General features: G+C 44.1%; 1 protein-coding gene across 1 annotated transcript; it reads left to right on the forward strand.

The window, feature by feature from the left end:
• Positions 1–980: 980 nt before the first annotated feature.
• LOC129697008 (uncharacterized) lies at positions 981–53,185 on the forward strand. Its single transcript, XM_055635192.1, has 8 exons — positions 981–1,203; positions 9,165–9,235; positions 13,095–13,262; positions 15,379–15,497; positions 19,483–19,678; positions 32,508–32,703; positions 37,418–37,494; positions 51,755–53,185. The coding sequence occupies exons 1-8, from the start codon at positions 1,084–1,086 to the stop codon at positions 51,936–51,938; spliced, it is 1,131 nt and encodes a 376-aa protein (XP_055491167.1). The 5' UTR covers positions 981–1,083; the 3' UTR covers positions 51,939–53,185.
• Positions 53,186–57,638: the final 4,453 nt, after the last annotated feature.

The following is a 57,638-nucleotide window of genomic DNA, read 5'->3' on the forward strand; positions in this document are numbered from 1 at the left end:
CTGAGCCCGAAGGTGCGCAGCAGCAGCACCTTGAGATCCTCATATTTATTGACGGCGGGCGGATTCTGTAGGAAGGGAGCAAATGGCTGATGGTGTCCTGGCTGAGTGCACCAATCACGTAGAAATACCGGGTAGAATCCGTGACAATCTGGCGGATCTCGAACTGGGCCTCGATGTACTGAAATCACACATGAGGCTGAACCGCCCAGAAAACGGGCAGTTTAAGTGAAACTGTGCTCTGCTGGGCGGGGTTGGCGTCAAGGTTTTTGGCGGCGTTCATGATGAGACCCGAAAAACGTTCAGATCGTTGGGGTCACCACTGAAGCGAGACCAGGCAGGTTGAGTGAAAAAGCCCGCAAACTAACCCCCGTGGTCACGTGATCGTTCCGACCGTGCCAATGACGAGGGTTCTGACCTCCCAGCCCCACCACTAGGTGCCACTACAAGATCATTCTAGATCATTCAAGGCAGTTTATCTCACAGTAGATGAAAATTAAAGCAAGTGAGATACTGGAATTCTAAACAAAAACAGAAATTACTGGAAACACCCGCAAAGCACCTGCAGAAAGAGTTCAAGTCGAAAACCCTTCATCAGAACTGGGAAGGAGAAAAAATGTTAATCTGAATTTGAAGAGAGGGTGGTGGAGGGATGGATAGGACAAAGGGAATGCCTCCAATGACGTACACATCACAACATTAGGGAGGCCACAAATTATTTTAACTCTAGGAAAATGAATCACGTCTATCATTTTCTCAGAATATACCGTTAGGTTGAGTGAACATTTGGATTTAAGAGCATAAGGTGCCACACAAGTACATTTTATAACTTCTTAATAGTTTTTTTAATTAATTTGAGTTCTGGTTAAAGAAATTTCCTCTACTCTTTCTTTCATCTCAAAATATGAATTAAAGGAATACCATTTAAAATGTTTAATAGGAAGTAGAACTCTGATAAGGTTATATTTTATTGTAACATTTTATGTTTTGAAAATTTGTAATTAAACCTGATGAGGTGTTCTTTTCATTTCACAGGAAATATGGAAAATCTTGTTTGCTCTATTTTGCATTATTGAACTAATATACATGTTGGTTTATGATATTTATCAATGGATTGAGAGAAGATACTTATTTCGTCAGTGGCAACAACACCAGCAGGACTATCTGGAAAATGACTTTAAATATTGCAGCCAGACTTTGCCACAGGTAGAGAAAATTCAAGTGATAATTTTCCATAACAATCTTTCAAAAATGGAAATCGCCAGGTTAAGGGGGGACTTGATAGAGGTCTTTAAAATGATGAGAGGGATAGACAGAGTTGACGTGGATAAGCTTTTCCCACTGAGAGTGGGGAAGATTCAAACAAGGGGACATGACTTGAGAATTAAGGGACACAAGTTTAGGGGTAACATGAGGGGGAACTTCTTTACTCAGAGAGTGGTGGCTGTGTGGAATGAGCTTCCAGTGAAAGTGGTGGAGGCAGGTTCGTTTTTATCATTTAAAAATAAATTGGATAGTTATACGGACGGGAAAGGAATGGAGGGTTATGGTCTGAGCGCAGGTATATGGAACTAGGGGAGAATACGTGTTTGGCACGGACTAGAAGGGTCGAGATGGCCTGTTTCCGTGCTGTAATTGTTATATGGTTATGTGGTTATCAGTCCCTTTAAAGTTTTCATTTGTGCAGACACAATGTTCCTCATTCCTTCCATCAATGTTAGCTATTAATTTATCCAAGACTAATTGGATGCCCAGTTGAGATCCCTCTCCAATCCCTCTCCAGTGTCTCATTTTGATTGCACAGTTTCTTCAGGACTGTGTTGATTATAACATCAGTTATTATACTGCTCAGGGTGATTTCTTGGCTAACTTGCTTCCTCAAGAATATATTGTTCTTTGAGGACACCATAAAACATAAGAAATAAAGGCAAGAATAGTACACACAGCTCCTAAAGTTCGTTCTGCATTTAGTAAGGTCATGTCGATATATTGTAACCTCAAATCTATGTTCCTTCCTAATCTCAATTTCTCTGCTAGCCATTGCTTAAACATGGCTTAAAAATGAGTAGGAATGGCAATTCAATAGTCCTGGTTTGGATTGCCTTTGGATGAGGTGGGCAAGGTTAAACTAAAAAGTAATATTGCAATATTGCTTAAAGAGTTATAGCAGTGCAGAGTGCGCAGTGGGAGATCCACGAATAAAATAGGTTGAAATCAGAAGTTGTCACATGGCTGGGAGGATAAGATATTTCCCAAACATTCCGGGAGTAAAATTTCTTGATATAAGAGCAAAAATACAAGCACCTTTCTGAGATATGCAAAAATAACAATGCAGAAATAGGATGTTACTTCACTGGATTTGCAATAGATCAAAGGATTTTGAAGGAGCAAAATTCTTGACATTCATAGTCATTGAATACCGAAACTGGAAATTCAGCCCAATTGTCCATACCGCCTAACATGCCCATCTACGCTAGTCCCATTTGTACGCATTTGATTCATCTATCTATCTCTATACTTATAAAAGTCTGATCTTGTATGTGGATTTGTGTGTGTGTGTATAATCATATCTTCTCAAAAAAACGACACGCTAACGGTAACATTTTTACAAATTCCTGTAGAGATTTGCCCTGTGGAGTCCTAAATCGCCTCATCTGAAAATGTTGTGCTTTATTTCTCGAGGTTACTGCTAATGTTCAAAAACTGACAAAACTTTGAAATAAATACGACTGTCTTTCGCTGATGAGGTCACAATGGATCTGCATGCCTGCCGTCTTGCTCCTCCCCGCCCCACCTCTCCCTCCTACCCCGTTATTTAAAAAAGGAGCATGTCGAGCTCCGGAATGACGTTGCCGAACTCGCAGTCCTTTGGTTGAGCGCCCGATTTCGGCCCACTTTTAAATCTCCGACCGTCGCTTTACCGCCTCCCCTCCTCCTCTCACCCTGTCGGGCTCCTCTTGAGTGTCTCATTGACATAAAGGCTGATCGCTCCTCCTCCTCCCCCTAATGCTGACTCCAGGTAATGATCATTTGGTGGCAACCTCTCCTCTCCCCCCTCTTGCCTAGGCTCTTTGTCTGCTATCTCAACCTACCCTCCACGAACCTGGTGATTAAAGTGACCCTGTAGCTTAGATTTGCTGTCGGTAAGGCGCTGGTTGTTAAATATCGGTTTCTTGATCTCCTTGGCATACTCGCAAAAAATCTGGTTTTTTCAGGATCACTTTTGAGACGGGAAAAAAGAATGGCAAAAATCCTTATTTTGTCAAGGAACACGTTTGAGGACGGTTCAATGCCTCATTTTTAACCCGCCTGTATTACTGCAATTGCACTGTATCCTAGTCCTTTCCCTCCATCGCCCCGTCTCCCAGATGGTACAGAATGCAGTCGAACTGTTCGCCTCTCTCACCCGAAAGCTCATGGTTTCTCACCTTTTGGCCTCTCTCCACTGGCTCCCTATTCAGTATAAACCCCCCCCCCCTTTTTAAATCCCCCCCCCCTCCTGCTCTCCCACTACCTATCTCTTCTTCACCCTCTACCACCCTCCCCCCGTCAGGTTCCGATGATCCCTGCTCCTGATTTCCAAAGACTAAGCGTAAGCTCAGATGGGACCGTGCCTTTGCTCGGCTCCCGGATTGGGAATCTTGGCCTCGGCACGTTAAACAGGCCCCCTTCTCTAGCTTTTTAAAAATCACTCCCATACCCCTCTCCATGGCCTGGGTAGACCAGTGAGGTCTCGAATTGTTTATTAACCCTTGCTTGGTTTCCCCTGCGTCTTGTCTGTACTTTGTAGTTTATTTATGTTTTTTAATTTTTATTGTTTGATTTTTGTATGTAATTCTGCCCCGTGTTTAGTTGTATGTTTCTGTTGTTCTGCCTGTTTTATGATGTCTTGCTTGTTTCTCTTTTTTCCCAGCCCTTTCTCAGCTTTGGTTGTTTTTCAAGTTGCTTAAAAATAACCCCATCTATTATTATTATTATTATTCCCTTTCTTCATCTCTGAATAAAGGAATACCATTTAAATCCCCTCTCCTCCTTATATTTATTGTCATTTCAGGTCTTGAAAATTTGTAATTACCCCCCCTGTTCTTTTTCATTTCTCAGGAATATTCCCCCCCTGCTTTCTCTCTTTTTTCCATTCCCTCCTACTTTTCCCCCTCTTATCTCTCTATTGAGAGAAGATACTTATTTCCTCTCACCAACACCTCCCCCCTATCTCTTTCCCCCCCTCCTCTTGCCCCACTCTGGCCACATGGAGAAAATTCCCTCCTCCTAACATCTTTCAAAATGGAAATCGCCAGGTTAAGGGGGACTTGATAGAGGTCTTTAAAATGATCTCTCGATCAGAGTTGAACGTGGATAAGTCTCCCTCTCCGTATTAATAAGACTGGGAGAATTAGGACATGACAACGCTTTGAGGAATTAGGGACTCAATTTTGTAACATGCCCTCCTCCCTTTACCAGAGAGTGGTGGCTGTGTGGACTCCCTTCCAGTGCGGTGGTGGGGCAATCGTTTTTTATCATTTAAAAATCATTGGCTAGTTATACGGATGGAGGAATGGGAAGGGGGGGGGGTTTATGGTCTGAGCCAGGTATATGGAACTAGGGGATCCTCTCTTTTTCCGGACTAGAGAGGTCGCAGATGGCCTCTCCCTGTAAATTGTTATATTTTTTATGGTCCTTTATTCTTCCCTTTAAAGTTTTCCCTTCTGCAGACCCCCTGTTTCCTCTCCTTCCCAATTTGAGAGACTGATTTATCCAAGACTATTGGATGCCCAGTTGAGATCCCTCTCTCAACTCCCTCTCCAGTCTCCTTTCTCACCTTTCTTCAGGACTGTTGATTTCCTAACATCAGTCCCACTCTACTGCTCCAATCGCTGAGTCTCTGGCCCCTTGCTTCCTCTTGTTCTTTGAGGACACCAAAAACATAGAAATAAAGGCAAGAATAGTACACACATAGCTCCTTTCTGCATTAGTAAGGTCATGTCCTTCATAAGGTCCTTAGAGAGAAAACCCTATGTCCTTCCTATCTCAATTTCTTCTGCTAGCCCTTTAATCTCTTAAATTCGATCCCCCCTCCCATTTCTAAAAAGGAATATTTCCATCGCTCCTGGTTTGGACCTGCGTGGGCAAGTTCCAACTAAAAAGTATAATTGCCTCTGCTAAAGAGTGCTCAGCATCCCCCAGTGGGTAGATCCACTATTCCCTCAGTTCCCTCACATGGCTGGGATGGATCTATATTTCCCAACTCCGGGAGTAAAATTTCTTGATCTCAAAAATCCCCCCCTTTCTGAGATCTCCTCCAGAATCGGATGTTCCTTCACGAGATCTCTCAAAGGATTTTTTCCTCCTCTTCTCCATTCCTCTCATTGAATACCGGCTCTGAATTCCTCCCAATTGTCCCATACCTCTCTCACTCGCCCATCTACCTCTCAAACTCTTTGATTCCCCTATCTCTCTTCCTCTCCTCTCCTCTTATGTGGATTTCCCTCTGTTATTCTTCTTCCAAAAACAAACCCCCCTCTTTAACTTTTTACTCCTGCTCTCCTCTCTCCCTCAAATCCCTTCTCTTCTGTGTCCTTTATCTCTCTCGCCCCACCTCCCTCTGAACCAACCCTGAAATAAATACGACTGTTTCTCCTCCCTCCATTGCCTGCCGTCTTGCTCCTCCCCTTCCCTCTCCCCCTCCTACCCCCGGTTATTGTAACCTCCAAGCATGTCGAGCCCCCTCCTTTTTTCCTCCTCCCCCCTTTGACCCCGCTCCCCCTTCCCTCTCCCCGCTCCCCCCCTCCTCCCCCCCCCTCCTCCTCTCCCTCGCTCCCTCTCTCCTCCCCCTCCTCTACCCCCTCTTCCTCTCCCCCCTCTTCTCTCCCACCCTCTTCCTCTTCCCCCTCCCCTCTACACCTCCTCCTCTCCGTTTCCCTCCCCCTCCTCTCCCCCCATCCTTCTTTCTCCCTCACCCCTCCAACCCCCCCTCCTTCTCTTCCCCCCCTCTCTTCACCTCCCCTCTTCCCCCCCCTCTCTCCCCCTTCTTCCTCCCCCTCTATCCCCCCATCCTCCCCTTCCTCCCCCACCCCTTCTCTCCCCCCCTCTCTCTCCCCCCCTCTCGACCCCCCCTCGCTCCCCCCCTCTCTTCCCCCCCTTCTCTTCCCTCCTTCTCTTCCCCCCCCCTCTTCCCCCCCTCTACCCCCTCTCCTCCCCCCTCTCTCCCCCCTCTCTTCCCCCTCCCCCCACTCTCTTCCCCCCCCCTTTTCACCCCCCCCTCTCTCTAACCCCCTTCTCTCTTCCCCCCCTATATCTTCCCCCCTTCTCATCTCCCCCCCTTCTATTTCCCCTCTCCCCCTTCTCCCTACCCCCTCCTCCTCTCCTTCCCTCCCCCCTGTCCCTTTCTCCCCCCTCCCTCCCTTCGGTACCCTCATCCTTCCCCCTTCTCCTCCTCTCTCCTTCTCTCCCCTCCCCCGTCCCCACCCCTCCCTCCCCCCCTCCTTCTCCCCCCTCCTCCTCCTCTCCCTCCCCCCCCTCCTCCTCCCCCTCTCCCCCCTCCTCTCCCCCCCCTCCCCCTCCTTCCCCCCCTCTTCTCTCCTCTCTCCCTCTCCTCCCTCCCCCCTTCTCTTTCTCCCCCCCCTCCCCTATCCCCCCCCCCAGCTTCTCCCCCTCCCTCCTTCTCTTCCCCCCTTCTTCTCCCCCCTCTTTCCCCCCCACCTCTTCTCCCCCCTCTCCCCCCCCTCCTCTTCCCCCCCCCTAATCCTCCTCCCCCCACCCCCCTCCCTCCCCCCACCCTCTCTACCCCCCCCCCCCCCCTCTCTACCCCCTCCTCTTCCCCACACTGCAATGGAGTCCTGTCCTGGGTCACTCCTCCCTTCCAGGAGTCCCCCGGAATTGGAGGAACAGCACCTCCTTCCGCCCCCAGCTTGCGTCCTGATCCATGCACCACATCACACCGCAATTCTCCATAAAGTGACATTTAAAAGTTGGATTTCTTCTAAACTGCACTGGCAATTAGGCAGTTATGACATCACAATGCCCTACAGGCTACAATGTTTCTATCCCAGTCCTTCACAGCAAATGTCCTTCAGTGAAAGAATCTGCCAGCCTAACCCAGCACAGCAAAATTTAATGATTAGATTTAGATAACAAAAGGGAAGAATCTGCCAGCCTAACACAGAACAGCAAAGTTTAATGATTAGATTTGGATAACAAACGATGGGCTTGTCGGTGGCACCTACATCACCTTAAATCTTAATGAAATTGCATTTTGTTTAAAGTTTAAAATGATCTGCATAGCTGGGGGCTATAGATGAGTAATGGAATATTGCATTGGGGGAACGTGTTGCGTTGGGAGAATGGGTGAATAGTGGAATCTTACATTGGGGAACGGGTTGTGTTGGGGACCAGGCCTCCTTTATGACAGGGACCCAAAGGGTGAATGGTGGAATCTTACATTGGGGAATGGGTTGCGTTGGAGGACCAAGCCTCCCGTGGGGGCTATGGGTTAGTGGTGGATTATTGAGTTGGGGGAACGGGTTACGTTGGGGGAACGGGTGAGTGGTGGAAGTGTGTTGCGTTGGGGGAACGGGTGAGTGATGGATTATCGCATTGGGCGACGGGGCCCAACGGGTCCCAATCGGTCTAGTATAATTACTAAAACTCTCATCTTGTTTGTTTGTTTGTTCGTATGTGAGTGAGTCCTGGAAATTTCACCAAAACGGCACACAATAGCGCTACAATTTTTGGCCCACCTTACTCATCATCGTCCTGGGGTGTGCAATAGCTAAGTTTCGTTCAGATTTTGTTAAATCATACAAAAACACTTTTCCACTTGCCCTGCCCTTCATCCCGTTCGACGTCATAATGATGTCACAATGGGATCCCGAATCTCATTAAAAAGAAAATCGCGATTTTTTTTTTTTTTTGTTAACTCAGTTTTAATCAAATTCTTCCATTTACATTAACAGCTAACATTGTGTTTAGGTTATTTTCATGAAAAAATGCAATTTTCATTGTGGGATGTGGGGAGGTGAGGAGTGAGGAACAGGGGGATACAGGGAGAAGAGGAGGGGAGAGGGGTTATGGAGGGAGGGAGGGAGGGAGTGACTGAGGGTTTCGGTGGAGGGAGGGAGAGGTGAGGGAGGGAGTGGGGTGGGGGAGGGGAGGAGGAGAGGGGAAAGAAGAGGGAAAGTGAAGAGGCCTGCCGTAGGCCGATCCCCAGGGCTGTAACCGGGCCCGGGCTTTGGGCACTGGGGAGCGGACACAGCCACTGACTGGGCCCTGAACGTGGCTCCAGGCCCTGGGCTGGGGTTCGACCCCGTTGCGGGGTCCGGGGGCTGCTGCTCCGGGCCCGCGGGGAGGGAGAGGAGCGGGACCCGGGGCAAGGACTAGGCCGCAGCCTCGGCCTCTCCCTCCCCCTCCCATGGCTCCAGGCTGCTCGGCCCATCCCCCCTGACAGCCCCCACCTCAACCAGAACTTCATCACCAACGTGGAGGAGAAAACGGGGCCGGCGGTGGCTTACATTAAAATCCTGGGGAGGTGAGGAGGGAGACTGGGGGGATTGAGGGAGAGAGGGGGGTAGGGAGGGTGAGGGAGGGGAAAGTGGGGGTGGTGAGGAGGGAGAGTGGAGGAGGAGGGGGTAGATCGGGGGGTGAGGGGGGGGGTAGTGGGGGAGTTAGGGAGTAGGAGATAGAGGGAGGGCGGTGGGAGAGGTGAGGAGGGAGTGTGGGGAGTGGGATGGGGGAGGTGAGGAGTGGGGGAGCAGGGGGATAGAGAGAGAGGAGGGGGATAGGTAGGGGAGAGGGGTTACGGTGGGAGGGAATGACTGAGAGTAGGGGAAAGGAGAGGGAGGGAGTGGGGAGGGGAGGAGGAGAGGGTAAAGAAGAGGGAAGGTGAAGCGGAGGGGAGGGAATGCTGGGGATGAGGGTGATTGGAGGATAGGGGTAGGAAGAGGGATGGCGAGAAGAGGAACGGGGAGGCATAAAATAAAGCATATTTATAGAAAATAACAAAATTCAACCAGGAGTAACAGTTTGAAACTTTTTCAATGATTTCGGTGATTCTTCTTTGCATGGCTCCAATTGTGATAATTTTCTTAACTTATAAATCAAAAGGTTTTTGTTAAGAATTTAGTTATAAAAAGATTCATGATTGAATCCTTTGTTATAATTTTTTCTCTTAGGAACAAGCTTTTCTAAAGAAAAGGCTGGAGAAAGTGACTAAAATGAAACCCCTTGATCACCCAACTTTTTGGTCAGTTGATACACTTGGAGCAGTTAGTATCCGATTTATTATGAATGTTGCAAATCAGGGTTAATAGTGGTGTTATATGGTGGTACAGCACATGCATGACATGTTTTGAACATGTGCTTTCAACACAAAGATCTTTTCAAAGGTTGTCACGGATCGTAGAGATTAGCCATTCTTCATAAAATGGATATTATTTTATGAACTTTTTGCCAGTACCACCTAGTTGACCTCATATCTTCCCATTATCAAGACTATATGCTCCTAGCACAGTATTATTTTTCATATTTATTTCTATTTTAACCAGTCTGAATTCCTGGCTAGCCTCTCATCCGTCACACTAAAATTCTGCTGCTTTTCTCTGCTCTATGTCCCTTTCACAAATATATTTGGTGAATTGCTTCGGTTCCTTTTTCTCAATATTTCAAAGATCGAATCTTCATACTTGAGATCAAGTTCCATAAATCCTCCATCATCCCAACACCATCTACGCTAGCTATCCATCATCAAGAGGCCCCTGATTCAAATACTTTCTTTATTCACTATTTAATAGCCTTGCCTGTGAGTCACAATCTATAATTGCCTCTCCAACCTCTCCATTTCTGTCTGTAAGATATCTATATAACTAAAACTCTTTGTGCTGGCAATGTGTCACGCTGCTCTGCTTTTCCCTATCTTCTTCCAAACGTCTTCCCATTTTCACATATTCTATTCATATTTCTCCTGTCGAAATGATAAACATCTTCCCGTCGCATTCCGACAAAAATTTCCAAAATTATTCATGATTTAAAGTTTCAAAAGAAGCCAAAACCACCTTCTCAGAGAGCGTCCAGTGATGATGCCACAATGCCTCTCACTGTGCACCAATCACAATGGGCTCGCAAGCTGTGCAGGCCCTGGCGCTGCTCTACGACCTGGATTGGTCCTGGGGCAGGGAACGGAAGTGAGGGGAGAAGGATGAGGGAAATGAGGAGGAGGGAGATGGCGTAGGGTCGCTACCCCTCCCTCTCAGTCCCTCTCCTGCTCTATCCCCTCCCCCTCTCTCTACCCTCCCTCTCTACTCCCCTCCCTCTCCCTCTTTACCCCCTCCACCTCACTCTCTAGCCCTCCCCCCCTCCCTCTCTAACCCCCTCCCTCCCCCTCCCGACCTCACCCTCTCTAACCCCCTCCCCCCCCTCTCTACCCCCTCCCCATCTCCCCCTCCCCCCTCCCCCCCCCTCCCTCTGTCCCCCCCTCTCTCCATCGCCTCCCTCTCTGCCCCCCCCCTCTCTGCCCCCTCTCTGTCCCCCTCCTTCTCTGCCCCACCCTCTCTGCCTCCCTATCTATCTATCACCTCCCTCGCTTCCCCCTCTTTGCATCCCCTCCCTCTCTACCCCCTCCCTCTCTACCCCCCTCCCCCTCTACCCCCCTCCTCCCTCCCCCCTCTCCTACCCCTCCCTCTCTACCAAACCCCCCCCTCCACTCCTCTCTACCCCCCACTCCTCTCCTCTCCACACCCCTCCTCTCTACCCCCCTCCTCTCTACCCCCCCTCCTCTCTACCCCCCCCTTCCCTACCCCAACGGGTCCCACTTGGTCTAGACTTACTTAAAATTCATTGGTTGACAAACTTTACCTTGCCCTTCTTAATATCATTGTTTGCCTTTTCTGGTACTGTAATTTTGATTCATAGAATCAGGTGAAATTCCTGTCCAGCATTGTTCAACATGGCTATGTTTTAAATGGAGGGATGAGTCTTATGAAGGTAAAGTCTCATCAGAATGCCTTGGTATTAACCATATAACCGTATAACCATATAACAATTACAGCACGGAAACAGGCCATCTCGACCCTTCTAGTCTGTGCCAAACACATAATCTCCCCTAGTCCCATATACCTGCGCTCAGACCATAACCCTCCATTCCCTTCCCATCCATATAACTATCCAATTTATTTTTAAATGATAAAAACGAACCTGCCTCCACCACCTTCACTGGAAGCTCATTCCACACAGCTATCACTCTCTGAGTAAAGAAGTTCCCCCTCATGTTACCCCTAAACTTCAGTCCCTTAATTCTCATGTCATGTCCCCTTGTTTGAATCTTCCCTACTCTCAGTGGGAACAGCTTTTCCACGTCATCTCTGTCTATCCCTCTCATCATTTTTAAAAACCTCTATCAAGTCCCCCCTTAACCTTCTGCGCTCCAAAGAATAAAGCCCTAACTTGTTCAACCTTTCTCTGTAACTTAGGTGCTGAAACCCAGGCAACATTCTAGTAAATCTCCTCTGTACTCTCTCTATTTTGTTGACATCCTTCCTATAATTAGGCGACCAAAATTGTACACCGTACTCCAGAATTGGCCTCACCAATGCCTTGTACAATTTTAACATTACATCCCAACTTCTATACTCAATGCTCTGATTTATAAAGGCCAGCACACCAAAAGCTTTCTTTACCACCCTATCTACATGAGATTCCACTTTCAGGGAACTGTGCACAGTTATTCCCAGATCCCTCTGTTCACCTACATTCTTCAATTCCCTACCATTTACCATGTACGTCCTATTTTGATTTGTCCTGCCAAGATGTAGCACCTCACACTTATCAGCATTAAACTCCTTTCAGCCCACTCTTCCAACTGGCATAAATCTCTATGTAGACTTTGAAACTCTACTTCATTACCCGCAACCCCACCTATCTTAGTATCATCTGCATACTTACTAATCCAATTTACCACACCATCATCCAGATCATTGATGTACATGACAAACAACAGTGGACCCAACACAGATCCCTGTGGCACCCCACTCGTCACTGGCCTCCAACCTGACAAACAACCATCCACCATTACTCTCTGGCATCTCCCATTCAGCCACTGTTGAATCCATCTTGCTACTCCACCATTATTACCCAACCATTGAACCTTCTTAACCAACCTTCCATGAGGAACCTTGTCAAAGGTATTGTAAATGCAGTTTAGATCATTATGAAAGGAAGTACATTTAAGTGCCTGTCCCACTTGCCGATTTTTTTTGGCTATTGCCGGCATCATATCAGGGTCGGAAAAAGATGTTGAACATTTCAAAATCCAGCGGCAACAAAAATATGTTGCAACACTTGAAGAAAAACCGTGCGTCAATACGTCATCACGCCGCGTCACCGCCTCGTCACGCCGCATCATGCCGTGACTTTTTCGGTGACCTGACACGTCAGTCAATGATGCCGGCAGTCGCCAAAAAAAGTGGGACAGGCCCTTTGGGATATTTCACTCTTTCATTTGTAATTTTAACATCAATAAGTGCGGAAGGCGAGGAATTAGACACAGTGGCCACCTAGCTGGCTCAGCTTTCACAACTATTATCAAGCCAAATGAGGCCATGTGCCAAGTGCACGATTTACAACATATAGATAGATAGCCTTTTATTGTCATTCAGACTGAAGTCTGAACGAAATTGCAGCAGTCATACATGTAATACCATACAATAAAACAACAATAAACACACATTAACATTCACCACAGTGAGTCCACCCAGCATCTCCTCACTGTGATGGAGGCAAAAGTCTTAGATCACAGTCTCTTCCCTCCTCTTCTCCTTCTGCGCTGGGGCGATATTATAGACTACAATACAATAGGCTACTACTGGCAATGTTAGTGGATGCAAATTTAATGTGTTTATATGACGTTCCTTTGGCTTGTATTGTATGCAGTCACTATCACTTGAAATAAATGGCTTACCATGTGTGTTCTATTTTAGTAATATTTGTTTAGTGTTTTTAATGCATGTAGACATAAGTAATTTATCGGCAAATATTAATTGGTTTTACAATGGTTTTGCACTGGGTCTTATTAATGCCTTACTGTAAAATGCAATCTTTCACTTTTTCAGGAGATTAGTCAACTGGTCATGTTATATTGTGTTGCTGCTTATTTTCTTCATCCTGGTTGGCCATGTGGTATTTACAAAAGAGATAATAGGAAACAATTTTCAAAAACTTGCCACTATTGTCATGATTTTCCTCTGGCTACGCGGCACGAAGCACTTCTATGTAATTAGGTAATTGGATATTCCTTGAATTGTATATGCCTTGAATTTCTGATGGTGCTTTTGGGGAATTCTACACATCCTTAGGTTCAACTTCCTTTATAACTCCTCTGCCATTATGGCCATCATCTCCTCCATGTTTCATGTGAACCTGGGAAACAGAACCAGCTAACTTTAAAGGAGATAATAAAAAAACAAAGTGCTGGAGGAACTCATCAGGCCAGAAAGATTCTGTGAAGGGAAATAGACAGATGACATTTTAGGTCAGGTACTTTCTTCAGGGAGTGTGGGAAGTGGGGTCATCATACAAATGTTTATTTTTTAATTTTTAGAAAATTGTATTCAAAGCCTGGGGCATCAGTAAGTTTAAAGGGAGTGTGGAATCACGGTCCCATCACCAAATTTGTGATAGAGAGTGTGCAGAATTGTATTAAAGAGATAAGGGAATTAGCACCCCTAATGAATCAGATGCCAATTTATCAGAATTTCTGGACCATTGAATAGCAGGTTATCTGTGTTATAATGTAATTATTTTAATTGGTTATCAGCTGGATTTTTTTGATGAGCTAACAGGATCCAATTGACCTAATTTATTAAATTTTCAGAAGGCCTTTAATAAGTTTCTGCATATCTTATGTAAGACATCACAGCTCCTATGTCTCAACATCTATGATACCATGATCTTCCATGCAGTATGAGGATTATTCATTCCATATCTCTCCATCTCTTGTTGCTCTTTTCTCAAAAATGCTATGCTGATCTTTCAGTGGATCCATTCTGTCCTTAGCCACATTTTTGCTCATAGTGTCTGTAAAATCTCTTAGGATTTTCATTGACCTTACCTTTCATCTCCACTTGTCCTTGCATGTCATGTCCTTTTTTTTCCCTCCTGATGGGTGCCTACGTGGCATCCTACACATATACTCGAAGAGGGATTTGCTTGATCCTGGCTGACTAAATCTGATAAATGTCTCCTGATTTTTACATCTTCTATCTATATTTAAAACTGTGTGGCTGCCGCCTGCCGTCCGCCATCCATCCGGCTGCCTTTCTGCCTTTTGATTCGCTCCATCGTGTGATGTCACAATGCCCAATGCTCGCAAATGTCCAATCGGAATGGATCCATTTACATATGCCTTTGCACCAGCCCCAGCCCCAGCCCCTGGTGAACGTTCCACCGTGTGATGTCAATGCCCAATGCCCAAAGACATTCTTGCCATAGAGGGAGTACAGAGAAGGTTAACCAGACTGATTCCTGGGATGCCAGGACTTTCATATGAAGAAAGACTGGATAGACTCGGTTTGCACTCGCTAGAATTTAGAAGATTGAGGGGGGATCTTATAGAATCTTATGTTTCTATGTTTCCCTCTCCTCATCCCTCTCCCTCTCTCACCCATCCATCTCTCCCCCACCCCCCTTCACTCTCTACCCCACCCCCCCCATTCCCCCCCCCCCTTCCCACTACCCCTCTGTCCCTCTTCCACCACTCCCCCTACCCGTCCCTCCCCACTCTTCACCTCTCCCCCCTTTCCCTCCCCTCTCCCTCCCCACTCTCCCCCTCCCTCCCTCCTCCCCTCCCCCCCTCCCCATTCCCCCCTCCCCCGCTCCCCCACATCTCTCTCCCCATCCCCCTCTCTCTACCCCGCTCTCCTTTCCCTCCCAAATCTGCCCCATTTCCTCCTCCTCCTCTCCCTCTCTCTCCCCTCTTCTCACCCCCCCCCCCCCCATCTGTGTGTTTGGGGGGTGGTTAATGTGAGTGTGATGCCGCAGCCTCCCCCCCGCAAACGCCGTTGGGGAAACAGACCCAACGGGTCTGCACTTGACCTAGTACATATTAAAAGCAAGCTTTTTCTGCACTGGAGTTGATATATGGTAAAGATGTTTGAACATATAATCTGGTAGGAAACGATAAAAACAGAAAAAGTGTCAGTACTTGATCCTAAACTAAACCCACTAGACCAGACTTTGTATGGAGATAATTTCTGAGTAAAATTGCCATGGAATTAGTTACTTAGCATAGCTGTGTATGGAAATAGAGGTGTTCAATAAACATCTCATGTTTCTGATTGCTGTTTTGATAATTAGATCTGAATACATAATATATATATTTATATTTTGTTGTTACAGTTTTGTTGGACCAATTATCCTTATGCTTCATGAAATCTCCTATCTTCTGTTGAAGTATCTGATTATGTTTTGCGAAATGTTTATCCCATTTACGGCTGCCTTTTTATTTATTTTCACAGGTAAGTTGGTAAAAAATGAATGGATTAATATTTGTTATTTGTTCAAAAGCAGGAAACAGTAAATGTGCAGAATTATTTTAAGGCTTATTGAGTGTATCAGATTGGGATACATCTACATCTTACTGTGCGGTTTTGGTTTCCTAATTTGAGGAAGGATATTCTTGCTATTGAGGGAGTGCAGCATAGGTTTAGAAGGTTAATTCCCGGAATGGCGGGAACGTCATATGCTGAGAGAATGGAGCAGCTGGGCTTGTACACTCTGGAGTTTAGAAGGATGAGAGGGATTCTTATTGAAACATATTAGATTGTTAAGGGATTGGACACGCTAGGAGCAGGAAACATATTCCCGATGTAGGGGGAATCCAGAACAAGGGGCCACAGTTTAAGAATAAGGGGTAAGCCATTTAGAACAGAGACAAGGAAACACTTTTTCTCACAGAGAGTTGTGAGTGTGGAATTCTCTGCATCAGAGGTTGGTGGAGGCCGGTTCTTTGGATACTTTCACGAGAGATCTAGAGAGGGCTCTTAAAGATAGCGAAGTCAGGGGATATGGGGAGAAGGCAGGAACGAGGTACTGACTAGGGATGATCAGCCATGATCACATTAAATGGCGGTGTTGGCTCGAAGGGCCAAATAGCCTACTCCTGCACCTATTGTCTATTGAAATCTGAGTAAAATACAGTTAATCAGGTGGGGACACATAACAATTCTGGAAATAATGCACAGCGATTCGGTTCTAGAAACGTAGACAAAGAAACATAGAAAATAGGTATAGGAGGAGGCCATTCGGCCCTTCGAGCTAGCACGCCATTCATTGTGATCATGGCTGATCGTCCCCTATCAATAACCCGTGCCTGCCTTCTCCCCATATCCCTTGACTCCACTAGCCCCTAGAGCTCTATCTAACTCTCTCTTAAATCCATCCAGTGATTTGGCCTCCACTGCCCTCTGTGGCAGGGAATTCCATAACTTCACAACTCTCTGGGTGAAAAAGTTTTTTCTCACCTCAGTCTTAAATGACCTCCCCTTTATTCTAAGACTGTGGCCCCTGGTTCTGGACTCACCCAAAATTGGGAACATTTTTCCTGCATCTAGCTTGTCCAGTCCTTTTATTTATATTATTAAATCTCTGTTATTGACCGCTTTTGGCCTTCTGTGCTGCGATTTCCGAGAGAACGCCGTCACCTACGTCCGTCATTTTTGGCCACCTTGATCAGAGCCCCCCTCCGCCGCATGTGTGCCGAGGATTTTTCCCGTCGGTGAAAAATGACGGAGATATTATTGTTTTTACAAAATTCCCCATTCTCTCTGCTGCCCCTGCTGGAGGGAGGGGGAGGGACTATAAAACCAGGAAGTGGTGTGCCTCAATCAGTCTCTCATCAAGATGGAGCTCTGTCAATTAGTCTCTGTCACTCTGAGCTCTGAATGACACTGAACAAATTTCTTCACACCTGTGAGTAAGTACCCTTAATGTGGTTTGAAAATGAAAATATGGTTACGGTTACTTTGAAATAAAAAAGCACTGCCTGCAAATGGTTGTTTGGGAGGTTTGGGTTGAAGTAAAAAGGCACTCTCTTTCTCTCTCCCCTCCTCACCCCCCCTCTCCTCTCCTCTCCCCCCTCTCTCCCCCTCTTCTCTCCTCTCCTCCCCCTCTCCTCCCCCCCCCTCTTCCCCCTCTTCCCCTCTCTCTTCCCCTCTTCCCCCTCTTCCCCCCTCCCCTCTTCCCCCTCTTCCCCTCTTCCCCCTCTTCCCCCACCTCTCCCCCTCCTCTTTCCCCCACCTCTCCCCCACCTCTCCCTTCCCTCTCCTCGCCCCCCCCTCCTCGCCCCCCTCCTCTCCTCCTCCCCTCCTCTCCTCCTCCCCTCCTCTCCTCCCCCCTCCTCTCTTCCCCCCCCTCGCTCCCCCCCCCTCCCCCCTCTCTCTCTCCCCCTCTCTCCTCTCCTCCCCCTCTCTCCCCCTCTCTCTCCTCTCCTCCCCCTCTCTCCTCCCCTCCCCCTCTCCTCTCCCTCCCCCTCTCCTCTCCCTCTCCTCTCTCCCTCCCCTCTCTCCTCCCCCTCCCCCTCTCTCCTCCCCTCTCCCTCCTCCCCCCCTCTCTCCTCCCCCTCCCCCTCCCCCTCTCTCCTCCCCTCTACTCCCTTCCCCTCCCCCTCTCCCTCCCCCTCTCCCTCCCCCTCCCCCTCTCTCCCTCCTCCTCCCTCTCTCCTCTTCCCTCTCTCTCTCTCCTCTCTCCCCTCTCACCTCTCTCTCTCTCTCTCTCTCTCTCTCCCTCTCTCTCTCTCTCTCTCTCTCTCTCTCTCTCTCTCTCTCTCTCCTCTTCTCCCCCCTCTCTCTCCCTCTCCCCCCTCTCTCTCCCCCCTCTCTCTCTCTCCCCTCTCTCTCCTCTCCCTCTCTCTCCTCCCTCTCTGTCTCCTCTCCCTCCCCCTCTCCCTCTCCCCCCTCTCTCTCCCCCCTCTCTCCCCCCCCCCCTCTCTCTCTCCCCCCCTCTCTCCCCCCCCCCTCTCTCCCCCCTCTCTCCCCCTCTCCCTCCTCCTCTCTCTCTCCCCTCCTCCCTCTCTCTCTCCCCTCCTCCCCTCCATCCTAGTATATTTTCCATTTCATAAATCCATGTTGACTTGGACTAATACTTTTACTGCTATCCAAATGCCCCATTATTACCTATTTTCCCACCACCAAAGTCAGGCTAACTGGTCTGTAATTCCCCGTTTTCTCTCTCTCGCTCCTTTCTTGAAAAGTGTGATAACAATAGTTATCCTCCAATTCACAGGAACTGATCTTGAATCTATTGAACATTGGAAAATGATCACCAATGCATCCACTATTTCTAGAGCCACCTCCCTGAGGACCCTGGGATGCAGACCATCAGGCCCAGGGGATTTATCATCCTTCAGTCCCATTAGCCTACCCCATATTATTTCCCGCCTAATGAAATTTCTTTTCAGTTCCTCTATCCCCTTAGATCCTCTGTCCACCAGTACATCTGGGAGATTATTTGTGCCTTCCTTGGTGAAGACAGATCTGCAGTACCTATTCAACTCTTCTGCCATTTCCTTGTTGCCCATAATAATTTCACCCGTGTCTGCCTTCAAGGGACCCACATTTGACTTTGCTACTCTTTTTCCCTTAACATATCTAAAGAAGCTTTTACTGTCCTTCTTTATATTCCTGGCCAGCTTCCCTTCATACTTCATCTTTTCAGCCCGTATTGCCCGTTTTGTTTCCTTCTGTTGTCCTATGAAAGTTTCCCAATCCTCTGGCTTCCGGCTACTCTTTGCTGTGTTATACATCTTTTCTTTTAGTTTTATTCTATCCCTAACTTCTCTTGTCAGCCACGGTTGCCTCCTACTCCCCTTAGAATCTTTCTTCCTTTTTGGAATGAAATGATCCTGCGTCTTCCGGATTATGCCCAGAAATTCCTGCCATTGCTGTTCCACCGTCATTCCTGCTAGGATCCCTTTCCAGTCTACTTTGGCCAGCTCCCCTCTCATGCCTTCATAGTCCCCTTTGTTCAACTGCATCACTGCCACTTCCGATTTAACGTTCTCCTTCTCAAATTGCAGATTAAAACTAATCATATTATGATCACTACCTCCAAGCGGTTCCTTTACCTCGAGTTATCTTATCATATCTGGCTCATTGGACAACACTAAATCCAGAATTGCCTTTTCTCTGGTCGGCTCCATTACAAGCTCCTCTAAGAAACCATCTCGGAGGCATTCTACAAACTCTCTTTCTTGGGGTCCTGAACCAACCTGATTTTCCCAGTCTACCTGCATATTGAAATCCCCCATCACCATTACATGCCAGTTTTAACTCCTGCTGCAACGTACACCCCACATCCGGGCTTCTATTTGGGGATCTGTAGATAACACCAATTAGTGTCTTTCTAGTTCTAGTTCTAAGTGAATGATAAGACCTCAAGGATATAAAATTACAACATACATTTTAATTAAGAAAAAGATTTAAATTATTGTTACTTCTCTTGCAGGAATTTCACAATATACTAATTCATCTCCCTCGCTAATCTTCACGGTTTTGCAAATTACAATTGTTCATCATTATGGATATTCAGAATTTCAAGAAATCGATCCCATTATGAACTATATTCTGGTTTGCCTATTAATATTTGGAAGTATTGTGTGTAAAAGCTTAGTTATTGGCATGCTGACTAAAGTCTTTTTGAGGTAAGAAATTCAAAAATTTAATATGAATTTAAATGTAAAATTCATTTTTATATGGAATATAAGGATTATACATTTTATCTCAATGAATTATAAAATTATTACTTTATTATAAATAATCTATCTTTCGCAAGATTCTAAGATTCGCAAAGATGTTTTCAAAACTGAAGGGATCCAGTTGTACAGTTGTTTCACTGTCACCATTCTGGTACTAGATTTGCCAAAATTTAAATTCCCCATCTGCCATGGTGGGTTGCAAACTCGTATATTTAGAACGATAGTTATATTGTTTTCCCTGGAGTGAAAGGGCCTGCGGAATGACCTTATATAGGTTTATAAAACCATGACAGGCATCGATAAAGAAGATGGTCACAGTTTTTTTCCCCCGAACACAGAAGCCTAAGGTAGAAAACATTGGTTTAAGTTGAGAGGGGAGACGATTTAAAGGGGACCAGAGGGGCAAGAATTTGACACATTGCATGGTGGGTAAATCGAATGAACAGCTGGAAGCAGGTACAATTACAACTTTGAATGGACACTAGATTATGTGGGACCCATTGGGTCCTGTCACACAGGAGGCTTGGTCCCCCAACGCAATATTCCACCACTCATCCATAGCCCCCAACTGCACAAACGCAGCTCATTTCCCCTCATCTGGTTTGGCTCTCCTCTGCCAGGATCAGATTGTCGGCTTTCTGTTTGGCGTCATCTCTGACTCCGAGCTGGGCTGCTTCCAGTCCCTCCGAAAATTGTGTCCGGTTGGAGACTTCCGATTGCCACCAGCGTCCCTCAGCTCCAGTATAGACGCAATGGCGCTGGAAGGGCCGGACCGTCCCGGGGAGTGACAGGTGAAGAGATTAATCCGCGCGGCGCTGACTGGCAGGAGAGGGGATTGACCTGCATACGCGCGGTTTTTAAGATTTTTCACCTCGCTAACCTTTACAATATACCACCGATCGGAACAAAACTTGTTGCACCCACAGCACAGGAGAACGGTGAATGAGCTGGTGTACAATCGTAGTGCTATTGCGTAGCGTTTTCGCGCAAATAGAAAAACTGCGCAAACAGGAAGAGCACAAGATCACAGCTTTAGTTATGGGTAGACAGATAGATTTGCACATGTACATGGATAGGCAAGGTTCAGAAGGGGAAAAATGCAGATAAATGGGACTGTCTCATAGACTTCTTGGTCAGTGTGGATGAGTTGGGCCAAAGAGGCCTGTTAATGTGCTGTACAGGTGCTCCCTGCTTTATGATGCTTTGACTTGCGACATTTCGACTTAACGATCGGCAAACGCTCGGCAATGGCAGCGAGCCGCACATCACTTCCGGTTACGTGATCGCAATATATCGCAATGCGTTTTCGATTTGCGATGGTTTTTATCGGAACTTAACCCCATCATAGGTCGAGGAACAGCTGTGTAACTGTTTGAATTTCAACTCTTTGAATTTCAAGTAAAAAGTTTCAAACCCACCTATTTTGTTTCCATATCTTGAGCAAGCCACAAGTCATCATTCACAATTATTTGGGATATCCTGGAAAGCTTTTATAAACTTGATTTATCAAGTAAATAAATAATTCTGATTCTTGGAAACCAATAACCAATACCTGTAATAATGCTTTGAAGTTCATTTGCAATTAATTGTGCGAGAAAGTAATGAATTCTTTTTTGTCTTCATTTCAAACTTTCCTTGTTTAATTTTCTAAATGAATATTGGTTTTTTTTTGGGTTTTTTTTTTGTTTTTTTTTGTCTTTTTTTTTTGTTTTGTTTATTTTATTAGAAGTTAATACAGTACAAAACAGTACAGTGGAACCTAATTTTAGGTGCCAACTATGTCATACCGTAATCCATTCTATGTACAACCTCTAGTTTTATGTTATGAAAAGGAAGTAAGCAAGACAAGAAAAAGAAAACAATAGAAAGAGGACAAAGTGGAAAAATAGATGGTAGAGAGTAGAAAAATGTGAAGTGTGTATATAAAAAAGAAAAAAGAAAAAGAAATAGTGGAAAGTAGAAATAGAAGAGAAGGCCCCTTAAAAGAGAATTTTTCAAATCTGTATTCGGAGATGTAGATCTATCCACGTCATGAACTGAAATCAGCAATCTTTACGGTACCGCTGCATCACATGATTCCAAAAAGTCGATGAAAGGAGACCAACTCCTTAAGAATTGGTCATATTTATCTATTAGCCGGAGTCTCATTTCTTCAAGGCGTGCTATGTCCATCATATTCCTAATCCACATTTTAACAGTTGGTATGGTTGTATTTTTCCAAAATTTAAGTATCAATTTCTTTCCAATTATTAACCCATAATTAAAAAAAAACATTTTGGTCTTTATTTAAATTGGTATCTTCTCCTATTATTCCAAATATAATCCATTCCGTTTTGGGTTCTATTCTTGACTTGAGAAGGCTTTGTAAATATATCAAATATATCACTCCAAAATTTATTCAACTTTGTACATCCTACAAATGAATGTGTTATATTAGCGTTTTGAAACAAACATTTATCGCATCTGGGAGAGACGTTTGGATAAAATTTATTCAACCTCGTTTTTGAATAATATAGTCTATGTAATAATTTGAATTGAATTAAATTATGTCTTGCATTAATAGAACAGTTATGTGTATTCATCAAATACTTTTCCCATCTATCCTTCGAGATCTTTATCATTAGCTCATGTTCCCAATCTTCCCTTAGTGCTTCTGTTGAGGGTGATTCTCTATTTAATATATTATTTTAAAAGTATGATATTAATTTTTGTGAATCGGCCTTAATATTCATTGCTTCTTCTAAAGGGTCTAAAAATATAGTTTGAAATCTATGTGTATATTTCTTCATAAAGTCGCATACCATATAACCATATAACCATACAACAATTACAGCACGGAAACAGGCCATCTCGGCCCTACAAGTCCGTGCCGAACAACTTTTTTTCCCCTTAGTCCCACCTGCCTGCACTCATACCATAACCCTCCATTCCCTTCTCATCCATATGCCTATCCAATTTATTTTTAAATGATACCAATGAACCTGCCTCATTCCACACCGCTACCACTCTCTGAGTAAAGAAGTTCCCCCTCATATTACCCCTAAACTTCTGTCCCTTAATTCTGAAGTCATGTCCTCTTGTTTGAATCTTCCCTATTCTCAAAGGGAAAAGCTTGTCCACATCAACTCTGTCTATCCCTCTCATCATTTTAAAGACCTCTATCAAGTCCCCCCTTAACCTTCTGCGCTCCAGGGAATTAAGACCTAACTTATTCAACCTATCTCTGTAACTTAGTTGTTGAAACCCAGGCAACATTCTAGTAAATCTCCTCTGTACTCTCTCTATTTTGTTGACATCCTTCCTATAATTGGGCGACCAAAATTGTACACCATACTCCAGATTTGGTCTCACCAATGCCTTGTACAATTTTAACATTACATCCAAGCTTCTATACTCAATGCTCTGGTTTATAAAGGCTAGCATACCAAAAGCTTTCTTTACCACCCTATCTATATGAGATTCCACCTTCAAGGAACTATGCACGGTTATACCCAGATCCCTCTGTTCAACTGTATTCTTCAATTCCCTACCATTTACCATGTACGTCCTATTTTGATTTATCCTGCCAAGGTGTAGCACCTCACATTTATCAGCATTAAACTCCATCTGCCATCTTTCAAATGACCTAAATCACTCTGTAGACTTTGGAAATCCTTTTCATTATCCACAACACCCCCTATCTTGGTATCATCTGCATACTTACTAATCCAATTTACCACACCTTCATCCAGATCATTGATGTACATGACAAACAACAAAGGACCCAACACAGATCCCTGAGGCACCCCACTAGTCACCTGCCTCCAACCCGAAAAGCAGCCATCCACCATTACCCTCTGGCTTCTCCCATTCAGCCACTGTTGAATCCATCTTGCTATTCCTGCATTTATACCCAACAGTTGAACCTTCTTAACCAACCTTCCATGAGGAACCTTGTCAAAGGCCTTACTAAAGTCCATATAGACAACATCCACTGCTTTACCCTCGTCAATTTCCCTAGTAACCTCTTCAAAAAATTCAAGAAGATTAGTCAAACATGACCTTCCAGGCACAAATCCATGTTGACTGTTTCTAATCAGACCCTGTTTATCTAGATGCTTATATATATTATCTCTAAGTATCTTTTCCATTAATTTGCCCACCACTGAAGTCAAACTAACAGGTCTATAATTGCTAGGTTTACTCTTAGAACCCTTTTTAAACAATGGAACAACATGCGCAGTACGCCAATCCTCGGGGACTATTCCCGTTTCTAATGACATTTGAAATATTTCTGTCATAGCCCCGGCTATTTCTACACTAACTTTCCTCAATGTCCTAGGGAATATCCTGTCAGGACCTGAAGACTTATCCACTTTTATATTTTTCAAAAGTGTCAGTACTTCTTTTACTTTGAAACTCATAGTATCCATAGCTACTCTACTAGTTTCCCTTACCTCACATAATTCAATATCCTTCTCCTTGGTGAATACCGAAGAAAAAAAATTGTTCAATATCTCCCCCATCTCTTTTGGCTCTGCAGATAACTGTCCACTCTGTCTCTCCAATGGATCAATTTTATCCCTCGTTATCCTTTTGCTATTAATATAGCTGTAGAAACCTGTATATATTTAAAATATTGATTATCCTTCAATTTAAATGTTAATTTTAATTGTTGAAATGATAATAGTTTGCCCACTTCATACATATCCCCTACTTTCCTAATCCCCAGTCTATCCCATTGTTGATATGTGTTGTCGATGAGAGAAGGTTTGAATGCAGGGTTGTTCAATACAGGTGCACAACCTTTTATCCGAAAGCCTTGGGACCAGACACGTCGGATTTCGGACATTTTCGGATTTCCGAATGGAAGACTTTTAGCGTAGATTAGGTAGGTAGCGCGGGCGGCTTGAAAAGTCTGGAGCGGCTGCCTTCTCCCCGGAGACCGGGGAATCATTGTAAATCATTGCATAAATGTTAGTCAGTTAGTTTGGAGGGATTTTATGTGGTGGTGGTGGGGTGAAGGGGGAAACTTTAATTCTTAGTCCCCTACCTGGTCGGCGACTTCCAACATCGCGGAGCTGGGGGCTCCGTCCGGCCGCGGGCGGCGCCGGTTGGAGCTCCGACCCCGGAAACTCTACCCCTGGCCATCTTTGCCCCTGGCTGCGAGGCACTCCAAATCCAGCGCCACCCGCGGCCGGACGCCCGCAGTCCCAGCTCCGCGAATGTTGAGAGTCAGTGGCCACAGCGCTCCGGTTCTTACCGCATGGCGACCCGGTAAGGCATTGCCCGCTCCCAGCTGGTATCCCAACGCTGCGACGCCGCCGACTCCCAACAATCGCGGAGCTGGGGCTGCAGGCGTCCGGCCGCGGGCGGCGGTGGATTTGGAGCGCCTCGCAGCCAGGGGTAGAGTTGCCGGGGTCGGAGCTACAACCGGCGCCGCCCGCCGCCCGCAGCCCCAGCTGGGAGTTGGCGGCCACAGCGTTGCGGAGCTTACTGCACGGCGACCCGGTAAGGCATTGACCGCTCCCCGCCTCTCCGACCAGGTAGGGGATTAAGAATTAAAGTTTACCCCTTCACCCCCCTCCTCACATAAAAGCCCTCCAAACTAACTGACTAACATTTAAGCAATGATTTACAGATGTTTAAGTGTCTCCCGGTCTCCGGGGAGGGGGCAGCCGCTACAGTAGTACAGACCTGGGTTGACCGTGGGTCGTTTCGGGTCAAGTTTGGCGCCAAACGCGAGCTTTGGTGTGCAGACGACATCCTGGAAAAAATGGCCTGTTTTCGGAGATTTTCGGTTTCAGGAACTCCGGATAAAAGGTTGTGCACCTGTAGTGGGGTTAGTACTGATAAATTATTTAATTTCAAGGATACTTTTATTTGTTTCCAAATTCTTATTATATTGTGAATAATTGGGTTCTTCTTATATATTATACTATTCAATTTTATCGGTGAGAGCAGGATCGTTCCTATATCGTGCGGATAGCACTCCTCTTTCTCCATTCTTATCCACTCCAACTGCTGAGTGGAACTATCCAGCCAGTACATTATGTTCTTAATATGCACTGCCCAGTAGTAATACATAAAGTTAGGTAATGATAAACCCCCAACTTCTTTAGATTTGCACAAATGCTTTTGTTGAATTCTATGTGTTCTGTAGTCCCATATAAAATTAGTGATAGTGGAATCTAGTTTTTTGAAAAAATATTTTGGAATATATATTGGGATCGCTTGAAACAAATATATTAATTGTGGTAAGAAAGTCATTTTTATAGTGTTAATTCTACCTATCAATGAGAGCGGAAGCGTTTTCCAAAATTTAATCGTATCATTCAGTTTATTTAATAGTGGTATAAAATTGGCACTAAATAATGATTTGTGTCTTCTCGTAATTTGAATACCCAGATACTTGAATTTTTCTGTTGCAATTTTGAAGGGGAATTTTAGTAAGTGTCTCGAATCCTGTGGTTTTAAAGACATTATTTCGCTTTTATTCCAATTTATTCTATATCCCGAAAAAGAGCCGAATTCCTCAATTAGTGTTAATAAAGTGGGTATACTCGTTTGTGTATTAGTAATATATAAAAGGATATCATCAGCATATAATGACATTTTATTCTTTGAGTCCTTAGTGTTGTATCCGTGAATATTCGGGTGATTTCTAATCCTTTCGGCCAGCGGTTCTATCATAAGGGCAAATAGCAATGGTGATAAGGCACACTCTTGCCTATTACCCCTTGATAAGTAAAAATTTGGAGATAGCGTATTGTTAGTTAATATTCTTGCCGTAGGTCTATCGTAAAGTAGTTTAACCCATCTAATAAAATTCTCTCCCGTATTAAATTTTTGGAGTACCTTGTATAAATACTGCCATTCTACTTGATCAAATGCCTTCTCTGCATCCAGCGTGACAACTGAAATATCTTCATTATCCTCATTATGAGAGTACATTATATTGAAAAGCCTTCTCAAATTATTAAATAACCATATAAAACCATATAACCATATAACAATTACAGCACGGAAACAGGCCATCTCGGCCCTACAAGTCCATGCCGAACAATTTTTTTTCCCCTTAGTCCCACCTGCCTGCACTCGTACCATAACCCTCCATTCCCTTCTCATCCATATGCCTATCCAATTTATTTTTAAATGATACCAATGAACCTGCCTCCACCACTTCCACTGGGAGCTCATTCCACACCGCCACCACTCTCTGTGTAAAGAAGTTCCCCCTCATATTACCCCTAAACTTCTGTCCCTTAATTCTGAAGTCATGTCCTCTTGTTTGAATCTTCCCTATTCTCAAAGGGAAAAGCTTGTCCACATCAACTCTGTCTATCCCTCTCATATGATTATATGATTATCTTTTGGGTATAAATCCCGTTTGATCCGTATTTATTAAATTGTTAATAAAATTATTTAGCCTTCTAGCTAGAATCTTTGCTAAAATGTTCTGATCCGTATTTAGAAGTGAAATAGCTCTATAAGAACCCGGTTCATCTAAATCTTTATCTTTTTTTGGTATAAGCGTTATTGTTGCTTCTGCTAGGGTTTCTGGTAGTTTATTTTCAGTATAAGCCTGCGTGTATAAATTGAATAATCTTGGTACAATTGACTCCTGAAATCTTTTATAAAATTCATTACTAAAACCGTCTGGTCCTAGGGTCTTCCCATTTTTCACCTAAATGAACTGATTGTTGAAGCATAAACATTTATCTTGAATAACCTGAAATAGTTGAATGTCCTTGTACCCAGCTGCCCTGATTCTCCCTTAGGTAATACAGGGATTTCAATTTTTGTATTTAATGCTAATGCCCAGGTTTTAGAGTAGTTCACGGTATCTAGTGTGACCCCGCCATTGTTGGCCATTTAGCCAGGAAAAATTATGGGTAGTTTATTATCAGTGTGTTTTATTGTTCAATTTCTTTTTTTCTGCAGCTGTAATTGGGACTTAATCTTAATTTCCATTGGTGTAAGAGGAGGCCACATTTTCCTTGAATTGCTAGTATCTGGTTCTAGCCTGTACACATTGTGCATGGAAAGCCTAGTTCAACAGTTTCTGTTCATTTATTGAAAATACAGTGCATTCAGAAAGTATTCAGACCCCTTCTTTTCCCACATTTTGTTATGTTACAGCCTTATTCTAAAATTGATCTTTTTTTTTAATCATCAATCTACACACAATGCCCCATAATAAAAAAGTGTAAAAAGGTGTTTAGAAATTCTGCAAAATAATTCAGTATTCAGAGTATTCAGACCCTTTACTCAGTACTTTGTTGAGGCACCTTTGGCAGCGATTACAACCAAGTCTTCTTGGGTATGACGCTCCAAGCTTGGCACACCTGTATTTAGGTAATTTCTCCCATTCTTCTATGCAAATCCTCTCAAGCTCTGTCAGGTTGGATGTGGAGTGTCAATGCACAGCTATTTTCAGGTCCCTCCAGAGATGTTCAATCAGGTTCAAGTCCGGACTCTGGCTGGACCACTCAAGGACATTTATAGACTTGTCATGAAGCCACTCTTGCGTTGACTTGGCTGTGTGCTTTGGGTCATTGTCCTGTTGGAAGGTGAATCTTTGCCCCAGTCTGAGGTCCAGAATGCTCTGGAGCAGGTTTTCATCAAGGATCTCTCTGTACTTTGCTCCATTTATCTTTCTCTCGATCCAGACTAGTCCCCCAGTTCCTACCGCTGAAAAACATCCCACAGCATGATGCTGCCACCACCATGCTTCACTGTAAGTACGGGATTGGCCAGGCGATGAGTGATGCCTAGCTACCTCCAGACGTGACGCTTGGCATTCAGGCCAAAGAGTTCAATCTTGGTTTCATCAGACCAGAGCACCAGAGAAAACAATCCTTTTCACAAACTCCTAGCGAGCTGTCATGTGCCTTTAATTGAGGAGTAGCTTCCATCCGGCCTCTCTACCATAAAAGCCATATTGGTGGAGTGCCGCAGATATCGTTGACCTTCCGGAAGGTTCTCCTATCTCCACAGAGGAACTCTGGAGCTCTCTCAGAGTGGCCATCGGGTTCTTGGTCACCTCCCTGACCAAGGCCGTTCTCCCCGATTGCTCAGTTTGGCTGGGCGGCCAGCTCTATGAAGAGTCCTGGTGGTTCCAAAGTTCTTCCATTTAAGAATGACGGAGGCCACTGTGCTATTCAGGACCTGCAATGCTGCAGAAATTGTTTTTACCCTTACCCAGATCTGTGTCTCGACACAATCCTGCCTCGGAGGTCTACGGACAATTCCTGCATTGATGAGACTTTCCACAAGAGTGCCTCTGAAATGTCTTCTTTTTTTCTGAACTGTAACATTCCTCTACCATTGTGGACAATAACTTTGATTGCATCTCATGTATTTTCCATGTCTTTGCTCACACTGTTTCTCAGACAGATGAAATACAAGTTGCCCTGATCCTCATTATAATCCCACCGGCCTCTACATTTCAATAGACCATCCCCAGAAATTCTGTAAGCTTCAACTGTATTCCACCACTTGACACATATTTTGCTCCTTAATTTCAGAATGTTCATTCACAACTCTCTGGAGTTTCTTTCCATCCCTTTCAATCATTCCACACCTTATGGCATTTTGCATGTAGTTGTGGGAGATGTAACACCTGACTTATCACCTCTTCACTTTTCACTATCCAGGGACCCAACTTGTCCTTCCAGGTGAAGCAGCAACTCACAAGTACTTCCATCAATAGTGTTGCATTTGGTGTTCACCAAATGGTCTGCTCTATATTGGAGAAAACAATGGGTGACCCTGAGTTTCCAGTTGCCTGCCACTTTAATTGTCCATCCACTCCTAACTGTGACCTTCAGCAGTGTCACAATGAGACCCAATGAAAGTTTGAAGGACAGCACCTTGTCTTTGCAATCTTGCAGACTTGAGATCAAATTCTTCAACTTCAAGTAACTCTTTTTCAGTCTTTTGTCATAACTGCTGATTTCTGCTGTGTCCTCAATTTATGATTTTGGCTAAGTTTTATCTCCCTTTAATTTATCTAGCATGCCCCACAACTCTACTATTAGCAATCTAAAATGCCCCAATAACCTTTTTAACCTGTCTGAAGAAGGGTTTCGGCGCGAAACGTTGCCTATTTCCTTCGCTCCATAGATGCTGCCGCACCCACTGAGTTTCTCCAGCAATCATGCTTCAGAGAAAATGTTCTGTTATTTTCTTAAAATGAGCAAATGTAGTAAAGGCAGAGGAAAATAAAAATGTAGATGGAAATCTGAAATAAAATCAAAAAATGCTGGAAATACACATTGTCAGGCTGCATCTCTCTCCGTTACTGCTGCCTGATACACTAAGCATTTCCAGCATTTTCTGTTTTATTATGAATTTGCAGTGCCTGCACTTTTGTGTTTTTCAATCAGGTGAATTGTGTTCAGCAAATGCTATATATTTGACAGAGCCTCTGACTAGGCTGCAAAGAATTTGGGTCCAATCAATTTTTTTTAATTTCCACAAATATTTCAGTTGTCAGGAACCGGATGCAGTTATTTGTAGATGCAGGTCTTGTCCCTCGGTTTCAAATGTCCGACATGTATAGCCTATACATACAAACAAGAGTTGGTAGAACTCTGGGATGTATTAGCAGATGCTGTGGGGTTGCAGGCCTCTTCTGCCACACGGCAATATCGAATGGTAAAGTTAAGCTCCTGGTTTAACTACACGTTCCCTTGGTTGACCAATGTATTTCATAAAATATATTGCTTGGCAGCTGCATTTCTGGCATGCAAACTGTTTGGGGTACCTGTCATATCCTGGGGAGGACCTGTAGAAGGTTGGTGAGAAGGCTAATTTGTTGAAACTATCAGCTAAATTACCTACAGTTTGGTTAAGAAGGAACTGCTGATGCTGGAAAATCGAAGGTAGACAAAAGTGCTGGAGAAATTCAGCGGGAGCAGCAGCATCTATGGAACAAATTAGTAATAATCTTTCAAAACTCTTTAGATTCTGGAGTAGTTCCTGAAGATTGGCGGGTAGAAAACGTAACCCCACTTTTTAAGAAGGGAGGGAGAGAGAAAATGGGGAATTACAGACCAGTTAGTCTAACATCGGTAGTGGGGAAACTGCTAGAGTCAGTTATTAAAGATGGGATAGCAGCACATTTGGAAAGTGGTGAAATCATTGGACAAAGTCAGCATGGATTTACGAAAGGTAAATCATGTCTGACGAATCTTATAGAATTTTTCGAGGATGTAACTAGTAGCGTGGATAGGGGAGAACCAGTGGATGTGGTGTATCTGGACTTCCAGAAGGCTTTCGACAAGGTCCCACATAAGAGATTAGTATACAAACATAAAACACACGGCATTGGGGGTTCAGTATTGATGTGGATAGAGAACTGGCTGGCAAACAGGAAGCAAAGAGTAGGAGTAAACGGGTCCTTTTCACAATGGCAGGCAGTGACTAGTGGGGTACCGCAAGGCTCAGTGCTGGGACCCCAGCTATTTACAATATATATTAATGATCTGGATGAGGGAATTGAAGACAATATCTCCAAGTTTGCGGATGACACTAAGCTGGGGGGCAGTGTTAGCTGTGAGGAGGATGCTAGGAGACTGCAAGGTGACTTGGATAGGCTGGGTGAGTGGGCAAATGTTTGGCAGATGCAGTATAATGTGGATAAATGTGAGGTTATCCATTTTGGTGGCAAAAACGGGAAAGCAGACTAATATCTAAATGGTGGCCGATTGGGAAAGGGGGAGATGCAGCGAGACCTGGGTGTCATGGTACACCAGTCATTGAAGGTAGGCATGCAGGTGCAGCAGGCAGTAAAGAAAGTGAATGGTATGTTAGCTTTCATTGCAAAAGGATATGAGTATAGGATCAGGGAGGATATACTGCAGTTGTACAGGGTCTTGGTGAGACCATACCTGGAGTATTGCGTACAGTTTTGGTCTCCAAATCTGAGGAAGGACATTATTGCCATAGAGGGAGTGCAGAGACGGTTCACCAGACTGATTCCTGGGATGTCGGGACTGTCTTATGAAGAAAGACTGGATAGACTTGGTTTATACTCTCTAGAATTTAGGAGATTGAGAGTGGATCTTATAGAAACTTACAAAATTCTTAAGGGGTTGGACAGGCTAGATGCAGGAAGATTGATGTTCCCGATGTTAGGGAAGTCCAGGACAAGGGGTCACAGCTTAAGGATAAGGGGGAAATCCTTTAAAACCGAGATGAGAAGAACTTTTTTCACACAGAGTGGTGAATCTCTGGAACTCTCTGCCACAGAGGGTAGTTGAGGCCAGTTCATTGGCTATATTTAAGAGGGAGTTAGATGTGGCCCTTGTGGCTAAGGGGATCAGAGGGTATGGAGAGAAGGCAGGTACGGGATACTGAGTTGGATGATCAGCCATGATCATATTGAATGGCGGTGCAGGCTCGAAGGGCCGAAGGGCCTACTCCTGCACCTAATTTCTATGTTTCTATGTTTCTAACAAAGGAAATAGGCAAAGTTTTGGGCCGAAACCCTTCTGCGTTTTTTATTACATGGATGCAAAGAATATTTTTAAAAAAGGTAATAACCAGCTCAATTCAGAACTTTGCCAAGCAACACCTTCGTTTTAAAATAATGAATCCCAGATCTCCATTATTCCCAGGAGAGCTAAGTAGAACCAGCTTTGCTTTATCCACAATAGAAAACCTATTACCTGTTCAATCTTTGTTTACTGGCTGAAATAACTTCAACTACAGTAAGGTGTTAATTAGTTAAGATTTCACAATATAATTTTTTTTCTATAATAATTGTCCAAATTCTATCTTTTTTCAGTACACAAGATAAGATCTCAAATAAAATAACTATGGAACGAATGGCTGTTCTGGTGCAGAGAGACAATAGTTGGTTCTTCTATTATGATCATCAGGCGGCACATTATTTTATCTGTAAACTATGTATGCCTCTAATAGTCCGTGATGTTGACTACTCTGTAGCTTGTTATCTTAAAGGAGCTTTCGCGGTAATCACAGTAAGTATTTGAATACAATACTGCAAATTTGTCTTTTTTAAATTTTATAACTGAAGTTGCCATAGATTTTTAAGGTTATTGACCACCATCCTAAAACTTGATGCTCAACCGAGACAGATGTTCCAGTTGCTTGGTATGAAACTAGAACAACACCCCGTCAATCAAATGAGATAACGTGGGATTAGCATGGAGGATCTTTTAGAAAACATGCACTCTCATGTGTTGGAAACGCATTGGGTGGCCTTTGTAGAGTTCATGGCTATTCTCAATTTGGCTCATGTCCAGCAAAGATGATAAGATAATTTATTATGGTGGACGTAGAAAAGATATTGCCACCTGTGTGGGAGACCAAAACTAGGGCTCATGACCAGGAGGGATTTCAGAAGAAACCTCTTTATAGAAACATAGAAAAATAGGTGCAGGAGTAGGCCATTCGGCCCTTCGAGCCAGCAACGCCATTCAATATGATCATGTCTGATCATCTAAAATCAGTACCCAGTTCCTGCTTTTTCCCCATATCCCTTGATTCCTTTAGCGCTAAGAGCTAAATCTAAACATCCAGTGAATTGGCCTCCACTGCCTTCTGTAGCAGAGAATTCCACATATTCACAATTCTCTGGGTGAAAATGTTTTTCCTCTTCTCAGTCCTAAATGGCCTACTCCTTATTCTTCAACTGTGACCCCTGGTTCTGGACTCCCCCAACACTCGGGAACATTTTTTCTGCATCTAGCCTGTCCAATCCTTTAAGAATTTTACATGTTTCTATAAAATCTCCACTCATCCTTCTAAATATCAGTGAATACAAGCCCAGTCAACCCATTCTTTCATCATATGTCAGTCCTGCCATCCCAGGAATTAACCTGGTGAACCTACACTGCACACCTTCAGTAACAATAATGTTCTTCCTCAAATTAGGAGACCAAAATTGCACACAATTCTCCAGCTGTGCTCTCACCAGGCCCCTAAACTTAAATCCTCTCACAATGAAGGCCAACATGCCATTAGCTTTCTTCGCTGCCTGCTATACCTGCATGCTTACTTTTAGTGACTGGTGCACAAGCACACCCAGGTCTCGTTGCACCTCCCCTAAGATAATAATACACCATTCAGATAATAATCTGCCTTCCTGTTCTTGCCACCAAAGTGGATAACCTCACATTTATCCACATTATACTGCATCTGTCTCTGAGGATCCTCCAGTGCTTCTACGCAGCGGTGGTGGAAAGCATCTTGTCTGGGAATATTACCATCTGGTTTGGGAATTGCTCTGCCAAGGACAAGAGGCTCTGCAGAGAGTAGTGCGTTCAGCCGAACGCACTATGGGAACTTCACTTGCCCCCCTGCAGGAACTATACATCAGGAGGTGCAACTCCAGAGCCAACAATATCATGAGAGACCCCTTCCACCCCTGCAACGGACTGTTCCAGCTGCTATGGTCAGGCAAACGCCTCCGTTGCCAAGCGGTGAAAACGGAGAGGTTGAGAAGGAGTTTCTTCCCAGAGGCTATTCGGTCTGCAAAAGCCTATCTCACCAGGGACTAACTCTAATGAACATGAATTATGTAAAATAATATGTGTGTTTATGATTGTGTTTATAGTTTGTTTGGTTGTTTGTCTTTTTGCACAAAAGTCCGCGAGCATTGCCACTTTCATTTCACTGCACATCTCGTATGTGTATGTGACAAATAAACCTGACTTGACTTGACTTGACTTGACTTGCCATGCATCTGTCAACTCACCCAACCTATCCAAGTCACGCGGCAACCTCATAGCATCCTCCTGGCAGCTCACACTGCCACCCAGCTTTGTTCAATCCGCAAACTTGGAGATGTTACATTTAATTCCCTCATCTAAATCGTTAATATATGTTGTAAATAACTGGGGTCTCAGCACCGATCGTTGCAGCACCCCACTAGTCACTGCCTGCCATTCTGAAAAGGGCCCGTTAATTCCTACTCTTTGCTTCCTGTCTGCCAATCAGTTCTCTATCCATGTCAATACCTTACCCCCTACTCCCGATATAAGGCTAACTGGTCTATAATTCCCCGTTTTCTCTCTCCCTCCTTTCTTAAAAAGTGGAGTTACGTTAGCTACCCTCCAGCCCACTGCAACTGATCCAGAGTCTATAAAACATAGGAAAATTATCACAAAGAATACTGGGAATGTAGAAAAAACAAAAATCATAGATGCATTTAAGAGAAAAGTACGTTTACAAAATGGAGAACAGGATAGGCAGATATTTTGATGGGGATTGCTGAAGTGGAAGGAAACTGATATGTTAGCATTTATTTCGAAAGGACTAGAACACAAAAACAGGAATGTAATGCTGAGGCTTTATAAGGTGCTGGCCAGGCTGTTTTTGGAGTATGGTGAGCAATTTTGGGCCCCATATCTGAGAAAGGATATGCTGGTGCTGGAGAGGGTCCAGAGGAGGTTTACGAGAATGATCCCAGGATCCAAGGAGAGATAGCTGAAAGGATAGAAAATTGGCTCCATGGAAGGAAGCAGAGGGTGATGGTGGAAGGTAGCTTCTCAGACTGGAGGCCTGTGACTAGTGGTGTGCCTCAGGGTTCAGTGCTGGGCCCATTACTGTTTGTCACCTACATCAATGATTTGGATGAAAACACACAGAGCAAGATTAGCAAGTTTGCTGATGATACAAAAGTGGGTGGTTTTGCAGATCATGAGGATGGTTGTGAAAGATTGCAGCAAGATCTGGATCCATTGGCCAGGTGGACTGAGGAATGGTTGATGGAATTTAATACAGAGAAGTGTGAGGTGTTGCATTTTGGGTCGTCTAACAAGGGCAGGACCTACGCAGTAAATGGTAGGCCTCTGGGGAGTGTTGTATAGAGGAGGGATCTATGAATGCAGGTGCATGGTTCCTTGAAGGTCGAGTTGCAGGTAGATAAGGTGGTCAAAAGGCTTTTGGCACATTGGCCTTCATCAGTCAGAGTATTGAATATAGAAGTTGGGAGGTCATGTTGCAATAGTATAAGATGTTGTTGAGACCGCATTTAGAATACTATGTTCAGTTCTTGGCACCATGTTATAAGAAAGATATTGTCAAGCATGAAAGGGTTCAGAGGAGATGTACGAGGATGTTGCCAGGTCTAGAGGGTGTGAGCTAAAGGGAGAGGTTGAGAAGGCTGGGTCTCCATTCCTTGGGGCGCAGGAGGATAAGGGGTGATCTTATGGAGGTATACAAAATCATAAGAGGAATAGATCGGGTAGATGCACAGAGTCACTTGCCCAGAGTAGGGGAATTGAGGACCATAATTTCAAGGGGAAAGGGAAAAGATTTAATAAGAATCTGAGGGGTAATTTTTTCACACAGAGGGTGGTGGGTGTATGGAACAAGCTGCCAGATGAGATAGTTGAGGCTGGGACTATCCTAACATTTAAGAAACAGTTAGACAGGTACATGGATAGGGCAGGTTTGGAGGGATATCGACCAAGTGTAGTCAGGAGGGACATGTTGGCCAGTGTGGGCAAGTTGGGCAGAATGGCCTGTTTCCACACTGTATCACTATGACTCTATGAGTTGGTAAACCTCTATTCAATGGAGTTTAGAAGGATGAGGAGGGATCTCATTGAAACTTACCGAATAGTGAAAGGCTTGGATAGAGTGAATGTGAAAAGGATGTTTCCACTAGTGGGATAGTCTAGGACCGGAGGCCATACCCTCAGAATAAAAGGACGTTTGTTTCGGAAGGAGATGAGGAGGAATTTCTTTAGTCAGAGGGTGGTGAAACTGTGGAGGGCAAGTCAATGGATATTTTTAAGGTAGAGATATATAGATTCTTGATTAGTACGGGTGTCAGGGGTTATGGGGAGAAGGCAGAAGGATGAGAGGGAGAGATAGATCAGCCATGATTGAATGGCGGAGAAGACTTGGTGGTCCGTTTGGCCTAATTCTGCTCCAATTACTTATGAACTTATGATATGGAACATTAATGATGAGAGGGATAGACAGAGTTGACGTGGATAAGCTTTTCCCATTGAGAGTAGGGAAGATTCAAACAAGAGGACATGATTTCTGAATTCAGGGACAGAAGTTTAGGGGTAACATGAGGGGGGACTTCATTACTCAGAGAGTGGTAGCTGTGTGGAATGAGCTTCCAGTGGAAATGGTGGAGGTAGGTTCGATTTTATCATTTAAAAATAAATTGGATAGGTATATGGATGGGAAAGGAATGGAGGGTTATGGTCTGAATGCAGGTAGATGGGACTAGGGGAAATTAAGTGTTCGGCACGTACTTTTAGGGCCAAGATGGCCTGTTTCTGTGCTATGATTGTTATATGGTTATATGGTTGTTAATGTCTTCATGAACAAGTTGTATGAAAACAAGTTGAAAAAGCTGTTTGGTCTATAATACTAATGCCAATCAAAAGCTGTTCAGTGGTGCGGGTTGATGCATTGTGAAAGTCCTTAGGTAAAATTTCAACCTGATTCAAATACTTCTATTTGGACCCCATGGCTAAACTGATGGTTTGCTTCTTAGTAATTATTATTTATTAAGTGGTAGTTAAATGTAAGCATTTGAAAAAAAATCCCCAAACTACTCATTTAAATAACACATAAATGCCAGAAATAATCACCAATGCATTTTAAGATAGACCTTCTTTGTGTAAATCTTAAATAATATCAGTATGTCTGCTTTTCATTTGTCAAGATGTGCTTAATTTCACTCATATTATTGATATTTCATAGAAACAGCTCCATGATATTGAAATATTTCTGAAGACAAGGATAGTAAATTTTAAAGGTATCGGTGGTATACGTAAAAGGTGAGGCAGAATGATCATTAGTAGCTTCTTTTATTGTTAACTGTGATCCACCATTACAGTATTCTAATAGTGTATATTTAGATATTACTAGATTAAGTGGGACCCATCGGGTACCAGCATCACATGGGAGGGCTGGTCCCCCAACGCAATATTCCACCTCTCCACAAATTCCAATATTGGTGTCCAGTGGGGGGGGTCTTTCTGGAGCGCTAGTATGGATGTTGTGGGCTGAAGGGACTGGTTTCCAGAGGGCTAGTATGGACATTGTGGGCCAAATGGATTTTTGAACTGGCAGCTCAGTCACTCAAGCCTGTTGTGCTGGCAGCTCACTCACTCATGGCTGGTGGGCTGGCAGTTGACACGGCAATTCCTTGAAATTCCATTTCAAGCAGGGTGTAAAGCCACCAAATTCAAGTGCAATTTCATACAATTTCAAGCAGAGTGCAAGGCCACTAAAAACAGCGAGTCATGACCTCTCCCTCCTCCATCTTACAGAGACTGAGCCATGCCCACATTCATGGGATTTATAGTCCATCCCCCTCCCACCAGAAGGGGCATGGCCTTCATGGCGTGATTGACAAGAAAGAGAATCTCAACATTTTTTAAACACTAATAACTCTTTTATTTTTCGTCGATGAGAAAAATCCTCAGCACCTGATGAGCGGAGGGGGACTGAGTAAGATGGCCAAAAATCACAGCCGTACGTGGTAGCAATTTTTCTAAAATCAATATAAAGCGCAAACAGGAAGTGTTCAAGATTAGACTTTTATTATATAGAGGCAAGGCAACTTTAATTAAGCAAGGCAACTTTAATTAAGCAAGGCAACTTTAATTAGGCAAGGCAACTTTAATTAGGCAAGGCAACTTTAATTAGGCAAGGCAACTTTAATTAGGCAAGGCAACTTTAATTAGGCAAGGCAACTTTAATTAGGCAAGGCAACTTTAATTAGGCAAGGCAACTTTAATTAGGCAATGCAGCTTTAGCATTTCCAAACCAAAGGCAACACAGCTTTAGCATTTCCAAACTAAAGGCAACACAGCGTTAGCATTTCCAAACCAAAGGCAACACAGCTTTAGTATTTCCAAACCAAAGGCAACACAGCTTTAGCATTTCCAAACTATATTTTCAAACCACATTAAGGGCACTGACAGGTCAGTAAAACCACTCACAGTTTAGTATACATATGTTCAGTGTTATTCACAGCTCAGACTGAGAGGCGTGACCCTCTCGCTCCCCCATCTTGCAGAGACTGACTGAGGCACTCAACACTTCCGGGTTTTATAGTCCCTCCGGAAGGGGCGTGTCCTTCAGGAGAGAGAATCTCCACATTTTTTAAACACTAATAACTCTTTTATCTTTCATCGATGAGAAAAATCCTCTTGTCCTGCGCAGCGGAGGGGGACTCTGAGTAAGATGGCCAAAAATCACAGCCCTAAGTGGCAGCATTTAAAAAAATAAATCAATATACAGAACAACAGGAAGTGGTCAAGATCAAACTTTTAGTAATATAGATATTCGTGTGTCTGCTGTTGAAGATGGATATATATACATAACATAAATTATCTATCGAAGGAAATAGGCTGTGATTATAACATGACCTTTATATTCATTTCTAAAGTGACTGCCAGGTATTGAATTGCACAATTTCGTTACACAAACATTGCCTTTCAACCCTGCTATGCTATTCAATATAATTGTGAATAATTATCTTTCCTGTTACTATATTCCTGCACCCACCCTTGAATTATTTTGCAAATGTATTTGATAATTCCGGTATTTATTTCCCTTAATCCGTTCAGTGAAAACACCGACTAGAATACTTTAAATCATCCTTTATTTCACCATGGTGACCAGGTTTCTCTGTACTGCCCTGGGAAGCTCTCCCAGTGGATCACGGAGAAACACATGTGTTCAAACAAAGGAATTAGCATATATATATGGTTGGTACAATGGGAGGTAACTTTACAATGGGCAGTAATTCCAGACCAATAACTACAGTATCGCATGATTATATAGGCAGGGACAATCTTTCTACCCAATTACAATCATGTACTGTATAATACATCTTAGCCAATCACAATAGCATTGAACATCACATGTTTTCCAAAAAAATGATGTCAAAGGAAAGTGAAACTTAACTTCTAACTTCAATCAGACCTTGATCCTCAAAAACAGAATACTTAACCCTTTAATCCTAGAGTATCCCCAGTTCTGCATATTCTCATTCCTCCCTTTTATCATTCCATGATAACTTCCCATGTTCCTACTTATTTCTATCCTTCCCAGTCATTCAAACTCTTCCTGCACACTATCAACATACTCAGTCTTTCTTCATCACGTACTTCATCCTGTCTTAACAATAACATTCTCGGAGCACCTATGCCTTCCAGTGCTGTCTGCATTCTCCCCAATACACATTTTACAACTGCTAATCCTACAAAATACAAATAATCGCAATAGCTAGGTACATAACCATGTTGATTAGCCAGTCTGACCAGCTTCCGAACCCCAATTACCTCAGTCACTTGCTACCTTCATGTTATCCAACTGTTCTCTTATTAGCACCGCCATTCAATATAATCATAGCTGATCATCCACAATCAGTACCCTGTTCCTGCTTCTAGCCCTTAACAATCCTATATGCTTCAATAAGGTTCCCTATCATCCTTTCAAACTCCATATTATACAAGCCCAGCTCTCCCAAACTGCACACAGTACTCCCGGTGTGGTCTCACTAGGGCCCTGTACAACTACAGAAGGACCTCCTTGCTCCTAAACTTAAATCCTCCCACAATGAAGGCCAACATGCCATTAGCTTTCTTCACTGCCTGCTGTACCTGCATGCTTACTTTCAGTGACTGATGTACAATCACACCCAGGTCTCATTGCACCTCCCCTTTTCCTAATCTGACACCATTCAGATAATAATCTGCCTTCCTGTTCTTGCTACCAAAGTGAATAACCTCACATTTATCTACATTATGTTGTTTAAGAAGGAACTGCAGATGCTGGAAAATCGAAGGTACACAAAAATGCTGGAGAAACTCAGCGGGTGTAGCAGCATCGAAGGAAATAGGCAAAGTTTCGGGCCGAAACCCTTCTTCAGACTGATGGGGGGTGGGGGGGGGAGAAGGAAGGAAAAGGGAGGAGGAGGAGCCCGAAGACTGAGGGATGGGAGGAGACAGCCCGAGGGCTGAGGAAGGGGAGGGGACAGCAAGGACTAACAAAATTGGGAGAATTCAATGTTCATGCCCCCAGGATGCAGACTCCCCAAGCGGAATATGAGGTGCTGTTCCTCCAATTTCCGGTGTTGCTCGCTCTGGCCATGGAGGAGACCAAGGACAGAGAGGTTGGATACAGAGTGGGAGGGGGAGTTGCAGTGCTGAGCCACCGGGAGGTCAGGTTGGTTATTGCGGACCGAAGGAGGTGTTCGGCGAAATGATCGCCCAACCTCCGCTTGGTCTCACCGATATAGATCTGCTGACATCTAGGGCAGCGGATGCAATAAATGAGGTTGGAGGAGATGCAGGTGAACCTCTGTCGCACCTGGAACGACTGCTTGGATCCTTGAATGGTGTCGAGGGGGGATGTAAAGGGACAGGTGTTGCATTTCTTGCAGTTGCAACGGAAAGTGCCCAGGGAGGGGGTGGTACGGGAGGGAAAGGAAGACTTGACAAGGGAGTTACAGAGGGAGCGGTCTTTGCGGAACGCAAACATGGGGGGAGATGGGAAGATGTGGCGAGTGGTAGGGGTCACGCTGGAGGTGGCGAAACTGACGGAGGATTATTTGTTTTCTGTGACGGCTGGTGGGGTGAAAGGTGAGGACTAGGGGGACTCTTGTTGCGAGTGGGGGGATGGGGGGAGAGAGCAGTGTTGCGGGGTATGGAAGAGACCCTGGTGCGAGCCTCATCTATGGTGGAGGAGGGGAACCCCTGTTCCCTGAAGAATGAGGACATTTCAGATGCCCTGGTGTGGAACGCCTCATCCTGGGAGCAGATGCGGCGAGGGCGGAGGAATTGGGAGTAGGGGATGGAGTCCTTACAGGAAGCAGGGTGGGAAGACATGTAGTCCAGATAGCCATGGGAGTCAGTGGGTTTAAAGTGGCTATCGGTCAGAAGTCTATCACCTGCAATGGAGATAGTGAGGTCAAGGAATGGTAGGGAAGTGTCGGTATAGGTCCAGGTGTATTTGAGTGCCGGATGGAAGTTAGTGGTGAAGTGGACGAAGTCAGTCTGTTGTGTGTGGGTGCAGTAGGTGGCACCAAAGCAGTCGTCAATGTAGCAGAGGTGGAGGTCAGGGATGGGGCCCTGGTATGTATTGAACAAGGATTGCTCGACGTAACCGACAAAGAGGCAGGCATAGCTGGGGCCCATGCGTGTGCCCGAACTGGGGCTCCACGAACATGGCCGCCACAGCGCACCCGACTCATCCCGTTGCCTTATCGGACGGGCCGCGCCCCACCGACCATCCACCCACCGGGACCTCCCACGCATTGCCCGCAGACCCCGACTCAACTGCCCATGGACTCACATCATCGGGTCCGTTGACCCTCGCCACTGCACCTCCCTCCAGCAGCCCACAGGCGTCGCCTTACCTGGAGCCTGGACTCAGCACTGGGCCTGAAGCCTTCACGCTGCTAACTCCCACTCTCCTGGGTTTGACTCCACTGGGTCCTAGTGCTAGTCTGCTCAGCCTGGTTAACAGTAGTGGCAGTTCCACTGAGTCTTCCCCATCCCCCTATAACTTTGTGACCCCTGCTCTTCCCCACCCACACTACAGCCCTCTCACCCCCCCCCCCCCTGACCACCCCACCACCCCCCCACCACCCACCCACCATCCCCCCACCAGACATCACCTCGTCGTCCCAGTCCACCCACCTGGCTTCCTCCGGCCCCAACCCCCATCCCTGCCGGTTGTTCATCATCCCACCCCGCCCTCCCCCTCTCCGACACCGAACGGTCAGTCCTCAGCAGAGGTCTTACCTTTGTCCCCCTCCATCCCCACCTCAATGAATTCCCCGCCCACCATGACTTTGAGCTCTTCTACCGTCGCCTCCGCCTCACAACGTTCTTCCATGGGAAGGAGTCCTTGCCCCCCATTGATGACCCCTTTTCCCGTCTCCAACGCACCCCCTCCTCGTGGAAACCCCCTCGTGGCCCTCCGGCTTTAGAACTCTTCATCCAAAACTGCCGTCGCGACATCAACCGCCTCAACTTCTCCACTCCCCTGTCTCACTCCAATCTCTCCCCCCCCCTGAACGTACTGCCATCGACTCAATCCGCAACAACCCAGATTGGGTTATCAAACCCGCCGACAAGGGAGGTGCCGTGATAGTCTGGCGCGCTGATGCATGAGCAGATAGAGGCCATATGAGCAGATAACATTCCTACGTGCTGTGAGACTATGAACTTATCTCTTCTGCAGTAATAGAGATCTGCTTCTTCCCACTTACACCACTTTGTCAGAGTGGAGTTATCAGGTTGCTCAGGGAACTGACCATGGGAAAAAAAAGATGAAGACAGTAGGGAACTATGTGGCTGGGTCAGCTGGTCATCTCTGGAACTGGAGGTTCAAATGGTGTCAGTACAATTCTGCCCGCCTCCTGAGGAGTTATGCGACATACCGGTTTCTATAGGTTGAAATCCCTTCCTAACAAAGTCACCAATTCACTTCCCAGCATTAATATTTTGGCAGCCCAACTGCACCATAATCAACGACCCCATACTGACCCTTCAGTTTGCTTTAGGAGCAAAAGTTTTTGGGCCACCTCCCTTGACTCTGTCCAGGGACCCCAACAGTCCTTTCAGGTTAGGCAGAGGTTCACTTGCACCTCCTCCAACCTCATCCGCTGTATCCATGGTTCAGGATGTGGACTCTTATACATTGGCGAGACCAAACGCAGAATTGGGCAATCGTTTCGCAGAACACCTTCGCTCAGTCTGCCTGGACCTATCTGACCTTCCGATGGCTAAACACTTTAATTCTCCTCCCATTCCCACACTGACCTTTCTGTCCTAGGTCTCCTCCATTGTCAGAGTGAGGCTAAACACAAATTCGAGGAACAGCGTCTCATTTTTCGCTTGGGCAGCTTACAGCCCAGTGGTATGACTATTAATTTCTCTAATATAAAGTAACCACAGCATTCCCTCTCTTTATCCCTCCCCCACCCAAGTCGCACCAGCTTCCCGTTTTCACCCAACAAACAGCTACCAATGGCCGGTTGATCATCGTAATGTTTTTGCATATCTTTCATTCATTGTTCTTTATCTCTCTACATCATCATCATCTATATCTCTCGTTTCCCTTTCCCCTGAATATCACCCATTCCTTCTCTCCTGAGATGCTGCCTGTCCTGCTGAGTTACTTTGTGTCTATCATATTTCCAGTAATTGTATATTTGTCTCCAAACATTTTAGTTATAAATGAATGACTTTGTGCCAAATCAGCAAAAGAATAACACATTTAATTGTCTCCTTGGATGAATGGAGATTCACAAATATGTTTAATTATATGTCTGCCTAGCAATATTAGGGAACTCGTTATTAATAGACATTTCTCCTACATTGGAGATAATTTGATCCATTGAATATTAATTCCATTCCCTTTTGTTATGTTTGTACATACACAAAAATGCTGGTGAAACTCAGCAGGTGCAGCAGCATCTATGGAGCGAAGGAAATAGGCACGTTTCAGGCCGAAACCCTTCTTTGTACCATGGGCCGCGGAACTGGCGGGGCTGGGGGGGTTGCAGCCCCCCCACTTTTTGGCTAGACATGCTTCAATGTCTCTAGCTTTGGACGAGGCACTGCTGAGAAACCTGGTCATGGTTGTTGGAGAGACAGGGCGGAGGGAGATGCGGACGGGGAGACCGGGCTGCCGAGTGTTTGCCGAGCTGGTGAGTTGCTCGCTGCTGCTCCGGCCATGGAGCAGCCTCAGTCCAAGAGTCCCAGGCCGTCGGAGGTGTCGGAATAACACAATAACATGTCATCCAAATAAGCCATTATCAAATGGCCTTGAGTTCTTAACAATGCTAAGATTGGTTTCAGCAGTTCTGTAAACAATCTAGGAGCTGAAGTTTAACACATTAGGCAATGCATTGAATTGCCACAATTGAGTCATCCAGACAAATTTGAAATATCTACGATCTTTATCTTGGAGATGTATGCTTGCCATATAGCATTCTGTTGAAATTAATTGCAAAGCATTAGTAAAATCTCAATTTTGAAATGTTTATACTGAACAAAAGGTTTGAGATATGTGAGGTTTTTTATGTTGTTTCTCTATTACCCCTTTTTTACTCAGAATATTAATTTCTATTTGAATTTTTCTAATCTCTTCTTTAGAGAAAATTGAATACTTTTTGGAATATGTTGAGTAGGGGATTTTCATTCTGTTAAAATTCAATTCTAAACCTCATTATACTGCACAATATATATGCATCAGATGTTATTAGTTTCCATTCTTTTAAAAAGAATTGTAACCTACCCCCAATTTATAAGTAGGACACATCTGATATGTTTCTTTCAGAACCAGAACCACCTACCTCAGGGTTTACTGATATCACTTTTTGTACCTTGCCCCTTGTGGGAATACCATGTCCTCCACTTCCTGGGGTTGTATTCGGTTCCCCTTCGGTATGGATATTGCCTTTTAGCTGTGCTGCCAAACATCGGTGGCTTCATCATCCCGATGGTTATTGATTCTTCGTTGAGAAGCTTCAGTTTTTTGGCAAGCACCACTCCAAAGAGTAAGTGTGGCAATTATATATTAGATGGTTTACAAAGCCCTGCAAACTTAGGATGTATGTTAGGTCTTATCACAGACTTACTCCAAAATGTGCATTACACATCATTCCCATCACATCCTGTTGTGACGTCGTCATATTTCCTTCTTCCAGATCTCTGGCAATGCCTTAATGCTTGACCCCATTAATTTTAATACCCGCTGTAATCTCATTTCTTGAGCTCTTACTGCAGTGCCCATATAATTCCACAATTCTTTGTTAACAGCTGGAATTCCTAACCGAGCACAGTTCTGCGGGATTTTATATTTGTTCACAATTTCATCCACCGTTGGTCTTCCAACTGATGGGAAAGCAGGTAATTTATACTCTCTGCTATCAGAGGTTGTCCCTTGTTTTGGGGACCAGAGAACCTTTGGGCCAGCCCTGGCACTTTTCTGTTTTGCAATGGCTCTGGTCCTCAACTGATTCGTTATCAGAGTATTCTGGATATTCCTCCTCATAATGGGTTTCACCTGGATTTTCATATCAGGTATTACATGCGATGGCTCTATGATATGCCTACGCTTTTTGTCCCTCTTTGGGGTACATCAAGCTCTTCCATTGAGCTGTATATTGGCAGCCCACTTTTGGGTGCTGCTCCATATTCTGGGTCTCCTGTAGACCAACGCCTGTATTATCTTTCAGACATTTCTGGTGCTGCCTCCCTGTCAGGTCAGCCCATATATTCATCTTTACCAGCAGGCATTTCAGTCGCTGGCTCAAAACTGGACCAACGTTTCCCAGAACCTCTTCTGGATGTTCCATGCGGTTGCTCTTTAAGCCCAAGTCTTTTATACTCCTTCTGGAGTTTGTTTTACCCATGAGGAATTCCAGTTTATAAATTCTATAGTTCAGACTCCTCCAAGTCTTCCAGGCCTGTTATTTCTTTATGGCCTTGCTCCCTATGGGAGTTTCAACGGGAGTTGCAACGGGACTTTTCCCCTCCCGTGTAAAATAGTTATTTCTTTACAATCGACTTTAAGTCGAGCGCCCACTACTCTCAGACACTTTGTCTTATTGAGTGCTTACTGCGGTGCGCTTACTATCCTTCTCCCACCTTTCTCCATACATAAGACTTGCATGTGTCTCTGCACGCAGTCTCCGGAGAAAAGCAGCCTGAAAGTAAAAGTAGAAAATACTTACATTCAGGTTTTCATTCACTCACCGCAATGCGTCTGACGAGATGACGTGCATGCGCCTGGACGGCCTTCTTCACATAGTCACGTGACTCCGAAGTAAAATGTATATTTCTAATGCATTTTAGATTTCTCGAAGGTTTTACTTAAAAAAAAAATAAAGTTTCCACAAACATATACCCCCTTTATTAATGTCGTGGTTTGATGATACTAGATTCAAATCAAAATGAAATATATGTCAAAAGGAGAACGCATACTTTCAAAATACTCCCCGAACATTTTTTCCCCCAAGCAATACATAATTTGTATGACTTTGCAAATTCATTAAATGTTATGATGATTTCTTGTCGCTTTTTCCAACTACAAAAAAAGAAAATAGCACTTGAAATTATAACACATTTAAAAGTTGTTTTTGTCAGATTGTCGGTTCCGTGGAAGGCTCTGGTGTCGATCCGGGGGGGGGGGAGGGTTGATGGGGGATATATCCCTCTACTTTTTGAGGTGGGGTATGGCCTGTATTATTATCCTCCAGTTTTTGGAGGTCGAGCAATAACAAAATTAATAATCTCCTGCTCCTATCTCTCATGTAGGCCCTACATTACATTATCTTAAAACTACTTCAAACTAAAACATGATTTTAATACATCAAATTTCAAAAAGTCCCTCCCACACCCACCCCCCACTCAGTCACTCCACTCCCTCACTGGGTAACCCCAAGGCCACTGATCAGTGATCTCTCAGCTCCCCCTTTAAAAAATGCTCCATAGCACTGTGTCTCGACCCAAAACGTCACCTATTCCATAGATGCTGCCACACCCACTGAGTTTCTCCAGCATTTTTATCTACCTTATTAGGTAGTGTATTTCACGTTTTTCCTCGTGTCACTTTTTTTTACCATCTCCTTATATCTACCCCATTTGGTTATTAACTCTTTCACCACTAGAACATTTCTGCTCTTTGCCTAGGACTAACACATTTAAAAGTTGTTTTTGTCCAGATTGGTCGGTTCCGTGGAAGGGCTCCTGGTGTCCGATCGTGGGGGGGGGGGGGGGGGGGGAGGGGTGATTGGGGGTATATCCCCTTCAACTGAATTCTTTCTGAGAGCTATCTTCTCCCACACCTGGCTCCATTTGCCCTTCATAGAAACATAGATACCACCGCTTGGTATGCACTTTGTCATATTCCTTGTGACAAAGAAGTGAGACCATTCAGCCCATCGAGCCTATATCAGCTGGAGACCAATCCCATTTCCCCAATGACCTGTTCTCGCCCCATTCTGATCAATTCAACCACCCACGCGCAAGGGGCAATTTACAGAGTTGGCCAATTAACCGACCAAACCGCATGTTTTTTATAGACAATAGGTGCAGGAGTAGACCATTCGGCCCTTCGAGCCTGCACCGCCATTCAATATGATCATGGCTGATCATCCAACTCAGTATCCCGTACCTGCCTTCTCTCCATACCCTCTGATCATCTTAGCCACAAGGGCCACATCCAACTCCCTCTTAAATATAGCCAATGAACTGGCCTCAACTACCCTCTGTGGCAGAGAGTTCCAGAGATTCACCACTCTCTGTGTGAAAAAAGTTTTTCTCATCTCGGTTTTAAAGGATTTCCCCCTTATCCTTAAGCTGTGCCCCTTGTCCTGGACTTCCCCAACATCGGGAACAATCTTCCTGCATCTAGCCTATCCAACCCCATAAGAATTTTGTAAGTTTCTATAAGATCCCCTGTCAATCTCCTAAATTCTAGAGAGTATAAACCAAGTCTATCCAGTCTTTCTTCATAAGACAGTCCTGACATCCCAGGAATCAGTCTGGTGAACCTTCTCTGCACTCCCTCTATGGCAAGAATGTCCTTCCTCAGATTTGGAGACCAAAACTGTACGCAATACTCCAGGTGTGGTCTCACCAAGACCCTGTACAACTGCAGTAGAACCTCCCAGCTCCTATACTCAAATCCTTTAGCTATGAAAGCTAAGATACCATTCGCTTTCTTCACTGCCTGCTGCACCTGTAGGCCTACTTTCAATGACTGGTGTACCATGACACCCAGGTCTCGCTGCATCTCCCCTTTTCCTAATCGGCCACCATTTAGATAATAATCTGCTTTCCTGTTTTTGCCACCAAAATGGATAACCTCACATTTATCCACATTATACTGCATCTGCCAAACATTTGCCCACTCACCCAGCCTATCCAAGTCACCTTGCAGTCTCCTAGCATCCTCCTCACAGCTAACACTGCCCCCCAGCTTAGTGTCATCCGCAAACCTGGAGATATTGCCTTCAATTCCCTCATCTAGATCATTAATATATATTGTAAATAGCTGGGATCCCAGCACTGAGCCTTGCGGTACCCCACTAGTCACTGCCCGCCATTGTGAAAAGGACCCGTTTACTCCTACTCTTTGCTTCCAGTTTGCCAGCCACTTCTCTATCCACATCAATACTGAACTCCCAATACTGTGTGCTTTAAGTTTGTATACTAATCTCTTATGTGGTACCTTGTCGAAAGCCTTCTGGAAGTCCAGATACAACACATCCACTGGTTCTCCCCTATCCACGCTACTAGTTACATCCTTGAAAAATTCTATAAGATTCGTCAGACATGATTTACCTTTCGTAAATCCATGCTGACTTTGTCCAATGATTTCACCACTTTCCAAATGTGCTGCTATCCCATCTTTAATAACTGACTCTAGCAGTTTCCCCACTACCGATGTTAGACTAACTGGTCTGTAATTCCCCGTTTTCTCTCTCCCTCCGTTCTAAAAATGTGGGGTTATGTTTGCTACCCGCCAATCCTCAGGAACTACTCCAGAACCTAAAGAGTTTTGAAAGATTATTACTAATGCATCCACTATTTCTGGAGCTACTTCCTTAAGTACTCTGGGATGCAGCCTATCTGGCCCTGGGGATTTACCGGCCTTTAATCCATTCAATTTACCCAACACCACTTCCCGGCTAACCTGGATTTCACTCAATTCCTCCAACTCCTTTGACCCGCGGTCCCCTGCTATTTCTGGCAGATTATTTATGTCTTCCCTAGTGAAGACGGAAGCAAAGTAGTTATTCAATTGGTCTGCCATATCCTTGTTCCCCATGATCAACTCACCTGTTTCTGACTGCAAGGGACCTACATTTGTTTTAACTAATCTCTTTCTTTTCACATATCTATAAAAACTTTTGCAGTCAGTTTTTATGTTCCCTGCCAGTTTCCTTTCATAATCTATTTTTCCTTTCCTAATTAAGCCCTTTGGCCTCCTCTGCTGGTCTCTGAATTTCTCCCAGTCCTCTGGTATGCTGCTTTTTCTGGCTAATTTGTACGCATCATCCTTCGCTTTGATACTATCCCTGATTTCCCTTGTTATCCACGGATGCACTACCTTCCCTGATTTATTCTTTTGCCAAACTGGGATGAACAATTTTTGTAGTTCATCCATGCAGTCTTCAAATGCCTTCCATTGCATATCCACCCTCAACCCTTTTAGAATTAATTGCCAGTCAATCTTGGCCAATTCACGTCTCATACCCTCAAAGTTACCTTTCTTTAAGTTCAGAACCATTGTTTCTGAATTACCAATGTCACTCTCCATCCTAATGAAGAACTCAACCATATTATGGTCACTCTTGCCCAAGGGGGCACGTATAACAAGACTGCTAACTAACCCTTCCTCACCCTCTCATTTGGTTTCACCCATCACCTACCAACCTGGCTCAGCCCTCCTTCCTATTTCTATAAGATAGACACAAAAATCTGGAGTAACTCAGCGGGAAAGGCATCATCTCTGGAGAGAAGGAATAGATGATGTTTCGGGTCGAGTACTATTTTTATATACTGGTTAGCTTCCCTCTGCATTTTCAGTCCTGGTGCAGGGTCTTAACCCAATATGTTAACCATTCCTTTGCCTCAATGGGTGTTGTTTGACCCATTGAGTTCTTCTAGCAGGTTTTTCTTTTGCTCGAGATTCCAACATCCGAAGTCTCTTGCATCTTCACACTAATATTCTCAGTGTCTTTCTGAACCTATGCCATCTGCATTCTTGCAGCATGTCTACGTCCTCTTTCTCGCTATTTCTATAAAATGGGATGGGGTTTTACCTTTCCTTTGACTCCAAATAGATATAATGTACTATTGTAAATTGTTCTGCCATGAACTGAGAAAACTCCAAATTAGTGTATTGGATAAATGTTTGTGAATTTATGGACCCCTCAGTCAGGATTTTAGCTTGGATGTTTTAGATTTTTCCCCCCAATGGCAATAACAAGACGACAATACATTCCCAAGTCAGAATGACATGATGTGGTGGAGAAATTGAAGCTGCTCACATGCTCATTGCCCTTGTCCTTCCAAATGTTACTTCTGATCAAGCTGCCAGTCTCCCACCAACAAATCCTTCACTTCTATCTGCCAACTTAGCTGTTATTTCCAAGAGCAACTGTTTAAAGAACTATAGATAAGGTTCTAGAATTCAATGCCTGTCTCTCTACAATAAGGTAAATATATTTGGTGTTCTTTGTTATGACAGTTATTAACACAGTCCTTCTTGTGGTTGCAAATAAAACATTACAACCCAAATTCCAAATCCAGTAGACATGCTTTTAATTCATCATCATATTTGAGCGCCCTGGAGAGGAAAAGACTACAAAAAGTAGTAAACACTGCCCAGTCCATCATCGGCTCTGACCTTCCTTCCATCGAGGGGATTTATCGCAGTCGCTGCCTCAAAATGGCTGGCAGTATCATCAAAGACCCACACCATCCTGGCCACACACTCATCTCCCTGCTACCTTCAGGTAGAAGGTACAGGAGCCTGAAGACTGCAACAACCAGGTTCAGGAATAGCTACTTCCCCACAGCCATCAGGCTATTAAACCTGGCTCGGACAAAACACTGATTATTAATAACCACTTTCTGTTATTTGCACTTTACCAGTTTATTTATTCATGTGTGTATATATTTATATCATGGTATATGGACACATTTATCTGTTTTGTAGTAAATGCCTACTATTTTCTGTGTGCTTAAGCAAAGCAAGAATTTCATTGTCCTATACAGGGACACATGAAATAAACTCACTTAAACTTGAACGAACTTGTAAATTGGTCAAGACTCGCCATTCTCTAATTCTCTTCTAGTACCATTTCCCACCTGTCTTATGTCATAACCTAATCAGTAAGGATTCACAACAATATCAAAACTGAATAAAGTGGCTGTGAATGTTATAGATAAGTGATTTCAAAGTTATACAGGCTATTGTTTCAAATTAGCCAATTAATACAGTGAGACACTGAGAATATATTTGTAAGACTTTAACATTATGCTTGTATTTTAGGAAGGAAGAGGAATTAAATTTATTCACAATTGAACATGATGTGAATGTTCTACAAAAAAGGTTGATGAGGATGACTAGTTTGAGAGAAAAGAAAAATCAGCTCATTTCCCTTCAACTGCAAATCATATTCTGTTTACTGGAAAGAATGAGAGCTACCACTGAACCTATATCCTCAAATCAATAAGATTAAAATCATTGTGCTATTGAGTACACTTAGTAATGAAATAATCTTAGTATTTATTACGAGCTTAATGAAAGCCAAGATTTTTTTACGACTATACAGTACATCCTCAGCTGTCCATCTGCTCCAGCATACAGTACTCTTGATAGCTTTATCTATATACTAAAGTTTTAAGATTCATAATTATTCCCATGATTCATAGAAAAGTACAGAGTCATCTGGTGCAACCACGCCTCATCCTTAGCAATGTTATTGAACATAAATTCTGCATATAAATCGTCTTTAAATAATCTAATCAAACTATTTATTTGCAATGTTAGTAGCCTAGTTATAAAACACAAGGATTAATGAAAAGCACCCATTGTTGCAGAACAAAATGATTCCTGTGATTTAGTTAACCTGTGAAAACAACCTGGTTAGAAAAGGCACAATCTAATAATGGAGATTGCTGCGGCATTGATCAGCAAAGCTCTCCAAAATTGTAGTAGCTGTGCAAAATTAAATTTAGAACGTAAATAAAAAATACAGGACAAAAATAACCTAATAAAGCCATTCATATCCTTTAAGTAAAGTTGTACACTCTAGCAATCTGTCAGTTGTATCTTCATATGAATTAAATTATTTTCTTGTTACTATATATACTGGGAAAAGTATATTAAAATAAGATAAATCTTAGAAAATGGACTGAATCTTGCTTTCTACAGACAGGATGTATGAACAAATAATGATGAACAGATGCCGGTATACCAGAACCAAACACAGTCAGTCAATGAGGGAAAAATATGTACAAATCCAGAATCAACAAACTTACCCCCGGGTAGGCGAAATTTACCCCCTGGTAAATATCTGAGACATTTCAATTTCAATCACATCACATCACATTTCAATCACATAGCAAAATTTAGCTGCTTTACTGAGGGGCATTTCCAGTTGCATTTTGGGAGTGGGCAGGGGGAGATGAGTGAGAATCAAACACTTCACTTTCAGCGAGACCCAAACAAATCATTTTGATTGCATGGCTTCTCCCGATACCTTGAATATTGATGGTTTAGTATTGGAGGTCATATAGGCAGATATACCCTTGATACTTGACAAGTTTTTGAAATTGGTAGATTATGGAACAGAATTGGTGATATTCCTGATGGGCAGATATATGGTGCAGATATATATCACACACAGGATTTTTTTTTAAATTGAAGTCTTTTGTGAGCCCTCATACTATCAATTTATTCCCCAACGTCTGCTAGAGAGTTGAAACCCGTAATTATTAATTTTAATTACATTCTAATCAAATATATTTGGACAAATGCTTGAAAGCACAATTTCTCAAATTTTAAACTGGTTTAGTTAAACAATCATCACTTGGAAGTTGATGTGTGGAATACTACATGTGATTGATATACAGTGCAGTTCACATACTAATGCTCTTGCGAAAAAGACACTTAATCTCAATCACATGGCAAATTGCATCTAAATTCTAAAACCAAAGACAATCATAGATTAGGATTTAAATGCAGTTTACACAAGTCTGAAGGTGGTTGTAACCAGGAATGTACTGGCATGGTAGAGGCAGCTACGCTCATATTTAAGATTTATGGGCCAAGTGCTGCACACTCAGGAGTGTATGAGTACAGAAGGGGCTGTGAACGCATCCTTGCAGGGCACTAGTGTGGAGAATTATCATTATGGATGATTTGTCACCTATCCTCACTGATTGTGATCTGTTGGTGAGGAGGTCGAGGATCCAGTTGCAGAGACTGGTAGCAACAAGTCTCACAGTCTTCTGACTTTTGGAGACTCCTGGATGTGAGGGCTGGTCTGTAGAACTCGAGGGTCTTAGAGTGATGTGATTGAAACATTTATTCAGGCTTTCTCCTCCACGCCCACTCTCCCTTGGGTCTCAGTAAATGAGCTTGTCGATAATTTCAATGTGAAAATTACAAATATTATTTATGCCATTGCACCCACGAAGGTGAAAGTGGTCCCTGGCAAAAAGAAGTCTCCATGGAGAAACGCCACGTTGGTAAAAATTGAAAAAAGAGTGTCGGAAAGCTGAACATAGGTGGCTGAAAACAAATCTCCAGGTTCACTATTACATCTATAAAGAAAGATATGAATCTACAACTTGGAACTGAGAAATGCAAGGCAATCCTTCTTCTCTGACATCATTGCCAAAAACAATAATAATGCACGGGCCTTGTTTACTACTATCGACAGGCTAACAAACCCTCCTGTGTCAGTAGCCCCTGAACTGCTTTCCACAAGGGCCTGTAATGAATTTGCCTCCTTCTTCACTGACAAAATTCAGAAAATTAGGCAAGCAGTCAGTGCCTCCACATCAGGTGCAGGACATGTGTTGTCCATGTGTCCACTTATAATCAATTCAAATACCATGACACAATTTTATGTTATCTATATCACTAAAAGTCTGTTCTTGACCGGTTTTGGCCATCTGTGCTGCGATTTCCGAGAGAACGCCGCCACCTACGGTCGTCATTTTTTGGCCACCTCGCTCAGAGCCCCCCTCCGCCGTATGTGTACCGAGGGTTTTTCCCGTCGATGAAAAATGATAGAGATATTAATGATTTTACAAAATACCCCATTCTCTCTGCTGCCCCTGCTGGCGGCAGGGGGGAGGGACTATAAAACCAGGAAGTGGTGTGCCTCAATCAGTGTCTGCAAGCTGGAGGAAGGCAGAGGGTCACGTTTCTCTGAGCTGTGAATAACACTGAACACATGTCTACTCAAATGTAAGTGTCCTTAGTGGTTTTAAAACGCTTGCAGAATGTGTCTATTGGTTCTAAAATGTTTGCAAAAAGTGTTTATTGGTTCTAAAATGTTTGCAAACAGTGTCTCTTTTGGTTCTACAATGCTTCCAGAATGTGTCTTTTTTGGTTCTAAAATGATTTTTAGGTTCTCCCCGCCTTTCCTCTCCCCCTCCCTCTCCCCTCCCCCATCTCCTCCCCCCCCCCTCTCTCCTCCTCTCCTCTCCCCCTCTCCTCTCCCCCCTCCCCCCCCCCTCTCTCCCCCCCCTTCCTCCCCCCTCTCCCTCCTCTCTGCTCCTCTCTCTCCCCCCCCTCTCTCTCTCTCTCTCTCCCCCCCTCTCTCTCCCCTCTCTCTCTCTCCCCCCCCTCCCTCCCCTAAACCCCCTTCCCTCCACACCCCCTACCCTCTTCCCTCCACCCTCTCCACTCCCCACCTCATCCCCCTCTCAGCACCCCCCTCTCTCTCCCCCTCACTCTCATCCTCTCTCTCTCTCCCTCCTCACCCCTCCCCCCCCACCCCCCCCCCTCACCCACCCTCCATCTTATATCCTCCTCTCCACCCCCCTATCCCTCTTGCCCCTCTCCCTGTGTCTCTGTCTCTGTCTCTGCCTCTTCTCTCTCTGCCCTCACTCTCTACCCTCCCCCCCCCCCCCCTCCCCCCTCTCTAGCTGTGACTGCAAGTTGGGAACTATGCGTCAGTAGATAGGGTGGGTTATGGGGTAAAAGGAGCAAATTAATAATATTAATATATATCAAGGGGGTAATTAGCATGAGTGCGGGGGGGGGGGGGGGGGATAGTTAGTGTGTGTGACGCTGTGTGCCGCCTCCCCTCCCACAACCGCACGTTGGGGGAACAGACCCAACGGGTCTGCACTTGGTTTAGTTAACCATAAAACCTTGGAGGACATTTGAAATCCTCCTCCTGCTGCCTTGATATTCTACCAACAGGCCTTTTCAAAGGTGTATCAAACTGCATGACCTCAGACCTTCTACAGATTGTAAACACGTCCCTTCTCTCAGGTGTCTTCCCACAGGCCCTGAAAACTGCTGTTATCAAGCCTCTCTTAAAAAAGAACAACTTAGACACTTCACTACTGAACAATTATAGACCAATATCAAACCTCCCATTTCTCAGTAAAATCATTGAAAAAGCTGTTTTTAAGCAGCTGAACAATTTCGTTTTGTTTTGATGTCTTCCAGTCAGGATTTAGACCACACCAAAGCACCGAGACGGCTCTTGTTAAGGTCTTCAATGACATTCACTTAAACACAGACAATGGCAAAATTTCAGTCTTAGTATTACTAGATCTCAGTGCTGCATTCGACACAGTCGATCACAACATATTACTAGACCGTCTGGAAAACTGGGTGGGACTTTCGGGCACAGCATTAAAATGGTTTGAATCCTACTTGAAGGACAGGGACTACTTTGTGTCTACAGGTAATTACACATCTGAGCGTGCAAAAATTACATGTGGAGTTCCCCAGGGTTTCATTCTGGGGCCTCTTCTGTTTAACATCTACATGCTTCCCCTGGCTCAGATCCTGAAAAACATAAAAATATGTTACCATAGTTACGCAGACGACACACAAATCTACATAACAATATCACCAGGAGACTATAGTCCAATACAAGCACTGAGTAGATGCATTGAGCAAATCAACGATTGGATGAACCAGAATTTTCTCCAATTAAACAAAGAAAAAACTGAAATAATTGCTTTTGGAGCCAAGAAAGAACAATTAAAAGTTAGCACCCAGCTTCAAATGGTAATGCTAAAAACACCAAACCAAGCCAGAAACTTAGGAGTAGTCATGGACTCAGACCTGAACTTCAACAGCCACATAAAAACAGTCACAAAGTCAGTCTACTATCACCTAAAGAATATATCAAGGATTAAAGGACTTATCTCAGCAGGATTTGGAAAAACATGTCCATGCATTTATCTTCAGCAGGCTCGACTTCTGTAACAGTGTCTTTACAGGTCTCCCTAAAAAGTCGATCAGACAGCTGCAGGTAATTCAGAACGCTGCTGCTAGAGTCCTCACTAAGACCAAAAAAGTAGATCACATTACTCCAGTTCTGAGGTCTTTACACTGGCTTCCTGTCTGTCAAAGAATTGATTTCAAAATACTACTGTTGGTTTACAAAGCACTGAATGGTTTAGGGCCAAAATACATTTCTGATCTTCTGCTTAGCTACGAACCACCCAGACCTCTCAGATCGTCTGGGACAGGTCTGCTCTGTGTCCCCAGAGTCAGAACTAAACATGGAGAGGCAGCATTTAGTTTTTATGCACCACATATCTGGAACAAACTCCCAGCAAACTGCAGCTCTGCTGCAACTCTCAGCTCTTTTAAATCTAGACTGAAGACTTTTCTGTTTGCCGCTGCCTTTCAGTAAACAATACAATTTATTAATTACCTATACTGCACTGTAACTTCTATTCCTGGTTTTATTCTATTTTAAATATTTTATTTGATTGCTTTTAATTTTGTAATTATTTTATCTGAATAATCTAATAATCGTTTTACATCTAAATGTCATTTTATATGTGTTTCTTTCCAATGCTTTTAATGTTTTATGTAAAGCACTTTGAATTACCTTGTTGTTGAAAGGTACTATACGAATAAACTTACCTTGCCTTGCCTTGCCTTGCCTTGGCTCGTTCACAGCATGCAATTATACAATCAATAGGCTTGCGCTTCGACTCTAACTTACAAATAGCAGTTGAATATATTTTAAACTTAGCTGTTCTTCTTAGTACTTAGGGTTATTTATTACATCAGGCACCAAGTTAGTCTCTGAGAAAGAAAAGTTTATCTTCTCTATTTATTAAGTGGCCTTATGCATTTCTTGTTCTTCTAAGTGGGCCCAAGCATTTTCTCAAGAACCTATTTGCTTTTCTAAGCAAACCTGCTTGCTTGACATGTGAAG

The sequence above is a fragment of the Leucoraja erinacea genome, chromosome 5, assembly GCF_028641065.1.
Source record: "Leucoraja erinacea ecotype New England chromosome 5, Leri_hhj_1, whole genome shotgun sequence".
In the NCBI taxonomy this organism is placed as follows: Eukaryota; Metazoa; Chordata; class Chondrichthyes; order Rajiformes; family Rajidae; genus Leucoraja; species Leucoraja erinaceus.

Coding starts and splice junctions, on each gene's coding strand:
- LOC129697008 (XM_055635192.1), top strand. CDS start 1,084: ATGTTGGTTTATGATATTTATCAATGGATTGAGAGAAGATACTTATTT. Junction 13,263..15,378: donor AAGCACTTCTATGTAATTAG/GTAATTGGATAT, acceptor TTGTTGTTACAG/TTTTGTTGGACCAATTATCC. Junction 32,704..37,417: donor GAGCTTTCGCGGTAATCACA/GTAAGTATTTGA, acceptor GATATTTCATAG/AAACAGCTCCATGATATTGA.